The sequence below is a fragment of the Somniosus microcephalus genome, unplaced genomic scaffold, assembly GCF_052327205.1.
Source record: "Somniosus microcephalus isolate GS21.2 unplaced genomic scaffold, FLI_Smic_1.0 unresolved_chr2, whole genome shotgun sequence".
Lineage (NCBI taxonomy): Eukaryota > Metazoa > Chordata > Chondrichthyes > Squaliformes > Somniosidae > Somniosus > Somniosus microcephalus.
In genome coordinates this window covers 23,973,627-24,045,715 of record NW_028225180.1, presented here as the reverse complement: position 1 = coordinate 24,045,715, position 72,089 = coordinate 23,973,627, and the positions used below count along the sequence as shown (strand labels likewise).

Here is a 72,089-nt window from a genome sequence, read left to right as displayed (position 1 = left end):
AAAAACTGTGCAGGCCAGGCAACATCCTTGGAGAGAAATTATAGAGTCAACGTTTCGGGTCCGCACTGAACACAGGGCTCACAATGAACACAGGGCCCGCACTGAACACAGGGCCCGCACTGAACACAGGGCTCACACAGAACACAAGGCCCGCACTGAACACAGGGCTCACACTGAACACAAGGCCCGCACTGAACACAGGGCCCGCACTGAACACAGGGCTTACACAGAACACAAGGCCCGCACTGAACACAGGGCCCGCACTGAACACAGGGCCCACACTGAACACAGGGCCCGCACTGAACACAATGCCCGCACTGAACACAGGGCCCACACTGAACACAGGGCCGGCACTGAACACAGGGCCCGCACTGAACAAAGGGTGCTCACTGAACACAGGGCCCGCACTGAACACAGGGCCCGTACTGAACACAGGGCCCGCAGCGAACATAGGGCCCGCACTGAACACAGGGCCTACACTGAAAACAGTGCCCGCACTGAACACAGGGCCCGCACTGAACAAAGGGCGCTCACTGAACACAGAGCTCGCACTGAACACAGGGCCCGTGCTGAACACAGGGCCCGCAGTGAACACAGGGCCCCCACTGAACACAGGGCCCGCACTGAACACAGGGCCCGCACTGAACACAGAGCTCGTACTGAACACAGGGCACGCAGTGAACACAGGTCCCCCACTGAACACAGGGCCCGCACTGAACACAGGGACCTCACTGAACACAGAGCTCGCACTGAACACAAGGTCCGTACTGAACACAGGGCCCGCAGTGAACACTGGGCCAACACGGAACACCGGGCCCGCAATGAACACCGGGCCCGCACTGAACACAGGGCCTAGACTGAGCGCAAGGTCGCACTGAACACAGGGCCCACACTGAACACAGGGCCCGCACTGAGCACAGGACCCGCACTGAACACAGGGCCCGCACTGAACACAGGGCCCGCACTGAACACAGGGCCCGCACTGAATACAGGGCCCGCACTGAACACAGGGCCTGCAATGAACATAGGGCCCACATTGAACACAGGGCCAGCGCTGGACACCGGGCCAGCGCTCAACAGAGGGCCCGCACTGAATACAGGGATCGCACTGAACACAGGGCTCGCACTGAACACAGGGCCCGCACTGAACACAGGGCCCGCACTGAACACAGGGACCGCACTGAAAACAGGGCCCGCAGTGAACACAGGGCCTGCGTTGAACACAGGGCCTGCACTGAACACAGGGCCCGCACTGAATACAGGACCCTCACCGATAACAGGGCCCTCACTGAACACAGGGCCTAGACTGAACACAGGGCCCGCACTAAACACAGGGCCCGAACTGAACACAGGGCACTCACTGAACACAGAGCTCACACTGAACACAAGGCCTGCACTGAACACAAGGCCTGCACTGAAAAAAGGGGCCGTAATGAACACAAGGCCCGCACTGAACACATGGCCCGCACTGAACACAGGGACCGCACTGAACACAGGGTCCGCACTGAACACAGGGCCCGCACTAAACACAGGGCCCGCACAGAACACAGGGCCCGCACTGAACAAAGGCCCCATACTGAACAAAGGGACCGCAGTGAACACAGGGCCCGCACTGAACACAGGGCCCGCTCTGAAAACAAGGTTCGCACTGAACACAGGGCCCGCACTGAACACAGGACCCGCACTGAACACAGGACCCGCACTGAACACAGGAACCGCACTGAACACAGGACCCACACTGAACACAGGGGCCGTACTGAACACAGGGCCCGCAGTGAACACAGGGCCCCCACTGAACACATGGCCCGCACTAAACACAGGGCCCTCACTGAACACAGAGCTCGTACTGAACACAGGGCCCGCAGTGAACACAGGGCCCCCACTGAACACAGGGCCAGCTCTGAACACAAGGCCCTCACTGAACACAGAGCTCGCACTGAACACAAGGTCCATACTGAACACAGGGCCCGCAGTGAACACTGGGCCAACACGGAACACCGGGCCCGCACTGAACACAGGGCCCACACTGAACACAGGGCCCGCACTGAGCACAGGGCCCGCACTGATCACAGGGCCCGCACTGAACACAGGGTCCGCACTGAAAACAGGGCCCGCACTGAACACAAGGCCTGCAATGAACACAGGGCCCGCATTGAACACAGGGCCAGCGCTGAACACAGGGCCAGCACTGAACAGAGGGCCCGCATGAACACAGGGCCCACACTGAACACAGGGCCCACACTGAACACAGGGCCCGCATGAACACAGGGCCCACACTGAACACAGGGCCCGCACTGAACACAGGACCCGCACTGAACACAGGACCCGCACTGAACTCAGGACCCACACTCAACACAGGACCCGCACTGAACACAGGGGCCGTACTGAAGACAGGGCCCGCAGTGAACACAGGGCCCCCACTGAACACATGGCCCACACTAAACACAGGGCCCTCACTGAACACAGAGCTCGTACTGAACACAGGGCCTGCAGTGAACACAGGGCCCCCACTGAAAACAGGGCCCGCACTGAACACAGGGCCCTCACTGAACACAGAGCTCGCACTGAACACAAGGTCCGTACTGAACACAGGGACCGCAGTGAACACTGAGCCAACACGGAACACCGGGCCCACACTGAACACCGGGCCCACACTGAACACAGGGCCTAGACTGAGCGCAGGGCCCGCACTGAACACAGGGCCCACACTGAACACAGGGCCCGCACTGAACACAGGGCCCACACTGAGCACAGGGCCCGCACTGAACACAGGGCCTAGATTGAGCGCAGGGCCCGCACTGAACACATGGCCCACACTGAACACAGGGCCCGCACTGAGCACAGGGCCCGCACTGAGCACAGGGCCCGCACTGAACACGGGGTACGCACTGAAAACAGGGCCCGCACTGAACACAGGGCCCGCACTGAACACAGGGCCCCCACTGAACACAGGGCCCCCATGAACACACGGCCCGCACTGAACACAGGGCCCGCACTGAACACAGGACCCGCACTGAACACAGGACCCGCACTGAGCACAGGACCCGCACTGAACACAGGGGCCGTACTGAACACAGGGCCCGCAGTGAACACAGGGCCCCCACTGAACACAGGGCCCGCACTGAACACAAGGCCCTCACTGAACACAGAGCTCGCACTGAACACAAGGTCCGTACTGAACACAGGGCCCGCAGTGAATACTGGGCCAACACAGAACACCAGGCCCGCACTGAACACCGGGCCCGCACTGAACACAGGGCCTAGACTGAGCGCAGGGCCCGCACTGAACACAGGGCCCGCACTGAACACAGGGCCCGCACTGAACACAGGGCAGGCACTGAAAACAGGGCCCGCACTGAACACACGGGCTGCACTGAACACAGGACCCGCACTGAACACAGGACCCGCACTGAACACAGGACGCGCACTGAACACAGGGCCCGTAATGAACACAGGGCCCGAACTGAACACAGGACCCGCACTGAACACAGGGCCCGCACTGAACAAAGGACCCGCACTGAACACAGGACCGCACTGAACACAGGACCCGCACTGAACACAGGGGCCGTACTGAACACAGGGCCCGCAGTGAACACAGGGCCCGCACTGAACACAGGGCCCGCACTGAACACAGAGCTCGCACTGAACACAAGGTCCGTACTGAACACAGGGCCCGCACTGAACATATGGCCCGCACTGAACACAGGGCCCGCACTGAACACAGAGCTCGCACTGAACACAAGGTCCGTACTGAACACAGGGCCCGCAGTGAACACTGGGCCAACACGGAACACCGGGCCCGCACTGAACACAGGGCCTAGACTGTGCGCAGGGCCCGCACTGAACACATGGCCCACACTGAACACAGGGACCGCACTGAGCACGGGGCCCGCACTGAACACAGGGCCCGCACTGAACACAGGGCCCGCACTGAAAACAGGGCCCGCACTGATCACAGGGCCTGCAATGAACACAGGGCCCGCACTCAACACAGGGCCCGCAGTGAACACAGGGCCCGCACTGAACACAGGGCCAGCGCTGAACAGAGGGCCCGCACTGAACACAGGGATCGCACTGAACACAGGGCTCGCACTGAACACAGGGCCCGCACTGAACACAGGGCCCACACTGAACACAGGTCCCGCACTGAACACAGGGCCCGCACTGAACACAGGGCCCGCACTGAACACAGGGCCCGCACTGAACACAGGGCCCGCACTCAACACAGGGCCCGCAGTGAACACAGGGCCCGCACTGAACACAGGACCTGCACTGAACACAGGGCCCGCACTGAACACAGGGCCCTCACCGATAACAGGGCCCTCACTGAACACAGGGCCTAGACTGAACACAGGGAACTCACTGAACACAGGGCACTCACTGAACACAGGTGACTCACTGAACACAAGGCCAGCACTGAACAGGGGGCCCACACTGAACAGAGGGCCCACACTGTACACAGGGCCTGCACTGAACACAGGGCCCGCAGTGAACACAGGGCCTGCACGGAACACAGGGCCCGCACTGAACACAGGGCCCGCACTGAACACAGGACCCTCACCGATAACAGGGCCCTCACTGAACACAGGGCCTAGACTGAACACAGGGCCCGCACTAAACACAGGGCCCGAACTGAACACAGGGCACTCACTGAACACAGAGCTCGCACTGAACACAAGGCCTGCACTGAACACAAGGCCTGCACTGAACAAAGGGGCCATAATGAACACAAGGCCCGCACTGAACAAATGGCCCGCACTGAACACAGGGACCGCACTGAACACTGGGCCCATACTGAACACAGGGCCCGCAGTGAACACAGGGCCCGCACTGAACACAGGGCCCGCACTGAACATAGGGCCCGCAGTGAACACAGGGCCCCCACTGAACACAGGGCTCGCACTGAACACAGGGCCCGCACTGAACACAGGACCCTCACCGATAACAGGGCCCTCACTGAACAGAGGGCCTAGACTGAACACAGGGCCCGCACTAAACAACAGGGCCCGAACTGAACACAGGACACTCACTGAACACAGAGCTCGCACTGAACACAAGGCCTGCACTGAACACAAGGCCTGCACTGAACAAAGGGGCCATAATGAACACAAGGCCCGCACTGAACAAATGGCCCACACTGAACACAGGGCCCACACTGAACACAGGGCCCGTACTGAACACAGGGCCCGCAGTGAACACAGGGCCCGCACTGAACACAGGGCCCGCACTGAACATAGGGCCCGCAGTGAACACAGGGCCCCCACTGAACACAGGGCTCGCACTGAACACAGGGCCCGCACTGAACACAGGGCCCTCACTGAACACAGAGGTCACACAGAACACAGGGCCCACACTGAACACAGGACCCGCACTGAACACAGGACCCGCACTGAACACAGGACCCGCACTTAACACAGGAGCCATACTGAACACAGGGCCCGCAGTGAACACAGGGCCCCCACTTAACACAGGGCCCGCACTGAACACAGGGACCGCACTGAACACAGGTCCCGCTCTAAACACAGGGCCCGCACTGAACACAGGGCCCGCACTGAACACAGGGCCCGCACTGAAAACAGGGTTCGCACTGAACACAGGGCCCGCACTGAACACAGGGCCCACATGAACACAGGGCCCGCACTGAACACAGGACCCGCACTGAACACAGGACCCGCACTGAACACAGGACCCGCACTGAACACAGGACCCACACTGAACACAGGGGCCATACTGAACACAGGGCCCGCAGTGAACACAGCGCCCCCACTGAACACATGGCCCGCACTAAACACAGGGCCCTCACTGAACACAGAGCTCGTACTGAACACAGGGCCCGCAGTGAACACAGGCCCCCACTGAACACAGGGCCCGCACTGAACACAAGGCCCTCACTGAACACAGAGCTCGTACTGAACACAGGGCACGCAGTGAACACAGGGCCCCCACTGAACACATGGCCCGCACTAAACACAGGGCCCTCACTGAACACAGAGCTCGTACTGAACACAGGGCCCGCAGTGAACACAGGGCCCCCACTGAACACAGGGCCCGCACTGAACACAAGGCACTCACTGAACACAGAGCTCACACTGAACACAAGGTCCATACTGAACACAGGGCCCGCAGTGAACACTGGGCCAACACGGAACACCGGGCCCGCACTGAACACAGGGCCCACACTGAACACAGGGCCCGCACTGAGCACAGGGCCTGCAGTGATCACAGGGCTCGCACTGAACACAGGGCCCGCACTGAAAACAGGGCCCGCACTGAAAACAGGGCCTGCAATGAACACAGGGCCCGCATTGAACACAGGGCCAGCGCTGAACACAGGGCCAGCGCTGAACAGAGGGCCCGCACTGAACTCAGGGATCGCACTGAACACAGGGCTCGCACTGAACACAGGGCTCGCACTGAACACAGGGCCCGCACTGAAAACAGGGCCCGCACTGAACACAGGGCCCGCACTGAACACAGGGCCCACACTGAATACAGGGCCCCCATGAACAAAGGGCCCGCACTGAACACAGGACCCGCACTGAACACAGGACCCGCACTGAACACAGGACCCGCACTCAACACAGGAACCGCACTGAACACAGGGGCCGTACTGAACACATGGCCCACACTAAACACAGTGCCCTCACTGAACACAGAGCTCGTACTGAATACAGGGCCTGCAGTGAACACAGGGCCCCCACTGAAAACAGGGCCCGCACTGAACACAGGGCCCTCACTGAACACAGAGCTCGCACTGAACACAAGGTCCGTACTGAACACAGGGCCCGCAGTAAACACTGGGACAACGCGGAACACCGGGCCAACACTGAACACCGGGCCCGCACTGAACACAGGGCCTAGACTGAGCGCAGGGCCCGCAGTGAACACATGGCCCACACTGAACACAGGGCCCGCACTGAGCACAGGGCCTGCACTGAACACAGGGCCCACACTGAACACAGGGCCTGCACTGAAAACAGGGCCCGCACTGAACACAGGGCCAGCGCCGAACACAGGGCCAGCGCCGAACACAGGGCCCGCACTGAACACAGGGCCCGCACTGAACACAGGGCCCGCACTCAACATAGGGCCCGCAGTGAACACAGGGCCCGCACTGATCACAGGGCCCGCACTGAACACAGGGCCCGCACTGAACACAGGGCCCTCACCGATAACAGGGCCCTCACTGAACACATGGCCTAGACTGAACACAGGGCCCGCACTGAACACAGGGCCCGAACTGAACACAGGGCACTCACTGAACACAGGGCACTCACTGAACACAGGTGACTCACTGAACACAGGGCCCGCACTGAACACAGGGCCCGCACTGAACACAGAGCCCCCTTTCTCTCCCCCTCTCCCTCCCCTTCTCTCCCCCCACTCTCTCTCTCCCCTCTCTCTCAATCATTCTCTCTCTAACCCCCCCTCCCACTCTCTCTCTGTCACTCTCTCTCTCTCCCCCTCTCTGTCTCTCCCCCTCTCTCTCTCACACCCCTTGCTCTCGCTCCCCCTCTCCCTCTCTCCCCTTTAAATTCCGCTCCTCAATAATACACAGACTTCGGGAGAACAGTTTAACAGGTACTTTACTGAACAAGAGGCAGCTTGAAACTGCACCTACAGAAGCCTGCTAGGGCCTTTTATACAGGGGTGGTCACTGCCGGTACTGCAGCCTAAGACCATTTATTCCCTTAAAGGTACATACACAACAATTCCTCCCCTTTTAGATAAACAGTACATAACATTCATTTAACAACTAAATAATAACTAATTACAATTACAATTTTCTCAGTAATATATACATCAACTGAAATAGTCATTTATAAGTTCAGTCTTTGAGGAGGCTTCCTGATCCGGACTGGATAGCACCTTTCTCGAGTATCCTGTTCTGGCGGTGGAGTCAATTCTGGCTCATTGTCATTGGTTGGTTCGTCAGCTTCCAATTCCCCGGCTTCTGAGGTAGACGCAATCTGTACTTCGGGCTCATTACCAGGTACACATGCTTGTGGTACAGGTTTGGCTTGTTCCTGTGACTCTAGAATCTGGTGAGCATGGCGTCTCACGATGCTCTCTCCAACGTCCACTGTGTACATTAGTGGTCCCTGCTGTGTGCATATCGTGCCTGGCTGCCATTTTTCTGTTCGGTAGTCGCGGGCCAAGACTGGTTACCCTATCTTGAAGCTCCTGGTTGGCTTCTCATTTATGTGCTGGAACTGCTTATCTTCAACATCTCGTCTTATGTTTGGTTTGAGCAAATCCAAGCGACATCTTAGTCTCCGGTTGAAAAACAGTACGGCTGGAGTTTGGTTGGTGACTGCATGTGTCGCATTCCGGTAAGCAAACAGGAAGTTATCCACCTTGTGTTACAGTGGTATGTCATAAAACAAACCTCTCAGCCAATCCATTTGTGGCTGGATGATATGGGGCAGATGTGTAATGTTTCACCCCATTATTCTTCAGGAACCTCCGGAAATCCTCAGACACAAACTGTGGGCCATTGTCGGAACAGATCTGTTCTGGCAAAACATTCCTGGCGAAGATGGTCCTTAGGACTGCAATAGTTTTCTCCGTGGTGGTGGAGGACATTTTAATGACCTCTGGCCATTTCGAATGGGCGTCCACAGCGATTAGAAACATTGAGTCCATAAATGGACCAGCGAAATCAACGTGTACCCGTTGCCATGGAGATGAGGGCTACTCCCATGGATGTAGCGGGCCTGTGGTGGAGCGTTTTGGACCTTCTGGCATCCTGAGCATCTCTTGGTCATATCCTCGATTTCTTTATCGATTCCCGGCCACCATACAAACGCCCTGGCTAGGCTTTTCATTTTTACCCCTCCCAGATGACCCTCGTGAAGCTCATTGAGTACTCTATCTCTCAACTTGGGTGGAAATACCACTCGGGATCCACACATCAAGGTTCCCCGGCACACTGACAGCTGTTCCCTCCTTGGCGAGAATGCTGGCAACAGTGAGTCGCCATATGCTGGCCATCCCTTCACCGTCAAATCATAGACCCGAGAGAGTGTTGGGTCATTTCGGGTTTCCTTCTGAATACTTGCGTTTGTAACAGGCAAACATTCGACTATGGTCACATGGAATATCTCCACAGGGTCCACTGCAGGTGCTTCTTCCGCCGTAGGCAACGGTAGGCGCGACAGCCCATCAGCGTTTCTGTAGTGTATGTACCCGTCTACCTTTAAGAGAACTATTGTATGTAACCGTCCACCTTTAAGAGAACTACTTTAGGTGTTGCACTACTTTGTTGGCTTCTGTATACTGTAATACCGACGGTGACCACACCGGTATATAAGTGCTGTGTCAGGATTTATTGGGCAGATTCGCCCCGACCTTCGAATAGTAAAGTCCTGTTTTAAGTTACTCTTGGAGTCTGTGTATTAATTAACTAAACAACCCACAGACTTTACAGTGGCGACGAGTCCGATCGTACCCTGCAGCAACAATACTTCCGAAGCAGTTAACGAGCGTCGAGAAGAGGCAACCGCCCTCGTCATTCTGCTGGGAGAAAACTCGAGGCTGCAGAACTAGAAAGGAGGAAGAATTTAGAGACAAAGACTTCCATCAGCAACAGGCACTGACTGTCCCTTCTGCCACGGTGAGGAGTGAGCCGATCAGCACGAGAAGCAAGGCGGCCACGGTGACTGTGAGTAAGGGAAAGTAAAAAGAATAACCGGAGGATAAGGGCGGTGCACTCGACCACGGTCGAGGGGGAAAGGAGCCGGACAGAAGTCGGGCCCAGAGGCGCTGAGACTGGGGCAGCGTGGAGCAAGGAAGCCGCGGTACAGACAGGCTGGGGGACGCAACGGCGTCGTGAGACAGCTAGACCACGACCGGCGAAAAAGGCCAGGCAGCGACCGAAGCCACGAAGCGCTGCGACCGGGAACGTAGGCGCGGGAAGAGATAAACTCAGCCGCAGCCGGGGAGGGAAGCACCGGACTGCGAGAGGGCTGGGAGGCGCGATTGGGATCCGAGCGAGCGGGAGAAGCAGAGCCGACCAAGGGAGACTGAGCGAGAGCCAGTCCAGCGGCTGAAACTGTTCTCCGTCAACGAGGTGTACCCAGCGCCGGTAGAGCCGAGCAAGCGGGAGAGAGACAGAGCCCGAGCAAGGGGAACTGAGCGAGAGCCAGCCCAGCGGCTGAAACTGTTCGCCGTCAACGGGGTGTACCCAGCGCCGGTTGCCCTGCCGAGAAAAGGGAAAGCACTGAAGCCGACGCGCAGGCTGTGAACCTGAGAGCCAGCGGCCGTCGCCCGTGGGGAAAGTGTACCCCTCCCGCTAGGGAAGAAACGCGGGAAGCCGCCATTAGGTGGGGAAGAAGACAGAAGCGGGAAACCGCCATTGAAGTGGGCGGGGAGAGAAGATAAGCGCGGGAAACCGCTATTTTTGCGGGAACCGCCACCTTGGTAAAAAAAAAAAAAAAAATTTAAAGAAATAATCCGTGGTGTTATCAGGAAGCGAGGAAGATGCCTAAGCATGGTAACATCAACGATTTTTATTCCGAGGTAGAAGACTGGGCCACGCATGTGGAACGCATTGAGATCTACGGTGAGGCCAATAAAATAGAAGAAGGTGACAAAGCTATAACCTTGCTAAACTCGATGGGCGCGAAGACATACGGGCTCTTGAAGCATCTACTAGCACCAGCTAAACCGGCGGATCAGACTTTCGATGAGATTGTGACTGTTCTGAAGGATCACTTGAACCCCACACCATTGATGTTGGCGGAACGATTCAAATTCTATGCGAGAACGCAAAGGAAAGATGAAAGCAACGCAGAATACTTGGTCGAACTGCGTAGACTAGCGAAACACTGCCAGTTTGAAGGGAATCTGACAGAGGCATTGCGAGACAAATTCGTGTGCGGAATGTCGAAGGAAGAAACACAAAAACGACTGCTCGAAGAGAACGATCTTACACTTGAGAAGGCTGTCCTTGTTGCTGCATCGAACGAAGCCGCAGCGAAAGGAATGGCGGAAATGCAGCTAAAGGCAGCGGCACTCAGGGTGCAGCAAATTACTTCGGGTACAACGAAATGCTATCGTTGTGGGAAGACAACACACGACCAGAACCAATGCTGGTTTAAAAACCAGGAATGTAGGAAATGTGGCAAGCTCGGTCACATAGCTAAGGTATGCAGGTCAGGAAAGAAGACCAACAATAATGAGTCACCACAAAAGAGGTACAGAAAGGTACATGAGGTGACTAGGAAGAGTCCGGAAGAACAGAATTCGGACTCACACTCCAACTGCAAGGAACTGGATAGTCTGAGAATTCACAATGTGAGTAATGAAGCTGACCGACAAGCTATCTGGATCACACTACAGATTGCAAAAGTCCAAGTGACAATGGAAGTGGACACCGGATCGGCGTTGATGGTCATGAATAAGCATGATTATAAAAAGTTATTCAAGCATATTCCCCTACGGGATACGGAACTAGTATTGAAGACATACACGGGGCACAAAGTATACCCCATCGGAAAGATAGAAGTCAAGGTGAGATACAAGGACAAAGAGCACCAAAGGATGGACCTGTATGTGTTGCCTGAGGGAGGTCCACCACTTCTGGGACGGGAGTGGATCAGGAAAATAAAGATAGACTGGCATTCACTAAACACCAAGACAGTAGATTCCGGAAAGGAAGATGTCAAACCTGAACGGTTGTCCAGAATATTAGACGAAGCTAAAGAGGTATTCCAGCAAGGACTGGGAACACTGCGAGGAATTAAAGCAAAGGTTAAGATTGCAGAACATGCAAGCCCAAAATTTTTCAAAGCCAGATCGGTACCTTACGTGATACGACCTGCTGTGGAGGCAGAACTGGAAGAACTTGAACGATCAGGGGTACTGTCAAAAGTGGACTGGAGTGAGTGGGCCACGCCCATTGTTCCCGTCATGAAGTCTTCACCAAGTAACAAGCCAGGGGGACCGGGGAAGGTCCGCATCTGTGGAGACTTCAAGATCACAGTGAATCCGGTGCTTCACACGGTACAATACCCGCTTCCACGGATTGAAGATATCTTTGCTTCGTTGGCTGGAGGGAAACACTTCACCAAGATAGACCTGGCACAGGCATACTTACAAATGGAAGTCGAGGAAGAGTCGAGTCAGTACCTCACCATCAACACACACAGAGGCTTGTATCGTTGTAATAGACTGGTTTTTGGGGTAGCTTCGGCTCCAGCAATTTGGCAGAGGGCCATGGAGCAGGTATTACAAGGAATTCCAAGCACGCAGTGTTACTTAGACGATATCCTGATTACGGGACAAGACGAGGAAGAACACCTCACAAATTTGAAACTGGTGCTCACTAGGTTGAAGGAATATGGCCTTCGAGTTAATCGCAAGAAATGTGAGTTCTTCCAAAAACGGATCTCGTACTGCGGTCATGTCATTGACCGAGAGGGGCTGCACAAGTCACCTGACAAGATAGAAGCTGTCGTGAAGGCCCCCGCTCCAGAAAACGTATCACAGTTAAGATCATTCTTGGGGTTGATTAATTATTATCACAAGTTTCTGCCGAATCTATCCACGGTGCTGCATCCGCTGAATGCTCTGTTGCGGAAAGAAGTACCATGGAAGTGGAGTGAGGAATGTAAAAAGCCTTTCGCAGAAGCAAGGCGTTGATTACCTCTGAAGAAGTGTTGGCTCATTTCAACCCAACGTTACCTCTTCGTCTAGCTTGTGATGCTTCCCCCTATGGAATTGGAGCAGTACTTTCACACAAGTTACCAAATGGCTCGGAAAGGCCAGTGGCATTCGCGTCCCGATCATTGACCTCCGCGGAGTGAAATTATGCTCAAATAGATAGGGAGGCCCTCAGCCTTGTGTGGGGCATAAAGAAATTCAATCATTACCTGCAGGGCAAGAAGTTCACATTACTGACAGACCACCAGTCGTTGGTGTCCATATTCAACCCTAACAAGGCCGTTTCCACCATGACAGCGCAAAGGTTACAGAGGTGGTCCGTGTTACTTGGGGCACACCAATATGACATCGAATACAAAAGGTCCAAACAGCATGGAAATGCTGATGGGTTATCGCGCTTGCCATTGCCGATAGTAGAAGATGCGACTACAGTGGACCCGGTAGAGATGTTCCACTCATCCATAGTGGAATGTCTACCAGTAACAAATTCGATGATCGAAAACGAAACAAGAAATGACCCGACTCTCTCACGAGTCTATGATTTAACGGTGGAGGGATGGCCAGCACAGGGCGAACCAACGCTGCCAGCATTTTCGCAGAGAAAAGAACAGCTGTCAGTGTGTCGAGGAACCCTGATGTGTGGATCTAGAGTGGTGATTCCACCCAAACTTCAACAGAAGGTGTTAAAGCAGCTGCACGAGGGACATCTGGGTGGAGTGATAATGAAGAACCTAGCAAGAGCATTTGTGTGGTGGCCAGGCATTGATGGGGACATCGAAGAAATCACTAAGAGCTGTCTAGGATGCCAGAAGGTCCAAAACGCGCCACCACAGGCTCCTCTGCATCCATGGGAGTGGCCCTCATCTCCTTGGCAAAGGGTACACATCGACTTTGCTGGTCCATTTATGGGCTCAATGTTTCTAATAGCGGTGGATGCACACTCCAAGTGGCCGGAGGTAATAAAGATGTCCACCACCACCACGGAAAAAACCATCACAGTGTTAAGGACCATGTTTGCTAGGAATGGGCTGCTGGAACAGATCTGTTCTGATAATGGACCGCAATTTGTGTCCGAAGAATTCAAGAAATTCTTAAAGAGCAATGGGGTTAAGCACTACACGTCAGCCCCATACCATCCCGCCTCCAATGGATTGGCTGAAAGGTTTGTCCAGACCTTCAAGAAGGCCATAAAGGCCATGGGTAATGAAGCCATTAACTTACAACATAAGGTGGATAGCTTCTTGTTGGCGTACAGGAATGCAACACATGTGGTCACAAATCAAACTCCCGCCATGATGTTTTTTAATAGACGACTAAGATGCCGGCTGGGTTTGCTTAAGCCAAACGTCAGAAGGGACGTAGAGAACCGGCAATTCCAGGGTATGAATGAAAGGCCAACTAGATCATTTCAGATAGGTCAACAAGTTTTGGCCCGGGACTACCGTACCGAGAAATGGCAGCCTGGAACTATTGGAAAAAGGCTAGGGCCGTTGATGTATACGGTGGACATTGGGGACAGTATAATAAGGCACCATGTTGACCAGATCATAGGGTCAGCCACAAATGGCCAGCCTACTCCACCACCTTACACGGTTAATGTTGAGACAGAGATACCCAGAACACCTACCTCTGATCTGGTAATATTGGAATCAGATGAACCTGACACTGTCCTTCAAGCCGAATCGACCTTGCCAGAAGCACCTACTACCCCGCCGGGAGTTACGACACCACAGAGGCGTTATCCGGACAGAGTCCGGAAACCTCCAGAGAGACTGAATCTGTGAACTGTCTTGCATAAAGTTGTATATATGTTATAATGTATGTTTAATGGGGAATCAGTATGTTGTAAGCTAAAAAGGGAGGATTGTAGTGTATGTACCCGTCTACCTTTAAGAGAACCTTTGTATGTAAGCGTCCACCTTTAAGAGAACTACTTTAGGTGTTGCACTACTTTGTTGGCTTCTGTATACTGTAATACCGACGGTGACCACACCGGTATATAAGTGCTGTGTCAGGATTTATTGGGCAGATTCGCCCCGACCTTCGAATAGTAAAGTCCTGTTTTAAGTTACTCTTGGAGTCTGTGTATTAATTAACTAAACAACCCACAGACTTTACAGTTTCCATGTTCTTTTGTACCTTTGTACTCTATGTCATACTGATGTGCCCCTAGAAAAAGTGACCATCTTTGCAGCCGTTGCGCCGTCATCACCGGAACGCCCTTCTTTGGGTTAAAAATTGAGACCAGGGGTTGATGATCAGTCAGTCGGGTGAATTTCTGCCCGTGCAGATAGTGATTGAACATCTTCACCCCCCATACCAGGCTGAGGGCCTCCCTGTCAATCTGGGCGTAGTTACGCTCGGCTGAGGATAGCGAGCGCGATGCAAAGGCTATTGGCCTCTCTGAACCGTCACAGAATTTGTGTGACAGCACCGCTCCAATGCCGTAAGGTGACGCATCACATGCCAACCGAATCGGTGGTGTTGGGTTGTAGTGGGCCAATACTTCTTTTGAAGTGATTTGGCATTTACAGTCCTGAAAGGCACGCTTACACTCATCACTCCATTTCCATGTTACACCAGTTTGAAGGAGGGCATTCAGTGGGTGCAGAATTGTAGATAAATTTGGCAAGAACTTATGGTAGTAGTTCACCAACCCGAGGAACGACCTCAGTTGCGACACATTTTCTGGTGCTGGAGCCTTGACTACAGCCTCAATCTTGTCCGGCGACTTATGCATCCCTTCCTCATCAATCATGTGGCCACAATACGAGATTTGTCTCCTGAAGAACTCGCATTTGGGACGGTTGGCTCGTAGCCCATATTCCTGCAATCTCGTGAGCACCTGTTCCAGGTTGGCAAGGTGTTCATTGTCATTTTCGCCCGTAACCAGGATGTCGTCCAAATAACACTGGGTCCCCGGGATCCCCTGCAGGACTTGTTCCATTGCCTTCTGCCACATAGCCGGGGCCAATGCTACCCCAAATACCAGTCGATTGTACTGGTAAAGGCCTTTGTGAGTGTTTATCGTGAGGTATTTCCTAGATGCTTCTTCCACCTCCATTTGTAGATACGCTTGAGCCAGGTCAATCTTTGTAAAATGTTTCCCTCCAGATAGTGAGGCAAAAATATCTTCTATCCGCAGAAGCGGATACTGTACTGTGTGCAGGACTGGGTTCACAGTCACCTTGAAGTCCCCACAGATGCGAACCTTCCTTGGCTCCCCAGGCATGCTGCTCAATGCTGTCTTCATTACAGGAATGATGGGTGTGGCCCATTCGCTCCAGTCCACCTTAGACAGCACCCCCGAACGCTCCAGACTCTCCAGTTCAGCTTCCACAGCTGGGCGTATCGCGTATGGCCTTGAAAAATTTTGGGGTTGCGTTATCCTCAATCTTTATGGTTGCCTTTACTCCTTTTAGAGTCCCAAGTCCTTGTTGGAACACCTCTTCCGCATTAGATAGAATTTGTGACAGACGTCCAGGTGCGACGTCATCATCTTTTTTGTCAGTCACAGTTAGTGCCAGAATGGAATGCCAATCCAATTGTAGTCTTCGGATCCATTCACGTCCCAATAATGGTGGTCCTCCATCTCGTAGTCGTAATGAAATCTGTTTGTCTTGATCCTGTATTCGTTTTGCACTCATGTATATTACCCTCCCCCACTGTGTATAGTTTCACTTCCTCTTTCCCGACTAACCTGGGAGGTTCCAGGTCTTGGCTCTTGGCTCCGCCCCTGACTTCTCTTACATAAACATCCCAGGATCTGTCTGACTCATTCCTGAGAACCAGTCGGCGTGTTGAGATGTTAGCTCTGATCTTAGTGATTAAAAGCCAACTTGTTAAAGTCTATAACTTCTAGTTTTGTGGTTATTGAAGGCCCATCAGTGCCCATGAAAATACCAGATTGTCAGAAAAGCCCATCTGGTTCACTAATGTCCTTTAGCGAAGGAAATCTGCCGCCCTTACCCGGTCTGGCCGGTATGTGACTCCAGACCCACAGCAATGTGGTTGACTCTTAACTGCCCTCTGAAATGGCCTAGAAAGCCACTCAGTTGTAACAAATGTCTACGAGAAACAATAATGAGAATAAAAATGGACAGACCAAACGGCATCGACCTTGGCACCAGCTTCGGACACGACCAAGGCACAGACAGCCCAGTTGACCCTGCAAAGTCCTGCTCATTATAACACCTGGGGAGTTGTGTCAAAATTGGAAGAGCTGTCCCACAGACTAGTCAAGCAACATCCTGACATACTCACAGAATCAGACCTTTCAACCAATATCCCAGACTCCTCTATCACCATTCCGGGTTATTTCCTGTCCCACTGGCAGGACAGACCCACCAGGGGTGGCGGTACAGCGGTATAGAGTCGGGAAGGAGGGGCCCTGGGAGTCCTCAACAGACTCTGGACCCCATGAAGTCTCATGGCTTCAGGTCAAGCATGGGCAAGGAAACCTCCTGCTGATTACCACCTACCACCCTCCCTCAGCTGATGAATCAGTACTCCTCCATGTTGAACACCACTTGGAAGAAGCACTGAGGGTAGCAAGGGCACAGAATGTCCTCTGGGTTGGGGACTTCAATGTCCATCACCAAGAGTGGCTCGGTATCACCACTACTGAGCGAGCTGGCAGAGTCCTGAAGGATATAACTGCCAGTCTGGGCCTGCGACAGGTGGTGAGAGAACCAGCACGAGGGAAAAACCTACTTGATCACGTCCTCACCAATCTACCTGTCGCAGATGCATCTGTCCATGATAGCATTGGTAGCAGTGACCACCGCACAGTCATTGTGGAGGCGAAGTCCCACCTTCACACTGAGGGCACCCTCCATCGTGTTGTGTAGCACTACCACCGTGCTAAATGGGATAGATTCAGACCAGATCTAGCAGCTAAAAACTGGGCATCCATGAGGCGCTGTGGGCCATCAGCAGCAGCAGAATTGTATTCCACCACAATCTGTAAACTCATGGCTCGGCGTATCCCTCACTCTACCGTTACCATCAAGCCAGGGGACCAACCCTGGTTCAATAACGAGTGTAGACGAGCGTGCCGGGAGCAGCACCAGGCGTACCTAAAAATGAGGTGCCAACCTGGGGAAGCTGCAACACAGGACTACATGCATGCTAAAAAGTGGAAGCAGCATGCTATAGACAGGGCTAAGCGATCCCACAATCAACGGATCAGATCAAAGCTCTGCAGTCCTGCCACATCTAGTCGTGAATGGTGGTGGACCATTAAACAACTAAGGGGAGGAGGAGACTCCATGAATATCCCCATCCTCAATGATGGTGGAGCCCAGCACGTGAGTGCAAAAGACAAGGCTGAAGCGTTTGCAACCAACTTCAGCCAGAAGTGCCAAGATGATGATCCATATCAGCCGACTCCCGAGGTCCCCACCATCACAGAAGCCAGTCTTCAGCCAATTCGATTCACTCCACGTGATATCAAGAAACGGCTGAGCGCACTGGATACAGCAAAGGCTATGGGCCCCGACAACATCCCGGCTATCATGCTGAAGACGTGTGCTCCAGAACTAGCTGCGCCTCTAGTCAAGCTGTTCCAGTACAGCTACAACACTGGCATCTATCCGACAATGTGGAAAACTGCCCAGGTATGTCCTGTCCACAAAAAGCAGGACAAATCCTACCTGGCCAATTACTGCCCCATCAGTCTACTCTCAATCATCAGCAAAGTGATGGAAGGTGTCATGAATAGTGCTATCAAGCGGCACTTACTCACCAATAACATGCTCACTGATGCCCAGTTTGTTTTATGCCAGGATCACTCGGCTGCAGACCTCATTGCAGCCTTGGTCCAAACATGGCCAAAAGAGCTGAATTCCAGAGGTGAGGTGAGAGTGACTGCCCTTGACATCAAGGCAGAATTTAACCGAGTGTGGCATCAAGGAGACGTGTAAGTCAATGGGAATCAGGGAAAAAACTCTCCACTGGCTGGAGTCAAACCTAGCACAAAGGAAGATGGTTGTGGTTGTTGGAGGCCAATCATCTCAGCCCCAGGACATCGCTGCAGGAGTTCATCAGGGCAGTATCCTAGGCCCAAACATCTTTACCTGCTTCATTAATGACCGCCCTCCATCCTAAGGTCAGAAATGGGGATGTTCGCTGATGATTGCACATTGTTCAGTTCCATTCACAACTCCACAGATAATGAAGCAGTCCGTGCCCACATGCAGCAAGACCTGGGTGACGTTCAGGCTTGGGCTGATAAGTGGCAAGATACATTCACATCACACAAGTGCCAGTCAAGAACTATCTCCAACAAGCGAGAGTCTAACCACCGCCCCTTGACATTCAACGGCATTACCATCACTGAATCCCCCACCAGCAACATCCTGGGGGTCACCATTGACCAGAAACTGAACTGGACCAACCACATTAATACTGTGGCAACAAGAGCAGGTCAGAGGCCAGTTGTTCCGTGGCGAGTGTCTCACCTCCTGACTCCCCAAAGCCTTTCCACCATCTACAAGGCACAAGTCAGGAGTGTGATGGAATACTCTCCACTTGCCTGGATGAGTGCAGCTACAACAACACTCAAGAAGCTCGACACCATCCAGGACAAAGCAGCCCGCTTGATTGGCACCTCATCCACCACCTTAAACATTCACTCCCTCCACCACCGGCGTACCATGTCTGCAGTGTGTACCATCTACAAGGTGCACTGCAGCAACTCACCAAGGTTTCTTCGGCAGCACCTCCCAAACCCGCGACCTCTTCCACCTAGAAGGTCAAGGGCAGCAGACACATGGGAACACCACCACCTTCAAGTTCCCCTCCAAGTCACACAACATCCTGACTTGGAAATATGTCGCCGATCCTTCATCGTCGCTGGGTCTAAATCCTGGAACTCCCTCCCTAACAGCACTGTGGGAGCACCTTCACCACACGGACTGCAGCAGTTCAAGAAGGTGGCTCACCCCCACCTTCTCAAGGGCATTTAGTGATCAAACATTCCCAGGGCAGGTACAGCACGGGTTAGATACAGAGTAAAGCTCCCTCTACACTGTCCCATCAAACACTCCCAGGGCAGGTACTGCACGGGTTAGATACAGAGTAAAGCTCCCTCTACGCTGTCCCATCAAACACTCCCAGGGCAGGTACAGCACGGGGTTTGATTCATAAGAACATAAGAAATAGGAGCAGGAGCGGGCCTTTTGGCCCCTCGATCTGCTCCACCATTCAATAAGATCATTTCTGATCTTCTACATCATCTCCACTTTCCTGAGCTATCCCCATATCCCTTGTTTCCCTTAATATTAAAAAATCTATCGATCTCTGTCTTGAATATACTCAATGACATGGTGTACTGAGCCTCCACAGCCCCCTGGGGTAGAGAATTCCAAAGATTCACCTCCCTCAGTGAAGAAATTTCTCCTCATCTCAGTCCTAAATGGCCGACCCCTTATTCTGAGACTGTGACCCCTGGTTCTGGACTCCCCAGGCAGGGGAAACATCCTCCCTGCATCTACCCTGTTCGGTCCTGTAAGAATTTTGTATATTTCAATGAGATCACCTCTCATTCTTCTAAAGTCGAGAGAATATAGGCCGAGTCTACTCAACCTCTCCCCATAGGACAATCCCCCCATCCCAGGAACCAGTCTGGTGAACCTTCGCTGCACTCCCTCTATGGTAAGTGTATCCTTCCTTAGGTAAGGAGACCAACACTGTCCACAATACTCCAGGTGTGGTCTCACCAGGGCCCTAGATAATTGCAGTAAGACGTCTTTACTCTTATACTCAAATTTTCTTGTAATAAAGGCCAAAATACCATTTGCTTTCCTAATTGCTTGCTGTACCTGCATGTTAACTTTCAGTGATTCGTGTACAAGGACACCCAGGTCCCTCCGAACCCCAACATTTCCCAATCTCTCACCATTTAAAAATACTCTGCTTTTCTATTTTTCCTACCAAAGTGGATAACTTCACATTTCTCCACATTATATTCCATTTGCCATGTTCTTGTCCACTCACTTAGCCCGTCTATATTCCCTTGAAGCCTCCTTGCATCTTCCTCACAACTTACATTCCCACCCAGCTTTGTATCATCAGCAAACTTGGAGATATTACATTTGGTCCCCTCATCCAAATCATTGACGTAGATTGTGAAAAGCTGAGGCCCAAACACTGATACCTGCGGTGCCCCACTAGTTACAGCCTGCCAACCCGAAAATGACCCATTTATTCCTACTCTCTGTTTTCTGTCCATTAACCAATCCTCAGTCCATGCTAATATATTTCCCCCAATCCCATGAGCCCTAACTTTGTTTAATAACCTCTTGTGTGGCACCTTATCGAATGCCTTCTGAAAATCCAAATACACCACATCCACTGGTTAACCCTTATCTATTCTGCTCGTTACAACCTCAAGAAACTCTAACGGATTTGTCAAACACGATTTCCCTTTCATAAATCCGTGCTGACTCTGCCCAATCCTATTATTATTTTCTAAGTGCCCCGTTACCACGTCCTTAATAATAGATTCGAGCAATTTCCCTACTATTGCTTTGCGGAACACCTCCGTTCAGTCCGTCAGGGTGACCCTGAGCTTCCGGTCGCCTGTCACTTTAATTCACCGCTCCATTCCCACTCGGACCTCACCGTCCTCCGCCTCTTGCATTGTTCCACGGAAGCTCAGCGTAAACTCGAGGAACAGCACCTCATCTTCCGATTAGGCACTTTACAGCCTTCCGGACTCAATATCGAGTTCAACAATTTCAGATCATAACCTCGGCCCCCATTACATTTTTACCTATATTTTTATCCACACTTTTGTTTTGGTTCCCCCCGCCCCCACCCTCCACCCCCCGCACTTTCCTTTTTTTTCTCTCTCCCACATGGCAGCTGTCTCCCATTCTGCCAGCACATTTCACACCTAATCTCGAGCCGTCTTTTGTCTCCACTAGTCAGATCACCATCGCGTCTCATTTTGAATACCTCTTAATGTCTCTTCACTTCTCTTTTGTTCTCTCCCAGCCTGGCCTCTCAATCTATTTCATTTCCTGGGACATTCCAGTCTTGACAAAGAGTTTGACTCGAAACGTTGACTCTATTTCCTCTCCACAGATGTTGCCTGGCCTGCTGAGTTTTTCCAGCATTTTCTGTTGTTACTTCGGATTTCCAGCATCCGCAGTATTTTGCTACCCCCTGCTATTGATGTCAGGCTAACTGGTCTGTAGTTCCCGGTTTTCTCTCTCCCTCCTTTCTTAAAGAATAGGGTTACATTTGCTACCTTCCAATCCGCAGAAACTGGTCCAGAATCTGTGGAATTTTGGAAAATGACAACCAATGCATCCACTATCTCTGTAGTCAACTCTTTCAAAACCCTAGGATTTAGGCCATCAGGTCCAGGGGATTTATTGGCTTTCAGTCCCATTAATCTCTCCAGTACTTTTTTTTACTAATACAAATTTCTTTCAGTTAGCGTTTTAGGTCGATGACCCTTCGTCAGAGCTGGAAAAAGTTGGAGATGGAGCAGGTTTTTAAGCAAGTGTACGGGCAGGGAAAGGGGGAGGGGAGGAAAGAACAAAAGGCAAGGTCTGTGATAGGGCGGAAGGCAGGAGAGATGTTGAGTCCGGCAGGCTGTAAAGTGCCCAATCGAAAGATGAGGTGCTGTTCCTCGAGCTTACGTTGAGCTTCATTGGAACAATGCAATAGCCCGAGGATAGAGAGATCAGAGTGGGAGGGGAACGGTGAATTAAAGTGACAGGCGATCGGAAGCTCGGGGTCACCCGTACGGACTGAATGGAGGTGTTCCGCAAAGTGGTCACCCAATCTGCGTTTGGTCTCCCCAATGTAGAGGAGCCCGCATCGTGAGCAGCGAATACAGTACACTAGATTGCGAGAAGTACAAGTAAATCATTGTTTCACCTGGAAGGGGTGTTTGGGGCCCTGGACAGTGGGAAGGGGGGATGTAAAAGGGCAGGTGTTGCATCTCCTGTGCTTGCATGGGAAGGTACTGAATGAAGGCGAAGGGGTGCTGGGGGTGATAGAGGAGTGGACCAGGGTGTCGCGGAGGGAGCGTTGGCTTTGGAATGCTGAACGGGGAAATGAGGGGAAGATGTGTTTGGTAGTGGGATCACGCTGGAGGTGGCGGAAATGGCGGAGGATGATCCGTTGAAAGTGAAGGCTGGTGAGATGAATGGTAAGGACAAGGGGACCCCTATCATGGGAGAGAGATAAAGGTGAGACTGAGTACAGTGATGCAAAGAGACACCAGCAGAGGAAGATAGATAAAGGTGAGACTGAGTACAGTGATACAAAGAGACACCAGCAGAGGGAGATAGATAAAGGTGAGACTGAGCACTGTGATACAGAGAGACACCAGCAGAGGGAGATAGATAAAGGTGAGACTGAGTACTGTGATACAGAGAGACACCAACAGAGGGTGATAGATAAAGGTGAGACTGAGCACTGTGATACAGAGAGACACCAACAGAGGGTGATAGATAAAGGTGAGACTGAGTACTGTGATACAGAGAGACACCAGCAGAGGGAGGTAGATAAAGGTGAGACTGAGCACTGTGATACAGAGAGACACCAGCAGAGGGAGTTAGATAAAGGTGAGACTGAGTACAGTGATACAGAGAGACACCAACAGAGGGAGATAGATAAAGGTGAGACTGAGTACAGTGATACAGAGAGACACCAACAGAGGGAGTTAGATAAAGGTGAGACTGAGCACTGTGATACAGAGAGACACCAGCAGAGGGAGAGAGAAAAAGGTGAGACTGAGCACAGTGATACAGAGAGACACCTGCAGAGGGTGATAGATAAAGGTGAGACTGAGTACAGTGATACAGAGAGACACGAGCAGAGGGAGAGAGATAAAGGTGAGACTGAGCACTGTGATACAGAGAGACACCAGCAGAGGGAGATAGAAAAAGGTGAGACTGAGCACTGTGATACAGAGAGACACCAGCAGAGGGAGAGAGATAAAGGTGAGACTGAGCACTGTGATACAGAGAGACACCTGCAGCGGGTGATAGATAAAGGTGAGACTGAGCACTGTGATACAGAGAGACACCAGCAGAGGGAGTTAGATAAAGGTGAGACTGAGCACTGTGATACAGAGAGACACCAGCAGAGTGAGAGAGATAAAGGTGAGACGGAGTGCAGTGATACAGAGAGACACCAGCAGAGGGAGAGAGATAAAGATGCGACTGAGTCTTCTTCTGAGGCAGTCCATCGGAGCCGAGGATGACCTGTTTCCACATTAAAAAGGAGTTCTCAGGTGACTGATGAGTCCAATGCGGGACCTCAAGTCTCTGTCACAGCTGGGGCAGACGGTGGTTGAACTAGTCCTTGGACTCAGTGAAGTAACTACTAACAATACTAACAATAACCAGCCCCAGAACAGTGACAGGGTAACACAAAGAATTCGACCCAACACAAACGTCGCTAAGCAAAAGGAAAAATATCTGACATATTGGGGAGAAACAACAAAAACGCAAAGCAAACTCAATTGCTACTTGACCCTAAACAGACAATACAACATAGCTGATTACCTGACCATGGTAAAGGATAACAAACTGAGAAGAACCTTGACAAGGTACAGACTTAGCGAACATAGCCTAGCGATCGAAAAAGGCAGACACAGGCAGACCAGGCTACCAAGAGAAGACAGGATATGCTCTCACTGCAGTCAGGGAGTAGTGGAGACAGAGATGCACTTCCTCACAGCCTGCAGAAAATATCAGGGCATCAGGGAGAAATTCTAACAAAAATTCTCACAAATATGCCCTGATTTCAGAAATCTGAATGACAACCAAAAACTCCCATTCCTACTGGGAGAGGAGAGAAGCTGTATAACACTGGCGGCACACTATGTTGCAGCTTGCCATGAACAGAGGGACAACCAGTAAACTAAGAAAAGAATATATATAAACAATGCGAATGTATATTTATACACTCAGGGATATACCTGTTTATACACTGTATGAATAGAACTGCGTTTATGTGCTAAACCATAAATGTATTTTGATGCTTTGGCAACATAAGATGTAACTTATCATGCCAATAAAGCGATTTGAATTGTGAATTGTGAATTGGGTGGGGTGCTTGGGTTGAGGTGCGCTCCTTGCGCTGTTTGCGCTTGGCTTCCGCTTGCTCCCGGCGAATAGACTCGAGGTATTCGGCACCTTCCCGAATGCCTCTCCCCCGCTTTGTGTGGTCTTGGGCCAGGGATTCCCAGGTGTCAGTGGGGATGTTACACTTTTTCCAAAGAGGCTTTGAGGCTGTCCATGAAGCGTTTCCTCTGCCCAGCTGGGGCTCTCTTGCCGTGTCGGAGCTCCGAGTAGAGTGTTTGTTTTGGGAGTCTCGTATCGGGCATGCGGACAATGTGACCCGTCCATCGGAGATGATTGTGCGTGGTCAAAGCTTCGATGTTGGGGATGTTGGCCTGAGCAAGAACACTGACGTTGGTGCGTCTATCCTGTCAATGGATTTGCAGGATCTTGTGGAGGCAGCATTGGTGGTACCTCTCCAGTGCTTTGAGGTGCCTGCTGTACATGGGCCATGTCTCTGAGGCATACAGGAAGACGGGTTTCACTACTGCTCTGTAGACCATGAGCTTGGTGCCGGGTTTGAGGTCCTGGTCTTCAAACACTCTCTTCCTCAGGCGACCGAAGGCTGCACTGGCACACTGAAGGCGATGCTGGACTTCATCATCGACGTCTGCCCTTGTTGACAGTAGGCTCCCGAGGTATGGAAAGTGGTCCACGTTGTCCAAGGCCTTGTTGTGGACAATGTGCGTGATTCTTCAGCGCAGTCAAGACCATCTACGGCCCAAGCACCCAAGGCCCTACCCCACTGCGGGCCAAGGATGGAGAGGTGCACATCAAGGACAGAGAGGCAGTCAGTGCCCGCTGGAAGGAGCACTTCTAAGATCTCCTTAACCGAGACTCTGTCTTGGATGCGAGAGTCCTCAGCTCCATCCCACAGCATGCTATCCGCCACTATCTCAGCACAACCCCAGCCCGGCATGAGGTTGAAAAGGCCATCCGACAACTGAAGAACAACAAGGCCTCAGGAGCTAATGGAATCCCCGCCGAGGTACTAAAGCATGGCAGAGAAGCACTACTGGTGCGAATTCATGAACGAATTTCTCTTATCTGGAAGGGGGAGAGCATGCCAGGGGATCTCAGAGATGCCGTAATTGAGACTGAGTACAGTGAAAGAGAGAGACACCAGCAGAGGGAGAGAGATAAAGGTGACCCACCTCGTATCCCCCAGACTGACCTACCTGTGTTCACTGCGGGATTTGTGTTCAGTGCGGGCCCTGTGTTCAGTGCGGGCCCTGTGTTCAGTGCGGTCCCTGTGTTCAGTGCGGGCCCTGTGTTCAGTGCGGGCCCTGTGCTCAGTGTGGGCCCTGTGTTCAGTGTGGGCCATGTGATCAGTGAGGGCCCTGTGATCAGTGCGGTCCCTGTGTTCAGTGCGGTCCCTGTGTTCACTGCGGGACCTGTGTTCAGTGCGGGCCTGTGTTCAGCGTGGGCCCTGTGTTCAGTCTAGGCCCTGTGTTCAGTGTGGGCCCTGTGTTCAATCTGGGCCCTGTGTTCAGTCTGGTCCTTGTGTTCAGTGTGGGCCCTGTGTTCAGTGCGGCCCTGTGTTCAGTGTGGGCCCTGTGTTCAGTGCGGGCCCTGTGTTCAGTGTGGGCCCGGTGTTCAGTGTGGGCCCTGTGTTCAGTGCGGCCCTGTGTTCAGTGGGGGCCCTGTGTTCAGTGGGGGCCCTGTGTTCAGTGTGGGCCCTGTGCTCAGTGTGGGCCCTGTGTTCAGTTTGTGCCCTGTGTTCAGTGCTGGCCCTGTGTTCAGTGCGGTCCCTGTGTTCACTGCGGGCCCTGTGTTCAGTCACGACCCTGTGTTCAGTGTGGGCCCTGTGTTCAGTCTAGGTCCTGTGTTCAGTGTGGGCCCTGTTTTCAATCTGGGCCCTGTGTTCAATCTGGGCCTTGTGTTCAGTGTGGGCCCTGTGTTCAGTGCGGCCCTGTGAATTTTGACCCACAGGAGCCACACTGAACACTGGGCCCACACTGAACACAGGGCCCGCACTGAACACAGGGCCCACACTGAACACCGGGCCCACACTGAATACAGGGCCATCGCTGAACACAGGGCCTAGACTGAACACAGGGCCCGCACTGGACACAGGGCCTGCACTGAAAACAGGGCCCGCACTGGACACAGGGCCCGCACTGGACACAGGGCCCGCACTGAACACAGGGCCTAGACTGAACACAGGGCCCGCACTGAACACAGGGCCTGCACTGAACACAGGGCCCACATTGAATTTTGAAAAACAGCTAATTATCCCTGAACATCACCTGTGCTTTCTTGATAGTCAGAAAATGTAAACATTCAAATTATTGACTTCTCTGAGGTACAGGGATAGAGATACAGAAAGAGAGAAAGAATAAGAGAGACAGAGTGAGAGAGAGAGGCAGAGAAAGAGAGAGGCAGAAAGAGGCAGAGAGAGAGTGAGTGAGAGAGACAGAGAGAGAGAGAGACAGACAGAGAGAGAGAGAGGCAGAAAGAGGCAGAGAGAGAGAAAGAGAGAGACAGGGATTACAGCAACAACTAGACCTACTCGACAAATACTGCCAAAATTGGGCTCTAACAGTAAATCTAAAGAAAACCAACATCATGATTTTTCAAAAAAGGCCCAGATGTCAGGAAAACAAATACCAGTTTACCCTCAGTGATACCACTATAGGACACACTATGAGCTACACCTACCTTGGTCTAACTATTACAGCATCAGGGAGCTTCAGCATAGCAGTGAATGCACTAAAAGAAAAAGCCCGAAGAGCCCTATATGCAATAAAAAGAAAATTCTACAACATCCAAATCCCAATCAAAATCTGGCTCAAAATATTTGACAGCATAATCCTGCCCATTGCGCTGTTCGGTAGTGAAGTATGGGGCCCGCTAAATCACCAAAGCTACACTAAATGGGAAAAACACACAATAGAAGCCCTACATGCAGAATTCTGCCGAAGCATCCTTCGCACCCAAAGAAAAACACCAACAAATGCATGCAGAGCCGAACTACGCAGATACCCACTGATAATAAACATCCAAAAACGAGCACTAAACTTCCTAAATCACCTCAAATCTAGCTCCCCAGACACCCTTCATTTCAAAGCCTTTCAGACCCAAGAGCTAAACCCAGAAAAGAGTCCCCTGAGTCAGCTGCTACTGAAACTAAGTACTCAGCCGGACCCTGACCAGCCCCAGACCAACACAGCCGTCCAAACACCAATCCGAGTGAACCAAATCATTAAACAATGCAAAGAAACATACCTGGAACATTGGAACAAAATAACCGAAAGCCAAAGCAGATTAGAACGTTACTGGGCCCTAAAAAGAGAATATAAACTGGCAGACTACCTCACGACCATCAGAGACACAAAACAGAGACAGACCCTCACCAGGTACAGACTAAGCGACCACCAACTGGAAATTGAAAAAGGCAGATACAAGAAATCCTGGCAGCCTAGAGAGAATAGAATATGCGATCAATGTCTGGCCGGCGAGGTTGAAACAGAAATGCATTTCCTCCTAAAATGCGAAAAATTCAACACATCAAGAAACATATTATTCAACAAGCTAAGCCAAACAACCCCAGATTTCAAGGAATTGGATGACCTGTCAAAATTGAGATTAGTCCTAGGAGAAGGAGCCAGACCATACCTTGGGGCCAAATATGTAACAACATGTCACAACCAGAGGACTGTTTAAAATTAAGACTGTTTAAAATTAATATTGAACGTACCAAATGAAGTACAAAGACTGTTTAAAGTTAATATTGTTTAAAAGTAATATTGTATGTACCCAACAAATGTCAAATCGATTGACACCTACAGAATGTTGGAAAACTGTACCTTTTTGCTATGTAAGCTTTGGCAATATGGTTCTCTGTAAACTTTCATGCCAATAAAGCATTTGAATTGGAATTGGAATTGGAATTGGAGTAAAGGAAAGAGGCAGAGAGAGAAGCAAAGAGAGACAGACAGAGGGACAGATATAGATAGAGCGAGAGAGATAGAGAGAGAGTGTGTGAGAGAGAGCGAGAGAGACACACAGACAGACAGAGGGAGGGAAAGAGTCAGAAATTCAAGGCCCAGGAGCATTTCCCCAGTGGGGACTCTCTACGAACTATCTGACTGTGCGCTCTGTTTTAATGTGTCGATTCACCCAGGATCCAAACTATTCATTCCAAATTGACATTGTCGTCTAATGCGCTCGGAGAAAAGCTGCAACTCGATTTATACGGCGCCATTAACGTAGTGAATCGTCCCAAGGCACTTCACAGGAGTGTTTATCGGCCACAGACTGACACCGAGACATATAAGCAGATATTGGGACAGGTGATCAAAGAGGAAGGTTTTAAAGAGCATCTTAAAGGAGGAGAGAGAGGGAGAGAGGACTAGAGAGAGAATTCCAGAGCTCAGGGTCGAGGGAGTGATGGAGGAGTGAGGAGAGCTGGAGGCGGGAGGGCAGGAGGAGGGAGAACTGGAGGAGGGAGGGGAGGGCTGTAGGATGGAGGGGTTGGAGGAAGGTGGGAGGAGGCACGCTGGAGGAGGGAGGGGAGGAGGGCTGCGGTCGGGGGAGATTGCAGAGAAATGCGGGTCTGGGCGGTTAGTTGGATATGTGCAGAGTTTCACAGAGTGGGGTGTTGGAGGGTTGGAGCAGGGACGGTTGGAGGGGGACAGAGTGGAGGAGGAGATTGCAGAGTTCCGCTGGTCTAGGCCGTGACTGAGTGTTGGATTACGTTCAGTGTTGATCGGAGTTGGTGGTGGAGGAGGAGGGGAGGGGGAGGGAGGGGGACGAGGGCTGCAGGGGGGAGGGGATTACACAGATAGGCGGGTCTGGCTGGGGAGTTGGATGTGTTCAGTGTTGTGCGGAGGGGAGGGAGAGAGGGGGAGGAGGAGGGGATTGTGGAGATCCATGGGTCTGGGCGGAGAGTTGGATGTGTTCAGAGTTCCAAAGTTTGCACCAGGATCTTGAGCTCGTGGCTCCAGGTTTCGAAGCAGAATGCAACATGGATCTGGGACAGGTTGGACCTCTGCATGTCGTTCCCCTCAGGACCGTCCTTCAGGTAGCCGTCTACTCGGTAACAGTGTTTCTCCTGTCCAGGTAGGTAAAGAATCAAGAGTTAACAGAGGGCCCACACTGAACACTGGGCTCGCACTGAACACAGGGCCCGAACTGAACACAGGGCCCGCACTGAACACAGGGCCCACACTTGTTATGTATTGTGTGTTCTCCTCCCACCTGTGGTGGAGCTGTCACAGCAGATAAATGGTTGGGTGTTCTCTTGGTTAAGTTTAGCTCTCTTTGTTCAGAACTCTCCAGAACTTCCCTTTCCCTTCAAATAAAGCACTTCATGTTTGAATCTCTGAGTTCTGAGTTTTAATTGTGACGAGGTAAAAAGGTACCGACACAACAAAGTGGCGACGAGGATGGGATGAATCTGCGTACGTTACGGGTGCAGTGAGTGAACAGAAATTTAAATTTGAAACGTGAGATGGCTACTATATTAGGAAACATCGGTGATTTTGATGAAAATGTGGAGCAATGGAGCACTTATAAGGAACGTTTTGACTATTTTGTCTTGGCGAATGCGGTGGCAAACGAAAAGCTCGTGCCTATCTTTTTGAGTGTAATGGGGCCGAAGACATTCAATTTACTTCGCAGCCTTGTGCAGCCAGATAAGCCAGGAACTAAAACATATAAGCAACTAGTGGAAATTCTTGGAGCACATTTTTCACCAAAACCTCTGGTTATTGCTGAGAGATTTAGATTTCACAAACGGAATCAAGAGGAGGGGGAATCAGTGATGATGTTTATTGCTGCTTTAAAAAGGTTGTCGGAACACTGCCAGTTCAAGGAGGTGCTGAATGACACCATTAGAGACAGACTTGTGTGTGGTCTGCAAAGTGCAGCCACACAGAAGTGCCTTCTTACTGAGGACAACCTTACTCTTGAAAAGGCCATTGAAGTTAGTGTTTCCATGGAGATGGCGGAAAAGGAGGCTCACCAGTTGAGTTCAACAGGGAGAGTTCACAAGGTGTCGTCTGAGCCTAAAGGTGCGCGGAACGGCACATGTTACCGTTGTGGGAAAACGGGCCATCACGCTAATGACTGCTGGTGTACGGAGCTGGAATGCCGAAATTGTGGCAAAATGGGTCACATTGAACGCGCCTGTAGAGGTAAAAAAAGAACAGACCGAGCTGGGAAGCATGGAAGCAAAATGTCTGTATATGGACAAGAGAGGAAAAAGAGTGTTCATTCAGTGCAGTATGATGGAACAAGCAAAACAGAGGGGAGCGACACCTTTGAGGAGGAAGAGGTGCACATACTGACGGTTGCAGGTGGCTCAAATGGCTACTGGGTGACACCACTGGTGGAGGGACAATCAGTGCGGATTGAGGTGGACACAGGCGCGGCTGTGTCCCTTGTTTCAGACACTGTCTACAACAAAATGCTAAAGCATCTTACCCTTCAGCCAACAAACATTGTGCTAAAGACATATACCGGCGAACCTGTGACCATGAGAGTCGCCATTGAGGTGACAGTTAAATTGAACGGACAGACTGCAAAACTGCCACTATATGTGGTAAAGGGAAATTACCCATCGCTACTGGGACGTGCGTGGCTAGAGAAAATCACACTGGACTGGCCTGCAGTCCACATGATGTCAAAAGGGGAGTCAGGTCTGACTGCAGTGTTAAACAAACATGCAGAACTCTTCAATGGGGAACTTGGGAGCATGAAAAAGATCAGCGTGAGACTGGACAAAAAACCTGACAGCAAGCCGAAGTTTCACAAAGCCCGACTTGTACCCTATGCAATTAGGCCAAAAGTTGAGGCTAACTTGGAGGCCTTAGTAGAGAATGGAGTCCTGGAGGCTGTGAGCGTGAGCAAATGGGCCACACCCATTGTTCCTGTCCTGAAAACGGATGGATCTGTTCGAATCTGCGGGGATTTTAAAGTGACTATTAACCCGGTGCTTTCTGCGGAACAGTACCCTCTTCCCCTCATTGATGATCTTTTTACGGGCCTGGCCGGAGGGCAAAAATTCAGCAAAATAGACTTATGCCAGGCTTATCTACAAATGCATGTCGATGACAAATCAAAGGAGCTGCTGACAATTGTGACACACAGGGGCTATACAGGTACTGCCGCCTTCCGTTTGGAATTACGTCGGCCCCTGCTCTATTCCAAAGGGCAATGGATCAGATTTTGAGTGGACTGCCAGGAGTCCAGTGCTACCTGGACGACATCCTTGTCACTGGGACAAAAGAGGAGGATCATCTTCTGAACTTGGATGCAACACTACAATGACTGAAAGAGTACGGACTCAGAGTTCGTAAAGACAAATGTGAATTCTTTCAGTCTTCAGTTGAGTACCTGGGGCATGTGATTGACACTACTGGCCTGCATAAGGCGCCGTCAAAGGTCAAGGCGATCGTGGAGGCCCCAGCACCCCAGAATGTGAGCCAGTTACGTTCATTTCTGGGGCTACTTAACTACTATGGGAAGTTTATTCCAGACTTAGCAACATTGCTGAAGCCGTTACATCAGTTGCTATGTCAAGGCAAAACATGGAAATGGACTGAACTGTGCAACGAATCTTTCGCCCAAGCAAAGAAAGCATTGCTGAAATCGGAGGTCCTGACACACTTCGACCCAAAGCTACCCATGCAGCTAGCATGTGATATATCACCATATGGTGTGGGCGCAGTCATATCCCACATCATGCCTTCGGATGAAGAGAAACCTATCGCCTTCGCACCACGCACCTTGAACAAGGCCGAGAGTAACTATGCGCAGATCAAGCGCGAGGCCTTGGGAATCGTTTTTGGAATTCGAAAATTTCATCAGTACCTGTTTGGGAGAAGGTTCACACTCCTGATGGACCACCGTCCATTGACGTCAATCTTCGGGCCCCACACCGGAATTCCGTCTCTCGCTGCAAGCAGGATGCAAAGGTGGGCTTTACTGTTGTCAGGACACACATACAACATCAAATCTGTCACTGCATTTCAGGTGTGAAGGTACACCCGCAATGATCCAGTCCTGTCTGAGGTAATGGACGATGTCATCCGAGGGAGATCTATAGGAGATTCTCCTAGTTTGAAACCTTACGTTTCAAAAAGAAATGAGCTCTCCGTCCAGGCAGGTTGTCTTCTTTGGGGACGCCGTGTCATCATTCTGCCACCTCTGAGGGAACCTATACTGCAACAACTTCATACAGGCCACAGTGGCATGGTTCAGATAAAGGAAATGGCAAGAAGCTACTTCTGGTGGCCAGGTCTCGATGGGAATATTGAGGAGAAAGCCAAAACATGTTCCCCATGTCAAAGGGTCCGGAATGTTCCACAGCTGGCAATCCTACACCCCTGGGATTGGCCTGCAGAAGTGTGGCAGTGAGTACATGTGGACTTCGCCGATCCTTTCTGTTGTGTATGTAACTTTAAGAGAATAACTGGTCTCAGACTGCAGTACCGGCAGTGACCACCCCTGTATAAAAGGCGCTAGAGAGCCTCTGTTGTTTAGTTTCGTTTATGCCTTTCACCAGTAAAGTTCTGTTTGTTTTCTCTCCTGCTAGTCCGTGTCTCAATCATTCATGGACTTAACACTGGCGACGAGTTAGAAACGAACTTACCTGCAACTCAGCAGCAGCTCCGATGACGTTGTTGAAGGTCGGAGCCAGAAGAAAGAAAAAAAAAAATAGGTCAATGAAACTCGAGAAACGGGTGTCGACCGTCAATCATTGAGTTCAAAACTTGCAGGAGAGACTGTTCAGAGCCAGGCTGGGTTCCTCGGTCCGTGGTTTCCCAGCTAATCGGTCTGGTGGCAGGTAGTGCTCTGATCCTTCCTGGGCTGCGGCGGGCTGAAGCTCGATCGGGTGGCCTTTCAATGGGGCCGGGCAGCGAGTCGGGAAGCAAGGAGAGAGAGAGAGGGTGGAGCACACAGGGTGCAGCCGGTGTTTCAAAGCTGGGCAGCATTCGGACCTCAGAAGAGGAAGGGAAGTGTCCCAGAGGGTCCGCTCCACGACGGGAAGATAATAAAAGAAAATGAATTATATTTAACGCTCAGGAAACCGTGGAAAGCAGCGCTAACAACAGCGGGGAAGAAGGCAAAGCGCGGGAGACGCCATTTTAGATTTGCAAGATGCCGAAAACTGGCTGTATCACTGCTTTTGATAATACATTATCAAATGGGGCAGCACGGTGGCATAGTGGTTAGCACTGTTGTCTCACAGCGCCAGGGACCCAGGTTCGAATCTGGCCTCGGGTGACTGTCTGTGTGGAGTTTGCACATTCTCCCCGTGTTTGCGTGGGTTTTCTCCGGGTGCTCCGGTTTCCTCCCACAGTCCAAAGATGTGCAGGTTAGGTTGATTGACTATGATAAATTGACCCTCAGTGTTAGGGGGATTAAATACATGGGGTTACGGGGATAGGGTGGGATATGTGTTGGTGCAGGGGTTACGGGGATCGGGTGGGATATGTGTCGGTGCAGGCTCGATGGGCCGAAATGGCCTCTATCTGCACTGTGGGGTTTCTGTGATTCTGTGATTAGAGGACTGGACCACGTAGGTGGAAAGAGTCGAGGTATATTTCGAGGCAAATGAAATAGCGGAGGGGAAAAAGGCATCAATATTGCTAAACGTAATGGGCTCTAGAACGTACGGCCTATTGCGGGATCTGATTACTCCAGCCAAACCGAAGGCGAAGAGTTTTAATGAAATTGTTGCTGTTCTACAGGAGCACTTAAACCCTGCACCGCTGTTGATAGCAGAAAGATTTAAATTCCACAGGAGAACTCAGCACAAAGATGAGAGCAATGCTGAGTATCTTACGGAACTACGCAAGCTATCAAAGCACTGCCAGTTCGGAGCAGGACTGGCAGATACCCTGCGGGACAAATTTGTCTGTGGACTCCTGAGTGAAGGAACACAGAAGAAGTTACTCGCAGAAAAAGAGCTGACGCTAGATAAGGCTTTCAGCGTGGCAGTATCGTATGAAGCAGCAGCCAGGGGAGCTGCAGAAATTCAACAAAAACCACAGGAATACGGCACCCACGAAATGACATGGGGATTTGCAAAATGTTATCGCTGCGGCAGAACTAACCATGACCAGAAGGACTGCTGGTCCAAAGACAAAATATGCAGACAATGCGGGAAGATTGGACACATTGCACGAGTTTGTAGGACTGGGAAGAAGACCAGCGATAACAAAAAGGCTACTAAGGAGCCGTACAAGAAAGTACAAAAGATGACGGACAGTAGTTCCGAAGACCAGATGAGCGATAGTGAATCCGAGAACAGGAGATTAAGCTGTCTCAAACTTCACAATGTAATCGCAAAAGAGGATCACCGAACCATTTGGGTCACCCTAACGATAGCAGGGTCCCAAGTTAAAATGGAATTGGATACAGGATCAGCGCTAACCGTCATGAATCGACGAGACTATGAGCGGCTATTTTCACACATACCCTTGAGAGAGACATCCATCGTCTTGACGACTTATACGGGGCAAAAAGTATACCCCAGGGGAAAAATAAGGGTGCCTGTCGAATACAATGGCAAGAAAATACGGAAATTGGACCTCTACATACTGCCAAATGGTGGACCACCGTTATTGGGACGGGAATGGATCAGGAAGATAAACTTAGATTGGCATTCCATTCATGCAATGATGGTGGACGGTAAAAAAGATGAAGACGCCACTCCTGGGCGATTGTCAACAATCTTAGCTAAAGCCAAAGAGGTATTTCAACAAGAACTGGGCACGCTTAAAGGCGTAACCGCCTCATTAAAAATAAAGGAGAATGCAGTTCCCAAGTTTTTCAAAGCGAGACCGGTACCATATGCAATTCGTCCAGCTGTCGAGGCAGAGCTGGAGAATCTGGAGAAGGCGGGCGTGTTGTCTAAGGTCAACTGGAGCGAGTGGGCAACACCCATCGTTCCTGTCAGGAAGAAAACGTTAAGCAATAAGTCCGGAGAGCCAAGGAAGATTCGCATCTGTGGGGATTTCAAGGTGACGGCGAACCCTGTCCTTCACACAGTACAATATCCTCTTCCAAGGATAGAAGACATCTTCACCTCACTGTCTGGAGGGAAGCGTTTTACATAAATTGACCTAGCACAAGCATATTTGCAGATTGAGGTTGAAGAGTCCTCTAGGAAGTATCTCACGATAAACACTCACAAAGGTCTTTACCAGTATCATCGATTGGTATTCGGAGTAGCATCGGCTCCGGCGATATGGCAAAGAGCGATGGAACAAGTCCTGCAAGGGATTCCGGGGACTCAGTGTTACTTGGACGACATCCTTGTAACAGGTGAAGATGACAGTGAACACCTTAACAACCTAGAACAGGTGCTCACTAGACTACGGGAACATGGGCTGTGAGCCAACCGCCCCAAGTGCGAATTTTTTAAGAAACAGATATCGTATTGTGGCCACGTGATTGATGAAAAGGGGTTACATAAGTCCCCTGACAAAATTGAAGCGGTTGTTAAGGCCCCAGCGCCTGAAAATGTGTCGCAACTGAGGTCATTCCTCGGGTTGGTGAATTACTATCATAAGTTTTTGCCAAATTTGTCGACAATTCTGCACCCACTGAACGCCCTGCTACGAACGGGGGTAGCATGGAAATGGAGCGATGATTGTAAACGTGCTTTTCAGAAGAGTAAGGACTTAATCACTTCGAAGGAAGTATTGGCTCACTACAACCCAGCACTGCCAATCAGGCTGGCGTGTGATGCGTCTCCCTACGGCATTGGGGCGGTACTGTCACATAAATTCCTTGATGGTTTGGAGAGGCCGATAGCTTTTGCGTCACGCTCGTTAACTTCTGCCGAGTGTAATTATGCCCAGATTGACAGAGAGGCCCTCAGCCTAGTGTGGGGGGTGAAGAAGTTCAATCACTATCTGCACGGTCAAAAATTTACTCTACTAACCGATCATCAACCTCTTGTCTCCATTTTCAACCCTCAGGAGGGCGTACCGATAATGACAGCACAACAGCTGCAGAGATGGTCCCTTTTCCTAGGGGCACACCAATATTACATCGAGTACAGGGGAACTAAACAGCATGGAAATGCTGATGGATTGTCACGTCTACCATTGCCGACGGTGGAAGAAGAAGACCTTGCAGTGGATCCAATGGAGTTATTCCACTCGACCATAGTCGAATGTCTCCCTGTGACGAATGCAAACATAGAAAAGGAAACACGGAATGACCCAACACTATCACGGGTCTATGATTTAACGGTGAAGGGATGGCCAGCACATGGCGAACCACTGCTGCCAGCATTTTCGTCAAGAAGAGAACAGCTGTCAGTGTGCAGAGGAACCTTGATGTGTGGATCCAGAGTAGTAATTCCACCTAAGTTGACGGATAGAGTGCTCAATGAGCTTCACGAGGGTCATCTGGGTGGGGTAAAAATGAGGAGCTTAGCCAGAGCGTTTGTGTGGTGGCCGGGAATCGATAGAGAAATCGAAGAGATGACCAAGAGCTGTGCAGGATGCCAGAAGGTCCAAAACGCCCCACCACAAGCTCCTCTGCATCCATGGGAGTGGCCCTCATCTCCATGGCAAAGGGTGCACATTGATTTTGCTGGTCCCTTCATGGACTCGATGTTTTTAATTGCGGTGGATGCACATTCAAAGTGGCCAGAGGTAATAAAAGTGTCCTCAACAACCACGGAAAAAACTATCGCAGTTTTACGAACCATATTCACCAGGAATGGGCTGCCTGAACAGATTTGCTCTGACAATGGACCACAGTTTGTGTCTGAAGAGTTCCGGAGGTTCTTAAAGAACAATGGTGTTAAGCATTACACATCTGCCCCATATCATCCAGCCACTAATGGATTGGCCGGAGGTTTGTCCAAACATTCAAGAAGGCTAGCAAGGCAATGTGTAATGAAGATATACCCCTACAACACAAGGTGGACAACTTCTTGTTTGCCTACCAGAATGCGACACATGCGGTTACCAACCAAACTCCAGCCATGATGTTCTTCAATCGAAGACTACGATGCTGCTTGGATTTGGTTAAGCCAAACATCCGAAGAGATGTGGAGAACAGGCAGTTTCAGAATATGAATGAAAGGCCGACCAGGAGTTTTAAGATAGGTCAACCAGTTTTGGCCCGGGACTACCGCACTGAGAAATGGCAGCCAGGAACGATTTGTACATGACAAGGACCTCTCATGTATACCGTGGACGTTGGGGAGAGCATTGTAAGACGCCATGTTGACCAGATTCTAGAGTCACTGGAAAACTTCAACTCCACACCACGATCTGATACACCTGGTAATGAAATCGACGTTCCAATTGCAGCTACCACAGAACCGGTAATATTGGAAGCAGATGAACCAAACAACGACATTGATTCCGACTCAACATTGCCAGAAGAACCTGATACTCCAAAGAGGCGTTATCCAGACAGAATTAGGAAGCCTCCTCAAAGACTGAACTTATAATTGCTTAAACTTAAACAATGTATCTAGCAACAGTAATTGTGATTGTAATTCGTTATCATTAGTTGTTAAATGAATGTTATGTACTGTTTATCTAAAAGGGGAGGAATTGTTGTGTATGTACCTTTAAGAGAATAACTGGTCTCAGACTGCAGTACCGGCAGTGACCACCCCTGAATAAAAGGCGCTAGAGAGCCTCTGTTGTTTAGTTTCGTTTATGCCTTTCACCAGTAAAGTTCTGTTTGTTTTCTCTCCTGCTAATCCGTGTCTCAATCATTCACGGACTTAACACTTTCGAAGAGAAGATGTTTATGGTGGTTGTGGACGCTCGTAGCAAGTGGCCGGAGGTCGCTGTGATGAGGTCTACCACGGCAGAGAAAACAATTGAGAAACTTGGTGAGATGTTCAGCCGTTATGGCTCACCAGAACAACTCGTAAGTGACAACGGTCCACAATTTGTATCACAGGAGTTTGCAACCATCCTGCATGTGAATGGTGTCCAACACATCAGGTCTGCGCCCTATCTTCCCTCTACTAACGGCCAGGCAGAAAGGTTCATGCAAACTTTGAAGCACGCCTTGAAGGCATCGCAAGGTCAGGGCTCAATCCACCAACGTCTGAACAGCTTCCTGTTGTCCTACAGGAACGAGCCGCATGCCACAACCAAAACTTCCCCCACTTCGCTCATGATGAAGAGGCAGTTGCGGACAAGTTTTGACTTGCTTAAACCTCCAAGGGCAGAGCAGGTTGTCCATCATCAACAACAAGCTCAAGTTGAAAAGAGAGAGAAAAGAGCCAAGGAGAGACGGTTTCATCCGGGAGAGCACGTCCTCGCTCAAAACTACAACACTGGACCGAAATGGGTTCCTGCTATGGTGATCGCGCAGACAGGCCCTGTGTCTTACATGGTTGAGACTGCTGAGGATGTCATCTGGAAAAGACACACAGATCAACTGTTGCTAGGAGCAGAGACAGCCACAGAGGCTCCAACAGCTGGTTGGCCTGAACTGTTTCCGGATGATACCGCAAACCAGCATCCTTTGCCACAGTGCTCTTCTCCAACACAGGAAGTCAAAGAGACTGTTCCACCTGTGCAAACTCCTGACTTTCGACTGACGCAGGCCCGCTCTGAACACAGGGCCTAGACTGAACCACAGGGCCCTCATTGAACACAGGGCCCACACTGAACACAGGGCCCGCACTGAACACAGGGCCCACACTGAAAGTGTAGAGAGAGGAGGTGAATGGGAGTTGGGGAAGGTGAGAGAAGATAATGAGGGGGATGTGTAGAGAGAGGGTGAAGGGTAAGGAAGAGAGAGACAGGCAAAGAGTGGGAAGTACAGCGGAATTGAACGGAAGGAGAGGGATTGGGAAGGGCGAGAGAGCCTATTCTCGTGTTGGTCTCAGAGCAGTTTCATACTTAAAAGTAAACATGCTGTGAATTAACAAATTTGCACAGGCCCCAGTGAAATTTGAACTCACGACCCCTGGTTTACAAGACCAGTGCTCTAACCCCTGAGCTATGGAGCCACCTGTACTGGATTGCTTCTCATTCCAGTTAGTGCTGTGTGTTTGAAGAATGAGGCAGGGCGCAGTTCACCACTCAGATTGTGTCTCATCCCCCGATACCTGCCTCAGGCTCTTCAATAGTCACCTCTCAACAACAATAGAGCAACTTTCACGTACTAAAACGTCCCAAGGCAACTCAGTTACACTCTATCTCTCTCTCAGTCTCTCTGCCTCCTTCTTTCTATATTTCTCCCTCTTTGTGTCACTACCACTCTCTCTCTATCATTCTGTCACTCTCTGTCACTCCCTTTCTACCTCTTTCTCTTGTTCTCTGTGTCTCTCTCTCTTTCTCTCTCCCTCTCTGTTACTTTTACTGTCTCTCTCTGCCCTTTGCCCTTCCTCAGTCTCATTTCCCCCTCCTCCATCTGCCTCTCTCTCCCCTTCCCCTCGCTCTATCTCGCCTTCCCGCTCTCGGAATCCCCCCTTCCCCCCTTCCTCCATCCACCTCTCTCTCCCTTTCCCCTCATTCTCTCTCCCTCTTCTTTCTCTTCTCTCCCTCTCTCCTCTTTTCATGCTGTCTCTCCGCTTCCCACCTCTCTCCTTCCACCTCACCACTTCCCCTCTCTCTACCCCCTTCCCTTTTCTCTCTCCCCTACACCCTCTCCCTCCCTTTCGCCTCTTCTCTCCCCATCCTCCTCTCCCTTTCCTCCTTCTACTCTCCCCAAGAGGAAAGGACAGAGTGAGAGGGGGAAAGAGAGAGGAAAGGGGAGAGAATAGGAGGAAGGGAAGTGGTGAGAGAGAGGGGAAAGTGTAGAGAGAGGAGGTGAATGGGAGATGGGGAAGGTGAGAGAGAGGCGGAGAGAGAGAGAGGGAAGATAGGTAAAGAGAGGGGTAAGGAAGAGAGAGACAGGCAAAGAGGGGGAGTACAGAGGAATTGAATGGAAGGAGAAGGAGAGATGGACATTGGGAAGGGCGAGAGAGCCTGTTCTCGTGTTGGTCTCGGAGCTGTTTCATACTTAAAAGAAAACATGCTGTTGTAGGAATGGTTAAATTCCTATCTAGAGATTGAGTCCGACGCAGGCAATCAATCAAAAAGGTTTTTAATGTCCAACTAATGAGTTTAACAGATTGATGCAAGAGAACTATGAATACAGGTCTTAACAGGTCAGAAGCTCCACGAGGACTGCCTGGGCGGTCCCCTGGATGGCGTCATGACATCATCACGTTTTTCCCGCGTTTGGGTGATCACGTGATTAGCGGCATGACGTCATCGCGTTTGGTTGTGCTCTTCAAGGGACCGCGCCCTGTACATGCAAACAGTGTATACAATGGTACAGATTCAGTTTGTAGTTAACACATCATTAAAGGGAATTATGTACAGTTGTTCAGAGTCCCTCAGTGGCTCTGCCACATGTGCCCCCCCAGAATCGTCTTTAATGGAAAAAGTCAAACGGTGAGGGGTCGAACGACTCCTGTATTCCCGAAGTGGAAGCTGTTGGACGGCGGGCGGTCTGCCAGGTGGTTGCACTTGCTCTGGCGCGACGACAGTGGGCGGCCGATCCCGTCTCGGTGGCTGTGCGGTCTCAATGGGACGGTCAAGGTCCAGGTGTGCTGGCTTCAAACGGTCGACCGAAATGTGGTCCGGTTTACCACCGACATCCACCTTGAAGGTTTAGTCTCCTGCCTCTAACAAACGGAAAGGACCAGTGTATGGGGCCTTGAGTGGATCCTGGTGAGCATCGTGGCAGATGAACAGGTAATCACTTGTTTCAGCTCCACTGGAAAGTGAGAGCCCTGAACCCCGTGATGCGATGTGGGAACCAGCGCAAAACATCTGGCTGCTTCCTGGTGGCTGATAAGCTGGCGTGAGGCGGACCATGGCTCCGTTGGTGTTGGCAGGAAATCCCCTGGCACTCGCAGCGGCTGACCATAAACGAGCTCTGCCGCGGAAGTGTGAAGATCTTCTTTGGGGGCCATGCGAAGGCCCAACATGACCCATGGCAGCTTGTCTGTCCATCCAGCGTCTTGGAGGCTGGCCCTCAGTGCGGCCTTAAGCGATCTGTGAAAACGTTCGCACAGACTGTTTGCTTGTGGGTGGTAGGCTGTGGTGCGGTGTAACTTGACACCGAGTCCTTGAGCCACCGCATTCCAGAGCTCAGAGGAAAACTGCGGGCCCCAGTCTGAAGAGATGTCAGCAGGCACTCCAAAACGGGTGACCCATGAAGGGATGAACGCCTGGCCACGACCGCTGAAGTAGTAGATGACAGGGGAACCGCCTCTGGCCATCTGGTGGTGCGATCTACTATGGTCAGGATGTGCGTCAAACCGTGGGAAGGTGGAAGTGGTCCTACCAGGTCCACATTGACGTGGTCAAACCGTCGCTCAGGAACTGCAAAGGTGGCCAATGGAGCCTTGATGTGGCGCTGAACCTTGGCCTTTTGGAATACCACGCAGGTGTTAGCGCAGTTGCGGACATCTTTATGCATGCCCCGCCAAACGAACTTAGAAGACATCAGCTTCTGAGAAGCCTTCATTCCCGGGTGTGACAACCCATGTACAGCATCAAACACCTTGCGGCGCCAGGCGACTGGCACAATAGGGCGAGGGTCCCGAACAGAGACATCACACAGCAACGTGGTACCAGCTGAATGGAACCTGACGTCGGCCAACTGGAGGCTAGTGATGTTGGTGTGGTAAGCCTGCACTTCTGGGTCTGAGACTTGGTCTGCTGCCATGAGGACGTAGTCGATGCCCAGCTGGACCGCATGCACGGTCGCGCGGGAGAGGCAATCTGCCACCAGGTTGTCTTTACCGGCCACGTGCTGAATGTCTGTGGTAAATTCAGAGATGCATGTCAGCTGACATTGTTGTCGAGATGACCACGGTTCGGCAGTCTTGGCCATGGCAAACGTCAGTGGCTTGTGGTCGACGAAGGCTTTGAAAGGACGTCCTTCCAACAAGAACCGGAAATGGCGGGTGGCCAGAAAAAGGGCTAGTAGCTCCCTGTCGAAAGTACTGTACGCCCGCTCGTTACGCCGCAGTTGACGGCTGATGAATGCCAACGGCTGCCACATCCCATTCACCCACTGCTCCTGAACGGCACCGATTGCGTAATCTGACGCGTCGGTGGTGAGGGCGATGGTGGCTCCTGGTAGCGGGTGTGCCAACATGGTCACGTTGGCTAAGGCATGCTTGGTGTTGATGAATGCCCGGTCCATGTCAACCGTCCAGCTTACCAGATCCTTGCCAGGCTTGCCCTTGAGGGCCTCATACAGGGGCTGCATGAATAGTGCTGCCTTAGGCACGAAACGGTGGTAAAAGTTTACCATGCCGAGGAATTCCTGTAGGGCCTTTGTGTTCTGCGGGCGTGGAAAGGAGGTCACCGCCTCTACCTTTGCTTGCAAAGGAACCGCTCCCTCTGAGGTAATGCGATGTCCCAGGAAATCGATTTGGTGCAGACCAAACTGACACTTGGCTGGGTTGATAATCAGGCCATGTTGGCTGAGGCGTCGAAAGAGGATGCGGAGGTGAGAGATGTGTTCCTCCTTATTTGGACTGGCAATGAGAATGTCGTCTAAGTAGACGAAGAGGAACTTGAGGTCCCGCAGCATGGAGTCCATGGGCGCTGGAATGCCTGGGCGGCGTTCTTCAACCCAAACGGCATCCTTAAAAATTCAAAGAGAGCGAAAGGGGTGATGACTGCGGACTTCTGGACGTCTTGCGGGTGCACCGGGACCTGGTGGTAGCCCCGGACAAGGTCAACCTTGGGAAAAACGGTGTTTCCTGCCAAATGGGCAGAGAAATCTTGGATGTGGGGGATCGGGTATCGATCAGGAGTGGTGGCATCGTTTAGGCACCAATAGTCGCTGCAGGGCTGCCATCCACCGCCATGTTTCAGTACGATGTGAAGAGGCAAAGACCAGGGACTATTCGACATGCGAATAATCCCTAAATGCTCCATCGTTGCGAACTCCGCCTTCACGACCGCTAGCTTGCCAGGTTCGAGGCGTCGGGCCCGCGCGTGGACCGGGGTGCCGGTGGTGCTGATGTGGTGTTCCACACCATGTTTCATGGCCGTGGAGGAGACCGTGGGCCTGGTCAGGTCTGGAAATTCGCCCAGCAGGTGAGCGAACTCATCCGGAGTTGGGAAAGCGCAGGAGACGGTGCGTGACATGGTGTTGCTACGGTGGCAAGGGATAGAGTGAAACGTGGTCGCGTTGATCAGCCGCCGGTTCCTTACATCGACCAGGAGGCCGTTGGCGCACAGGAAATCTGCACCGAGAATGGCTTGCGAAACCTTGGCCGGAGCGAATTCCCAGAAAAACCATTGGCTGCCGAAACACACCTGGACCCACTGTCTACCGAAGGTCTGAATAGCACCGCCATTAATCACTTCGAGGGGGAGGCCGTGCTTCCCAGCCTGTACATCAAGAGCTGACGCGGGTAGAATGCTGCACTGTGCCTCGGTGTCGCACAGGAACCGACGACCGGAGATGGCATCTGTGAAGAAGAGCAGCTTGCCTGCATTGCCGATTGCCATCGCGGCCGCGGGGCGCCCGTTAGACCCGTTCTTCATTGGACGGAGTTGTTGTTTTTTTTTGAGAGAAGCTGCAGGGAGGGCGGCAACATCTCGTCTTCGCAGCAAACCGCGCGTGGTAGAAGCACAGCCCCGCGGGCTGAGGAGCTGGGGCGGCGGCTGTGGGGATGGGCGCCTTGTGGCAGTGCAGTGCTGTTGCGTAACTGCGAATATTTTGTCTGCTTCAGCAGCGAGCATTGCGCAGTCTTCGACCTCGGATCTCACCAAGGCCGCTTGCACCTGCTCCAATAATTGGCTGAGGAATAACTCTCTGAAGAGAAAGCATTGCGGTTCGGAGCCGAGGAGTGTGAGCATCTGTCTCATCAGCTCGGAAGGTTTGGAGTCCCCGATCCCGGGCATAGCGAGCAGACGCCGGGCGTGCTCCGATTTCGTGAGCCCGAAAACCTGTAGCAACCGCGCCTTGAGGGTCTCATACTTGCGGTCAGTAGGTGGATTCTCGAGAAGACTGATGATCCACGAGGCAGCAGAGTCATCGAGAGTGGGGACCACGTATAAGTATCGGGTCTGATCGCAACGATGCCTCTCAGGGTGAACTGGGCTTCAACTTGGATGAACCACGAGGTCGCTTGTTGCTCCCAGAACTGCGGTGCTTCAACAAAATGGCGTTTGCCTCCATGCTGTGTTCCTTTCGTGAAATCCGTTCACAAAAGTCATGGTCACCAAGGTAGGAATGGCCAAATTCCTATCTAGAGATTGAGTCCAATGCAGGCAATCAATCAAAAAGGTTTTTAATGTCAAACTAATGATTTTAAACAGGTTGATGCAAGAGAACTATGAATACAGGTCTGAAGCACCACGAGGACTACCAGGGCGGTCCTGTGGATGGCATCATGATGTCATCACATTTTTCCCACCTTTGGGTGATCACATGATTAGCAGTATGACATCATAATGTTTGCTTGCGCTCTCAAAAGGACCATGTTCTGTACATGCAAACAATATATACAATGGTACAGATTCAGTCTGTAGTTAACACGTCACTAAAGTGAATTATGTACAGTTGTTTGGAGTTTCTCAGTGGCTTTGCCACACTGTGAATTAACAAATTTGCATAGGCACCAGTGTGATGTGTATTCACGACCACTGATTTATAAGACCAGTGCTCTAACCCCTGAGCTATGGAGCCACATGCATGGGGTTGCCTTTCTTTCCAGTTAGTGCTGTGCGTTTGAAGAATGAGGCAGGGCACAGTTCACCACTCAGATTGTGTCTCATCCCACGATACCTGCCTCAGGCTCTTCAATAGTCACCTCTCAACAACAATAGAGCAACTTTCACGTACTAAAACATCCCAAGGCAACTCAGTTACACTCTATCCCTCTCTGCCTCCTTTCTTCTATATTTCTCCCTCTTTGTGTCTCTACCACTCTCTCTCTATCTTTCTGTCACTCCCTTTCTACCTCTTTCTCTTTTTCTCTGTCACTCTCTCACTTTCTCTCTATTTCACTCTCTCTCTCCCCTTCACCCTTCCTCAGTCTCATTGCTCTTCCTCCATCCACCGTTCTCTCATCTATTCTCTCGCACTTTCCCACTCTCTCCCTGTCTCTTGCTCCCTTCCACCTCTCTCCTTCCCTCCCCCCTTCTAACTCTGTCACTCCCTCTTCCCTCCCTTCGTCTCTCCTGTTTCCCCTCTCTCATTTTCCCCTCCTCCACCTGCCTCTCTCTCCCCTTCCCTTCCCCTCGCTCTAATCTCACCTTCCCGCTCTCAGCATCCCCCCTCTCCAACTCCCACTTCCTCCATCCGCCTCTCTCTCTCCCTTTCCCCTCGTTCTCTTCTCTCCCTCTCTCCTCTTTTCACGCTGTCTTACCGCTTCCCGCCTCCCATTTCCCCTCTTTATCTCCTTCCCTTTTCTCTCTCCCCGACACACTCTCTCCCTTTCGCCTCTTCTCTCCCCATCCTCCTTCTACTCTCCCCAAGAGGAAAAGACAGAGTGAGAGGGGGAAAGAGAGAGGAAAGGGAAGCGGTGAGAGAGAGGGGAAAGTGTAGAGAGAGGAGGTGAATGAGAGACGCAAAGAGGGGGAATTGAACGGAAGGAGAGGGAGAGGTGGAGATTGGGAAGGGCGAGAGAGCCTGTTCTTGTGTTAGCCTCAGAGCTTTTTCATACTTAAAAGTAAACATGCTGTGAATTAACAAATTTGCAGAAGCCCCAGTGAGATTTGAACTCACAACCCCTGGTTTAACAAGACCAGTGCTTTAGCCCCTGAACTATGGAGCCACCTGCACTGGAGCGTTTCTCATTCCAGTTAGTGCTGTGCGTTTGAAGAATGAGGCAGGGCGCAGTTCACCACTCAGATTGTGTCTCATCCCCCGATACCTGCCTCAAGCTCTTCAATAATCACCTCTCAACAACAATAGAGCAAGTTTCACGTACTAAAACATCCCAAGGCAACTCAGTTACACTCTCTCTCTCTCTCAGTCTCTCTACCTCCTTCTTTCTATATTTCTCCCTCTTTGTGTCTCTACAACTCTCTCTCTATCTTTCTGTCGCTCTCTGTCCCTTTCTAGCTCTTTCTCTTTTTCTCTGTGGCGCTCTCACTTTCTCTCTCTTTCTCTCTCCCTCTCTGTTACTTTTACTCTCTCTCCCCTTCGCCCTTCCTCAGTCTCATTGCTCTTCCTCCATCCGCCCTTCTCTCATCTATTCTCTCACACTCTCCACTTTCCCGCTCTCTCCCCTTCTCAATCTGTCTCTTGCCCCCTTCCACCTCTCTCCTTCTGTAGGGGGGCATCTTTTAACTGGTTTACGGTAATTTGCCTGGTCAGGCAGCTTTGCCCGCACCCTGACCAATTCCAACATTTTACCTGGTTTACGGTAATTTACCTGGTCAGCAGCCTTTGCCTGCTACCCTTAAACCAATTCAAACAGCGGTTTTGAATCGCTACCCCACCTTCCAGTTCTGACTGAAGGACTTATAATTAATGATATATTAAAAGCAGACAACTGGTCTGGGTGTGAGAAAGTCAAACTTTATTAAACTAAAGAAACTGTAATCAAATTTAAACTATACCACATGAACACAGTAATTACAGTAACATTGCTTAAATGGGGGAAGGCAGACAGCAAAAACGAGGGATTGATGGCTACAATGTTGATTAAACAATCTTAGCAATTTCCCCTAAATCACCCCCCCCTAACACCTGACTAGGTGGCCTTGCTGAGGAGTCAAAAACCCTGCTCACCTGTGGTCCAGCGAAGTAAGAGAGAGAGATCGCTTCTCAGGAGCTATCTTTTATATCCTGCCAACTCCTGTTTGGCGCTGAAAAGGTCTGTGTGCAAAATTCACGCCCAAAAGTTCCAAAACACAAACGAAAGCCATGACTGGCTGATTCAAAGTGAGCGATTTAATGTGTCTGCACTCTGGGGCCAAAGTGTACCCGCCCACATCCGGAGTTCACCTGGGCTAAAACAAAAGGGAATCCAACTGCCTTATTGTTTAGAATTGGGTGATTCAAAAACCCATTCATTCCTAAACTGTTGCATATCAAAAGTCCTTTTCCTGAGTTTAGATGTATCTATTGTGTGTAAGTGCTTTGAATGGGTTTGGATTTTCTGTGTAAATAGAAGCCAATTGTTCTGCGGTTTCGGTTCAAGTGGGCTAATCCCTTAAGTAAATAAACATCCTGCAGCTTCGTATAAACAAACCTTGCCTCTCCACAAAAGGGAAACTCCCTGGTTTGATTGACAGGTCTTTCACACAGACACATTACAAGCTGTCCAAGCTGCTTTTCCAAGCCGCACTGTTCTTGGCCAATGCTTTCTGACGGCCATTTTAAAACCTTTTTGTGATTGACCAGGCTCAAGGGCACAAATTCAAATCAAATGTACTGTCTTAATGTGTGCGAATATTTCCACAGAACTCCTCGATTCCGGTGTTGTCCACGTGCTGCCCATCTCAGAGCAGTCTTTCGTGGCTCTGAGTATGCTTCAAAAACATTGATCCAACCCAGAGGCAATTCAAAACACATAATTCTTCAACCACGATGTGGACCAATATTTCCCGATCTTCAAGGAAAATAGGGGAATTTTGCGAACCCCTACACTTCCCCTCTCTCTATCTCCTTCCCTTCCCTCCCCTCCCCTTCTAACTCTGTCACTCCCTCTTGCCTCTATCTCCTTCCCTCCCCTTCTCTCTCTTACCACTTTGTCTCCCCTGTTTCCCCTCTCTCATTTCCCCCTCCTCCATCTGCCTCCTTCTCCCCGCTCTATCTCACCTTGCCGCTCTCGGCATCCACCCTCTCCAACTCCCACCTCTCTCTCCCTTTCCCCTCGTTCTCCTCCCTCTTCTTTTCTCTTCTCTCCTCACGCTGTCTTACCGCTTTCTGCCTCCATCCTTCCAGCTGTCCACTTCCCCTCTCTCTATCTCTTTCCCTTCACCTCTTCTCTCCCCATCCTCCTCCTTCTACTCTCCCCAAGAGGAAAGGACAGAGTGAGAGAGGAAAGGGGAGAGATGTGGTGAGAGCGAGGCAGGCAAAGAGGGGAGTACAGGGGAATTGAACGGAAGGAGGGAGAGAGATGGAGATTGGGAAGGGAGAGAGAGCCTGTTCTCGTGTTGGTCTCGGAGCTGTTTCACACTTAAAAGTAAACATGCTGTGAATTAACAAATTTGCAGAGGCACCAGTGAGATTTGAACTCACGACCCCTGGTTTAAATAAGACAACTGCTCGAACCCCTGAGCTATGGAGCCACCTGCACTGAATTGCTTCTCATTCCAGTTAGTGCTGTGTGTTTGAAGAATGAGGCAGGGCGCAGTTCACCACTCAGATTGTGTCTCACCCCCGATACCTGCCTCAGGCTCTTCAATAGTCACCTCTCAACAACAATAGAGCAACTTTAACGTACTAAAACGTCCCAAGGCATCTCAGTTACACTCTATCTCTCTCTCAGTCTCTCTGCCTCCTTCTTTCTATATTTCTCCCTCTTTGTGTCTCTACCACTCTCTCTCTATCTTTCTGTCACTCCCTTTCTATCTCTCTCTTTCTCTCTCACTCACTTTCCCTCTCTCTATTTCTCTTTCTCTCTCTCACTTTCGCTACCTCCTCTCTCTTTCTCTCTCCCTCTCTCCTCTTTGCTTCCCTCTTTCTCTCCCATTCCGCCTCTCTCCTTCCATCTCTCCATCTCCTTCCCTGTCTCCCCTTTCCCCACAGTCTCTCTCCTTCCCTTTCCCCACACTCTCTCTCCTTCCCCTCTCTCTATCCCTTTCCCCACACTCTCTCACCTTCCCCTCTCTCTATCCATTTCCCCACACTCTCTCCCCTTCCCCTCTCTCTATCCCTTTCCCCACACTCTCTCTCCTTCCCCTCTCTCTATCCCTTTCCCCACACTCTCTCTCCTTCCCCTCTCTATCCCTTTCCCCACACTCTCTCTCCTTCCCCTCTCTCTATCCCTTTCCCCACACTCTCTCCCCTTCCCCTCTCTCTATCCCTTTCCCCACACTCCCTCCTTCCCCTCTCTCTATCCCTTTCCCCACACTCTCTCTCCTTCCCCTCTCTCTATCCCTTTCCCCACACTCTCTCTCCTTCCCCTCTTTCTATCTCTTTCCCCACATTCTCTCTCCTTCCCCTCTCTTTCCCTTTCCCCACACTCTCTCTCCTTCCCCTCTCTCTATCCCTTTCCCCACACTCTCTCTCTTTCCCCTCTCTCTATCCCTTTCCCCACACTCTCTACCCTTCCCCTCTCTCTATCCCTTTCCCCACACTCTCTCTCCTTCCCCTCTCTCTATCTCTTTCCCCACACTCTCTCTCCTTCCCCTCTCTCTGTCCCTTTCCCCACACTCTCTCTCCTTCCCCTCTCTCTATCCCTTTCCCCACACTCTCTCTCCTTCCCCTCTCTCTATCCCTTTCCCCACACTCTCTCCCCTTCCCCTCTCTCTATCCCTTTCCCCACAGTCTCTCCCCTTCCCCTCTCTCTATCCATTTCCCCACACTCTCTCCCCTTCCCCTCTCTCTATCCCTTTCCCCACACTCTCTCTCCTTCCCCTCTCTCTATCCCTTTCCCCACACTCTCTCTCCTTCCCCTCTCTATCCCTTTCCCCACACTCTCTCTCCTTCCCCTCTCTCTATCCCTTTCCCCACACTCTCTCCCCTTCCCCTCTCTCTATCCCTTTCCACACACTCTCTCTCCTTCCCCTCTCTCTATCCCTTTCCCCACACACTCTCTCCTTCCCCTCTCTCTATCCCTTTCCCCACACTCTCTCTCCTTCCCCTCTCTCTATCTCTTTTCCCACATTATCTCTCCTTCCCCTCTCTATCCCTTTCCACACACTCACTCTCCTTCCCCTCTCTCTATCCCTTTCCCCACACTCTCTCTCCTTCCCCTCTCTATCCCTTTCCCCACACTCTCTCTCCTTCCCCTCTCTCTATCCCTTTCCCCACACGTTCTCTCCTTTCCCTCTCTCTATCTCTTTCCCCACACTCTCTCTCTTCCCCTCTCTCTATCCCTTTCCCCACACTCTCTCTCTTCCCCTCTCTCTATCCCTTTCCCCACACTCTCTCCCCTTCCTCTCTCTCTATCCCTTTCCCCACACTCTCTCTCCTTCCCCTCTCTCTATCTCTTTCCCCACACTCTCTCTCCTTCCTCTCTCTCTATCCCTTTCCCCACACTCTCTCTCCTTCCCCTCTCTCTATCCCTTTCCCCACACTCTCTCTCCTTCCCCTCTCTCTATCCCTTTCCCCACACTCTCTCCCCTTCCCCTCTCTCTATCCCTTTCCCCTCATTCTCTCCCCTTCCCCTCTCTCTATCCCTTTCCCCACAATCTCTCTCCTTCCCCTCTCTCTATCCCTTTCCCCACACTCTCTCTCCTTCCCCTCTCTCTATCTCTTTCCCCACACTCTCTCCCCTTCCCCTCTCTCTATCCCTTTCCCCACACACTCTCTCCTTCCCCTCTCTCTATCCCTTTCCCCACACTCTCTCTCTATCCCTTTCCCCACACTCTCTCTCCTTCCCCTCTATCTATCTCTTTCCTCACACTCTCTCTCCTTCCCTTCTCTCTATCCCTTTCCCCACACTCTCTCTCCTTCCCCTCTCTCTATCCCTTTCCCCACACTCTCTACCCTTCCCCTCTCTCTATCCCTTTCCCCACACTCTCTCCCCTTCCCATCTCTCTATCTCTTTCCCCACACTCTCTCCCCTTCCCCTCTCTCTATCCCTTTCCCCACACACTCTCTCCTTCCCCTCTCTCTATTCCTTTCCCCACACTCTCTCTCTATCCCTTTCCCCACACTCTCTCTCCTTCCCCTCTATCTATCTCTTTCCTCACACTCTCTCTCCTTCCCTTCTCTCTATCCCTTTCCCCACACTCTCTCTCCTTCCCCTCTCTCTATCCCTTTCCCCACACTCTCTACCCTTCCCCTCTCTCTATCCCTTTCCCCACACTCTCTCCCCTTCCCATCTCTCTATCCCTTTCCCCCACACTCTCTCCCCTTCCCCTCTCTCTATCCCTTTCCCCACACTCTCTCTCCTTCCCCTCTCTCTATCTCTGGCCTTCTCTGCACTTCACCCACAGTCTCTCTCCTTCCCTTTACTCTCCCTCTCCCCATCCGCCTTCTTGTCTCCCCAAGAGGAAAGGACAGAGTGGGAGGGGGAATGGTAGAGAGAGGAGGTGAAGAAGGTGAGAGAAATGTGTAGTGAGAGATTGAAGGGGAGAACAGGGGATTTGAATGGAAGGAGAGGGGGAGGGGAGTGAGAGCCTGTTCTTGGGATGGTCTCTGAAATGTTTCATACTTAAAAGAAAACATGTGGTGGATTAATGGCGAGTTCAGAAACAAAAACTATCTTTGCACAGGCCCCAGTGAGATTTGAACTCACGACCCCTGGTTTGCAAGACCAGTGCTCTAACCCCTGAGCTATGGAGCCACTGATACAGGATTGCTCTCATTCCCGTTAGTGCAACACAACATGGCTGATTACCTGACCATGGTAAAGGATAGCAAACTGAGAAAAACCTTGACAATGTACAGACTTAGTGAACATAACCTGGCGATCGAAAAAGGTAGACACAGGCAGACCCGGCTACCAAGAGAGGACAGGATATGTTCTCATTGCAGTCAGGGTGTGGTGGAGACAGAGATGCACTTCCTCACAGCTTGTAGAAAATATCAGAGCATAAGGGAGAATTTCTACCCAAAATTCACAAAAATATGCCCGGAATTCAGAAATTTGAATGATGACCAAAAACTCCCATACCTATTAGGGGAAGAGAGAAATTGTGTAACCTTAGCGGCACACTATGTTACAGCTTGCCATAAACAGAGGGACAACCACTAAATATAAGAAAAGAGTATGTACAAATTATATATGAATGTATATTTATACACTCAGGGATATATCTGTTTCTACACTGTATGGATAGATCAGTGTTTATGTGTTCAACCATGAATGTTTTTCGATGCTTTGGCAACATAAGATGTACCTTGTCATCATGCCAATAAAGCGATTTGAATTGAATTGAATTGAACAGTGCTGTGCGTTTGAAGAATGAGGCAGGGCGCAGTTCACCACTCAGATTGTGTCTCATCCCCCGTTACCTGCCTCAGGCCCTTCAATAGTCACCTCACAACTACAATAGAGCAACTTTCCCATGCTAAAACGTCCCAAGGCAACTCAGTTACACATCTCTCTCTCAGTCTCTCTGCCTCCTTCTTTCTATATTTCTCCCTCTTTGTGTCTCTACCACTCTCTCTCTATCTTTCTCTCTTTCTTTCTGTCACTCAATTCAATTCAATTCAATTCAAATCGCTTTATTGGCATGACAAGTTACATCTTATGTTGCCAAAGCATCGAAAAACATTCATGTTTGCTCACAAAAATACCGATCTATCCATACAGTGTATAAACAGATATATCCCTGAGTGTATAAATAGACTTTCATATAATTTATATATACTCTCTTCTTATATTTAGTGGTTGTCCCTCTGTTTATGGCAAGCTGTAACATAGTGTGCCGCTAGTGTTACACAATTTCTCTCTTCCCCTAGTAGGTATGGGAGTTTTTGGTCGTCTCTGTCACTCCCTTTCTACCTCTTTCTCTTTTTCTCTGTGTCTCTCTCACTTTCTCTCTGTTTCTCACTCTCATTTTACCTCTCTCTCTCTCACTTGTTCTCTCTCCCTCTCTCTCTCAGTTTCTCTCTCTCCTCTCTCTTTCTCTCTCTCAATTTCTCTGTCACTTTCTCTCTCTTTCTCTCAGTTTCTCTCTCTCCTCTCTCTTTCCCTCTCTCAGTTTTTCTCTGTCACTTTCTCTCTCTCTTTCTCTCAGTTTCTCTCAATTTTTCTCGACCTCACTTTCTTTCTCTCTCTCTCTCACTTTCTCTCTCTCGCGTTGACTATCTCAATTGCTCTCTCACTTGCTCTCCCTCTCTCACTTTCTCTCTTTTTCTCTCTCACACTCTCTTTCTCTCTATATCTCTGTTTCTCTCTCTCATTTTCTCTCTCTCTCACTTTCTCTCTATCTTTTTCTCTCTCACTTTCTCTCTGTCACTCTCACTTTCTCTCCCACTCAATTTCTCTCTCTCACTTTCGCTACCTCCTCTCTCTTTCACTCTCTCACTTTCTCTATCTCTCATTTTCTCTCTCTCCATCCCTTTCTCTATATCTCTCTTGTTCTCACTTTCTCATTCTCTCTCTCGCACACTTTCTCTCTCACTCACATTCTATCTCTCTTGCTTTATTACTCTCACTTTCTCTATCACATTCTCTATCACATCCTCTCCCTTTCTCACTGTCTCTCTCTTTCTCTCTTGCTCTTTTTACTCTCTCTCACTTTCACTCTCACTTTCTCTCTCACATTCTCTCTCTCTCTTTCTCTCTCTTTCTCTCTCTTACTTTCTCTCTCCCTCTCTCTGACTTGCACTCGCTCTCTCGCTTTCTCTCTCTCTCCCCTTCTCACTCTGTCTCTCTGCTTCGCTCTCTCTCCCCTTCCACCTCTCTCCTTCCCTCTCTCTATCTCCTTCCCTCCTTTTCTCTCTCATCTCCCTTCCCAATCTGTCTCTCCCATTTCCCCTCTCTCATTTTCCCCTCCTCCATCCGCCTCTCTCTCCCCTTCCCCTCGCTCTCCCTTCCTCCTCTCTTCTCCCTCTCTATTCTTTTCACTCTGTCTCTCCGCTTAACTCTCTCTCTCCCATTCCGCCTCTCTCCTTCCATCTCTCCACTTCCCCTCCCTCTATCTCCTTCCCTCTCTCCACTTCACCCACACTCTCGCCCCTTCCCCTCCCTCTATCTCCTTCCCTCTCTCCACTTCACCCACACTCTCTCCCCTTCCCCTCTCTCTATCCGTTTCCCCACACTCTCTCTCCTTCCCCTCTCTCTATCCCTTTCCCCACACTCTCTCTCCTTCCCCTCTCTCTATCCCTTTCCCCACACTCTCTCTCTTTCCCCTCTCTCTATCCCTTTCTCCACACTCTCTCCCCTTCCCCTCTCACTATCCCTTTCCCCACACTCTCTCTCCTTCCCCTCTCTCTGTCTCTTTCCCCACACTCTCTCTCCTTCCCCTCTCTCTATCCCTTTCCCCACACTCTCTCTCCTTCCCCTCTCTCTATCCCTTTCCCCACACTCTCTCTCCTTCCCCTCTCTCTCTCCCTTTCCCAAACGCTCTCCCCTTCCCCTCTCTCTATCACTTTCCCCACACTCTCTCCCCTTCCCCTCTCTCTATCCCTTTCCCCACACTCTCTCTCCTTCCCGTCTCTCTATCCCTTTCCCCACACTCTCTCTCCTTCCCCTCTCTCTATCCCTTTCCCCACACTCTCTCTCCTTCCCGTCTCTCTATCCCTTTCCCCACAATCTCTCTCCTTCCCCTCTCTCTATTCCTTTCCCCACACTCTCTCTCCTTCCCCTCTCTCTATTCCTTTCCCCACACTCTCTCTCCTTCCCCTCTCTCTATCCCTTTCCCCACACTCTCTCTCTATCCCTTTCCCCACACTCTCCCTCCTTCCCCTCTCTCTATTCCTTTCCCCACACACTCTCTCCTTCCCCTCTCTCTATCCCTTTCCCCACACTCTCTCTCCTTCCCCTCTCTCTATCCCTTTCCCCACACTCTCTCTCTATCCCTTTCCCCACACTCTCTCTCCTTCCCCTCTCTCTAACTCTTTCCCCACACTCTCTCTCCTTCCCTTCTCTCTATCCCTTTCCCCACACTCTCTCTCCTTCCCCTCTCTCTATCCCTTTCCCCACACTCTCTCCCCTTCCCCTCTCTCTATCCCTTTCTCCACACTCTCTCCCCTTCCCCTCTCTCTATCTCTGGCCCTCTCTGCACTTCACCCACAGTCTCTCTCCTTCCCTTTACTCTCCCTCTCCCATTCCGCCTTCTTGTCTCCCCAAGAGGAAAGGACAGAGTGGGAGTGGGAAGGGTAGAGAGAGGAGGTGAAGAAGGTGAGAGAGAGAGGGGAATCTGTCGAGAGAGGGTGAAGGGGAGAACAGGGGATTTGAATGGAAGGAGAGGGGGAGGGGAGTTTTTGGTCGTCTCTCACTCCCTTTCTACCTCTTTCTCTTTTTCTCTGTGTCTCTCTCACTTTCTCTCTGTTTCTCACTCTCATTTTACCTCTCTCTCTTTCACTTGTTCTCTGTCTCTCTCTCTCTCAGTTTCTCTCTCTCCTCTCTCTTTCTCTCTCTCAATTTCTCTGTCACTTTCTCTCTCTCTCTTTCTCTCAGTTTCTCTCTCTCCTCTCTCTTTCTCTCTCTCAATTCTTCTCTGTCACTTTCTCTCTCTCTCTCACTTTCTCTTTATCTTTTTCTCTCTCACTTTCTCTCTCTCACTCTCACTTTCTCTCCCACTCAATTTCACTCTCTCACTTTCTCTATCTCTCATTTTCTCTCCCTCCATCCCTTTCTCTCTATCTCTCTTGTTCTCACTTTCTCGTTCTCTCTCTCGCACACTTTCTCTCTCACTCACATTCTATCTCTCTTGCTTTATTACTCTCACTTTCTCTATCACATTCTCTACCACTTTCTCTCTCCCCCTTCCTCACTCTCTCTCACTGTCTCTCTCTTTCTCTCTTGCTCTTTTTACTCTCTCTCACTTTCACTCTCACTTTCTCTCTCACATTCTCTCTCTCTCTTTCTCTCTCTTTCTCTCTCTTACTTTCTCTCTCCCTCTCTCTTACTTGCACTCGCTCTCTCACTTTCTCTCTCTCTCCCCTTCTCACTCGGTCTCTCTGCTTCGCTCTCTCTCCCCTTCCACCTCTCTCCTTCCCTTTCGCTATCTCCTTCCCTCCTTTTCTCTCTGCTCTCCCTTCCCAATCTGTCTCTCCCATTTCCCCTCTCTCATTTCCCCCTCCTCCATCCGCCTCTCTCTCCCCTTCCCCTCGCTCTCCCTCCCTCCTCTCTTCTCCCTCTCTCTTCTTTTCACTCTGTCTCTCCGCTTAACTCTCTCTCTCCCATTCCGCCTCTCTCCTTCCATCTCTCCACTTCCCCTCCCTCTATTGCCTTCCCTCTCCACTTCTCCCACACCCTCTCCCCTTCCCCTCCCTCTATCTCCGTCCCTCGCTCCACTTCACCCACACTCTCTCCCCTTCCCCTCCCTCTATCTCCTTCCCTCGCTCCACTTCACCCACACTCTCTCCACTTCCCCTCCCTCTATCTCCTTCCCTCTCTCCACTTCACCCACACTCTCTCCCCTTCCCCTCCCTCTATCTCCTTCCCTCTCTCCACTTCACCCACACTCTCTCCCCTTCCCCTCCCTCTATCTCCTTCCCTCTCTCCACTTCACCCACACTCTCTCCCCTTCCCCTCCCTCTATCTCCTTCCCTCTCTCCACTTCACCCACACTCTCTCCCCTTCCCCTCCCTCTATCTCCTTCCCTCTCTCCACTTCACCCACACTCTCCCCCCTTCCCTTTTCTCTCTCCCTCCTTCTACTCTCCCCAAGAGGAAAGGACAGAGTGAGAGGGGGAAAGAGAGAGTCAAGGGGAGAGAGTAGGAGGAAGGGAAGTGGTGAGAGAGCGGGGAAAGTGTAGAGAGAGGAGGTGAAGGGGAGGTGGGGAAGGTGAGAGAGAGGCGGAGGGAGAGAGAGAGTGAAGAGGGATGTATAGAGAGAGGGTGAAGGGGAGAGAGAGAGAGGGGTAAGGAGGAGAGAGAGGCAAAGAGTGGGCGTTCAGGGGAATTGAACAGAAGGAGAGGGGGAGGTGGAGATGGGGAAGGGAGAGAGAGCCTGTTCTCGTGTTGGGCTCGGAGCTATTTCATACTTAAAAGTAAACATGCTGTGAATTAACAGTGAGTTTAGAAACAGAAGCTGAATTTGTAGAGGTAGTGGGGAAAATGCTAGAGTCCATTATAAAAGATGTAATTGAATAGCACTTGGAAAACAGTGACAGGATCGGACAAAGTCAACATGGATTTACAAAAGGTAAATCATGCTTGACTAATCTTGACTAATCTACTGGTATTATTTGAGGATGTAACTGGTAGAATAGATAGGGGAGAACCAGTGGATGTGGTGTATTTGGACTTTCAGAAGGCTTTCGATAAGGTCCCGCATAAGAGATTAGCATGTAAATGTAAGGCACATGGGATTGGGGCAAAGTACTGACTTGGATAGAGAACTGGTTGGCAGACAGAAAGCAAATAGTTGGAATAAACGGATCTTTTTCTGAGTGGCAGGCAGTGGCAAGTGGGGTACCGCAGGGGTCAGTCCTAGGAACCCAGCTATTCACAATATATATTAATGATCTAGACGAGGGAACTAGATGTAATATCTCCAAATTTGCAGATGACACAAAGCTAGGTGGGCGTGTGTGCTGTGAGGAGGATGCCGAGAAACTCCAGTATGATTTGGACAGGTTGGGTGATTGGGCAGATGTATGGCAGATGCAGTGTAATGTGGATAAATGCGAGGTTATCCACTCCGGTGGTAAAAACAGGAAGGCAAATTATTATCTGAACGGCAATCGATTGGGAGAAGGGGAAGTGCAACGAGATCTGGGTGTCCTTGTGCACCAGTCACTGAAGCATGCAGGTGCAGCAGGCGGTTAAGAAGGCAAATGGTATGTTGGCCTTCGTAGTGAGAGGGTTCGAGTACAGGAGCAAAGATGTCTTGCTACAGTTGTACAGGGCCTTGGTGAGACCACACCTTGAGCATTGTGTGCAGTTTTGGTCGCTTTATCTGAGGAAGGATGCAATTGCCATGGAGGGAGTGCAGCGAAGATTTACCAGACTGATACCTGGGATGGCAGGAATGACGTATAAGGAGAGATTGGGTCGATTGGGCTTATACTCGCTGGAGTTTAGAAGAATGAGAGGGGACATCATTGAACTTATACATTTCTAACAGGACTAGAAAGACTAGATGCAGGAAGGATGTTCCTGATGGCGGGGGAGTCCAGAACCAGGGGTCACAGTCTAAAGATAAGGGGTAAGCCATTTAGGGCTGAGATGAGGAGGAATTTCTTCACCCAGAGAGTGGTGAACCTGTGGAATTCTCTACCACAGAAGGCAGTTGAGGCCAATTCATTAACTATATTCAAGAAGGAGTTAGATATATTTCTTAAGGCTAAAGGGATCTGGGGAGAAAGCAGGGACCGGGTACTGAGTTGGAAGATCAGCCATGATCTCATTGAATGGCGGAGCAGGCTCGAGGGGCCGAATGGCCTACTCCTGCTCCTATCTTCTATGTTTCTCCCTATCTCTGTCCCATTCCGCTTCTCTCCTTCCATCTCTCCACTTCCCCTCTATCTCCCCTTCACCCACACACTCTCTCCTTCCCCTCTCTCTATCTCCTTCACTCTCTCCACTTCACCAACACTCTCTCTCCCCTGCACCCTCTCTCTCCCTTTCGCCTCTGCTCTCCCCATCCTCCTTCTACTCTCCGCAAGAGGAAAGGACAGAGTCAGAGGGGGAAAGAGAGAGGGTAAGGTGAGAGAGTGAGCGAAGGAGGAGAGAGAGGCAAAGAGGGGGATTACAGAGGAATTGAGCAGAAGGAAAGGGAGAGGTGGAGAGATTGGGAAGGGAGAGAGAGCCTGTTCTCGTGTTGGTCTCGGAGCTGTTTCATACATAAAAGTAAACATGCTGTAAATTAACAAAGTTGCATAGGCACCAGTGAGATTTGAACTCACGACCCCTGGTTTGACAAGACTAGGGCTCTAACTCCTGAGCTATGGAGCCATCTGTACTAGGTTGTTTCTCATTCCAGTTAGTGCTGTGTGTATGAAGAATGAGGCAGGGCGCAGTTCACCACTCAGATTGTGTCTCATACCCCGATACCTGCCTCAGGCTCTTCAATACTCACCTCTCAACTACAATAGAGCAACTTACATGTACTAAAACGTCCCATGGTAACTCAGTTACACTCTCGATAGCAAAATACTGCAGATCACAGAAACCCCACTGTGCAGATAGAGGCCATTTCGGCCCATTGAGTCTGCACCGACACATATCCCACCCGATCTCCGTAACCCCTACACCAACACATGTCCCACCCAATCCCCATGTCTTTAATCCCCCTAACACGAAGGGTCAATTTATCATAGCCAATCAACCTAACCGCACATCTTTGGACTGTGGGAGGAAACCGGAGCACTCGGAGGAAACCCACGCAAACACGGGGAAAATGTGCAAACTCCACACAGACGGTCACCTGAGGCCGGATTCGAACGCAGGTCTCTGGCGCTGGGAGGCAACAGTGCTAACCACCATGCCACCATGCTGCTAGAAATCTGAAATAACAACAGAAAAGGATGGAAAAACTGAGCTGGCCAGGCAACATCCTTGGAGAGAAATTATAGAGTCAACATTTCGGGTCCGCACTGAACACAGGGCTCACACAGAACACAAGGCCCGCACTGAACACAGGGGCCGTACTGAACACAGGGCCCGCACTGAACACAGGGCCCGCGTTGCACACAGGGCCCTCACCGATAACAGGACCCTCACTGAACACAGGGCCCTCACCGATAACAGGGCCCGAACTGAACACAGGGCACTCACGGAACACAGGGCCCGCTTTCTCTCCCCCTCTCCCTCTCTCTCTCCCCTCACTCTCTCTCTCTTTCCCCTCGTTCTCTTCTCTCCCTCTCTCCTCTTTTCACGCTGTCTAACCACTTCCCGCCTCCCAGCTGTCCATTTCCCCTCTTTATCTCCTTCCCTTTTCTCTCTCCCCTACACACTCTCTCCCTTTCGCCTCTTCTCTCCCCATCCTCCTTCTACTCTCCCCAAGAGGAAAGGACAGAGTGAGAGGGGGAAAGAGAGAAAGTAGGAGGAAGGGAAGTGGTGAGAGAGCGGGGAAAGTGCAGAGAGAGGAGGTGAATGGGAGGTGAGAGAGAGGGTGAAGGGGAGAGAGAGATGCAAAGAAGGGGAATTGAACGGAAGGAGAGGGAGAAGTGGCGATTGGGATCCTGATCTTGTGTTGGCCTCAGAGCTTTTTCATGTTTAAAAGTAAACATGCTGTAAATTAACAAATTTGCAGAGGCCCCAGTGAGATTTGAACTCACAACCCCTGGTTTACAAGACCAGTGCTCTAACCACTGAGCTACAGAACCACCTGCAAAGAAGTGCTTCTCATTCCAGTTAGTGCTGTGTTTTTGAAGAATGAGGCAGGGCGCAGTTCACCACTCAGATTGTGTCTCATCCCCCGATATCTGCCTCTGGCTCTTCAATTGTCGCCTCTCAACAACAATAGAGCAACTTTCACGTACTAAAACGTCCCAAGGCAACTCAGTTACACTCATCTCTCTCTCAGTCTCTCTGCCTCCTTCTTTCTATATTTCTCCCTCTTTGTGTCTCCACCACTCTCTCTCTATCTTTCTGTCACTCTCTGTCCCTTTCTAGCTCTTTCTCTTTTTCTCTGTGGCGCTCTCACTTTCTCTCTCTTTCTCTCTCCCTCTCTGTTACTTTTACTCTCTCTCCCCTTCGCCCTTCCTCAGTCTCATTGCTCTTCCTCCATCCGCCCTTCTCTCATCTATTCTCTCACACTCTCCACTTTCCCGCTCTCTCCCATTCTCACTCTGTCTCTTGCCCCCTTCCACCTCTCTCCTTCTGTAGGGGAGCATCTTTTAACTGGTTTATGGTAATTTGCCTGGTCAGGCAGCTTTGCCCGCACCCTGACCAATGCCAACCTTTTACCTGGTTTACGGTAATTTACCTGGTCAGCAGCCTTTGCCTGCTACCCTTAAACCAATTCAAACAGCGGTTTCGAATCGCTACCCCACCTTCCAGTTCTGACTGAAGGACTTATAATTAATGATATATTAAAAGCGGACAACTGGTCTGGGTGTGAGAAAGTCAAACTTTATTAAACTATAGAAACTGTAATCAAATTTAAACTATACCACATGAACACAGTAATTACAGTAAAATTGCTTAAATGGGGGAAGGCAGACGGCAAAAACGAGGGATTGATGGCTACAATGTTGATTAAACAATCTTAGCAATTTACCCTAAATCACCCCCCCCCCAACTCCTGACTAGGTGGCCTTGCTGAGGAGTCAGAAACCCTGCTCACCTGGGGTCCAGCGAAGTAAGAGAGAGAGATCGCTTCTCAGGAGCTATCTTTTATATCCTGCCAACTCCTGTTTGGCACTGAAAAAGGTCTGTGTGCAAAATTCGCGCCCAAAAGTTCCAATACACAAAAGAAAGCCATGACTGGCTGATTCAAAGTGACTGATTTAATCTGTCTGCACTCTGGGGCCGAAGTGTACCCGCCCACATCCAGAGTTCACCTGGGCTAAAACAAAAGGGTATCCAACTGCCTTATTGTTTAGAATTGGGTGATTCAAAAACCCATTCATTCCTAAACTGTTGCATATCAAAAGACCTTTTCCTGAGTTTAGATGTATCTATTGTGTGTAAGTGCTTTGAATGGGTTTGGATTTCTGTGTAAATAGAAGCCAATTGTTCTGCGGTTTCGGTTCAAGTGGGCTAATCCCGTAAGTAAATCAACATCCTGCAGTTTCGTATAAACAAACCTTGCCTCTCCACAAAAGGGAAACTCCCTGGTTTGATTGACAGGTCTTTCACACAGACACATTACAAGCTGTACCAGCTGCTTTTCCAAGCCGCACTGTTCTTGGCCAATGCTTTCTGACGGCCATTTAAAAACTTTTTTGTGATTGACCAGGCTCAAGGGCACAAATTCAAATCAAATGTAGTGTCTTAATGTGTGCGAATATTTCCACAGAACTCCTCGATTCCGGTGTTGTCCATGTGCTGTCCATCTCAGAGCAGTCTTTCGTGGCTCTGAGTATGCTTTAAAAACATTGATCCAACCCAGCGGCATTTCAAAACACATAATTCTTCAACAACGATGTGGACCAATATTTCCCGATCTTCAAGGAAAATAGGGGAATTTTGCAAACCCCTACACTTCCTCTATCTCCTTCCCTCTCACCCCCTTCCCTTCATTCTTCTACTTCCCTCCCCTTCTAACTCTGTCACTCCCTCTTGCCTCTTTCTCCTTCCCTTCCCACTTTGTTCCCCTGTCTCATTTCCCCCTCCTCCATCTGCCTCTCCTCTCCCCTTCCCCTCGCTCTATCTCACCTTGCCACTCTCGGCATCCCCCCTCTCCAACTCCCACTTCTGCCTCTCTCTCCCCTCATTCTCCCTCCCTCTTCTTTCTCTTCTCGCCTCCCTGCTTCCAGCTGTCCACTTCCCCTCTCTCTCTCTCCATCCCTTCTCTCCCCATCCTCCTCCTTCTACTCTCCCCAAGAGGAAAGGACAGAGTGAGAGAGGAAAGGGGAGAGATGTGGTGAGAGAGAGGCAGGCAAAGAGAGGGAGTACAGGGGAATTGAACGGAAGAGGGAGAGGTGGAGATTGAGCCTTTTCTCGTGTTGGTCTTGGAGCTGTTTCGCACTTAAAAGTAAACATGCTGTGAATTAACAAATTTGCAGAGGCACCAGTGAGATTTGAACTCACGATCCCTGGTTTACAAGACCAGTGCTCTAACCCTTGAGCTATGGAGCCACCTGCACTGGATTATTTCTCATTCCAGTTAGTGCTGTGCGTCTGAAGAATGAGGCAGGGCGCAGTTCACCACTCAGATTGTGTCTCATCCCCCGATACCTGCCTCAGGCTCTTCAATAGTCACCTCTCAACAACAATAGAGCAACTTTCACGTACTAAAACGTCCCAAGGCAACTCAGGTCCACTCTCTCTCTCTCTCAGTCTCTCTGCCTCCTTCTTTCTATATTTCTCCCTCTTTGTGTCTCTACCACTCTCTCTCTATCTTTCTGTCACTCCCTTTCTATCTCTCTCTTTTTCTCTGTTTCTGTCTCACTCACTTTGCCTCTCTCTCCCCTCTGTCACTTTCTCTCTCTCACTACCTCCTCTCTCAATTCAATTCAATTCAATTCAAATGCTTTATTGGCATGAAAGTTTACAGAGAACAATATTGCCAAAGCTTACATAGCAAAAAGGTACAGTTTTCCAACATTCTGTAGGTGTCAATCGATTTGACATTTGTTGGGTACATACAATATTACTTTTAAACAATATTAATTTTAAACAGTCTTTGTACTTCATTTGGTACGTTCAATATTAATTTTAAACAGTCTTAATTTTAAACAGTCCTCAGGTTGTGACATGTTGTTACATATTTGGCCCCAAGGTATGGTCTGTCTCCTTCTCCTAGGACTAATCTCAATTTTGACAGGTCATCCAATTCCTTGAAATCTGGGGTTGTTTGGCTTAGCTTGTTGAATAATATGTTTCTTGATGTGTTGAATTTTTCGCATTTTAGGAGGAAATGCATTTCTTTTTCAACCTCGCCGGCCAGACATTGATCGCATATTCTATTCTCTCTAGGCTGCCAGGATTTCTTGTATCTGCCTTTTTCAATTTCCAGTTGGTGGTCGCTTAGTCTGTACCTGGTGAGGGTCTGTCTCTGTTTTGTGTCTCTGATGGTCGTGAGGTAGTCTGCCAGTTTATATTCTCTTTTTAGGGCCCGGTAACATTCTAATCTGCTTTGGCTTTCGGTTATTTTGTTCCAATGTTCCAGGTAGGTTCCTTTGCATTGTTTAATGATTTGGTTCACTCGGATTGGTGTTTGGACGGCTGTGTTGGTCTGGGGCTGGTCAGGGTCCGGCTGAGTACTTAGTTTCAGTAGCAGCTGACTCAGGGGACTCTTTTCTGGGTTTAGCTCTTGGGTCTGAAAGGCTTTGAAATGAAGGGTGTCTGGGGAGCTAGATTTGAGGTGATTTAGGAAGTTTAGTGCTCGTTTTTGGATGTTTATTATCAGTGGGTATCTGCCTAGTTCGGCTCTGCATGCATTTGTTGGCGTTTTACTTTGGGTGCGAAGGATGCTTCAGCAGAATTCTGCATGTAGGGCTTCTATTGTGTGTTTTTCCCATTTAGTGTAGCTTTGGTGATTTAGCGGGCCCCATACTTCACTACCGTACAGTGCAATGGGCAGGATTATGCTGTCAAATATTTTGAGCCAGATTTTGATTGGGATTTGGATGTTGTAGAATTTTCTTTTTATTGCATATAGGGCTCTTCGGGCTTTTTCTTTTAGTGCATTCACTGCTATGCTGAAGCTCCCTGATGCTGTAATAGTTAGACCAAGGTAGGTGTAGCTCATAGTGTGTCCTATAGTGGTATCACTGAGGGTAAACTGGTATTTGTTTTCCTGACATCTGGGCCTTTTTTGAAAAATCATGATGTTGGTTTTCTTTAGATTTACTGTTAGAGCCCAATTTTGGCAGTAGTTGTCGAGTAGGTCTAGTTGTTGCTGTAATCCCTGTTCTGTGGGAGACAGCAGAACCAGGTCGTCCGCATAGAACGGGGATTTCACTTCTCCATCCAGGAGATGGAGACCTGGTGACTCGCTTTGCTCCAGCATGTCTGCTAATTCATTTATGTATATGTTGAACAGGGTTGGGCTCAAATTGCAGCCCTGCCGGACGCCTCTTCTCTGGGTGAAGAAATCGGTGCGTTTGTCTCCAATTTTGACCCCGCATTTGTTTTTCAGATACATTGATTTGATAAGGTCATAGACTTTGCCCCCTATTCCACACTGAAGAAGTTTATAATAGAGCCCTTCGTGCCATATAGAGTCAAAGGCTTTCTTGAAGTCGATGAAACAGGCAAATATTTTCCCATTTTTTGTTTGGTGTATATGTTTTTCAATGAGGGTGTGAAGGGTATAGATATGGTCGGCGGTGCGGTGTTTTGGAAGAAAGCCTATTTGGTTTTTTCTGAGGATATTATGTTTGTTAAGAAAATCAAGTAATCTACTATTTAGAATACTGCAGAATAACTTCCCTAGACAACTGTTGACACAGATGCCGCGGTAATTATTTGGGTCTGATTTGTTTCCACTTTTATATATGGGGGAGATTAGTCCTTGGCACCAGATATCGGGAAAACAGCCTGAACGTAATATGATGTTGAATAATTTGAGTACTGCACCCTGCATCTCCATATTGCTGAACTTGAGCATTTCATTTTTGATGTTGTCTGGGCCACAGGCTTTCTTTAGGTGGAGAGATTATGTTTTTGTGGCCAGTTCTTTCCATGTGATTGGGGAGTCTAGAGTATTTTGGTTGTCTTTAATTGTTGCTTCTAATGTGTGGAGTTTTTCTGTGACCTGATGTTGACTTGGGTTTGTATCGTTTATTGGGATGTCTTTGTAGAGGTTTTCAAAATGTGTTCTCCAGATGTCGCCATCTTGGATTGGTAATGCTTGCAATTGTGTTGTACTCAGGTTATTCCACATTTCCCAGAATTGTTTTGGATTGGTGGAGTTTTCAATTTCTTCGAGTATTTTGTGGGTATAGTTTTGTGTTTTGTTCCTAATGGTGTGTTTATATCTTTTGAGGGTTTCATTGTATCTAGTACGTAGGTCCGGATTGTTTGGTTGGCGATGCTTTTGGTTTGATATTTTTCTCAGGTCTTTTCTGGCATTTTTGCATTCGTGGTCAAACCATTTCTTATTTTTATTTTGTCTTTTGTGACGCTTCCTCTACTGTTTCACAAGGTCGGCTTTTACAGCTGCCTCATGGAAGATCATATTTATATCCTCTATGGCCATGTTTACACCATCTCTGGTGATCTCTTTCTCTCTCCTCTTTGCTTCCCTCTTTCTCTCCCATTCCGCCTCTCTCCTTCTCCTTCCCTGTCTCTCCTTTCCCCACAGTCTCTCTCCTTCCCCTCTCTCTATCCCTTTTCCCACAATCTCTCCCCTTCCCCTCTCTCTATCTCTTTCCCCACACTCTCTCTCCTTCCTCTCTCTATCCCTTTCCCCACACTCTCTCTCCTTCCCCTCTCTCTATCCCTTTCCCCGCACTCTCTCTCCTTCCCCTCTCTCTATTTCTGGCCCTTCACCCACAGTCTCTCTCCTTCCCTTTACTCTCCCTCTCCCCATCCGCCTTCTTGTCTCCCCAAGAGGAAAGGACAGAGTGAGAGGGGGAAGGGTAGAGAGAGGAGGTGAAGAAGGTGAGAGAGAGAGGGGAATGTGTAGAGAGAGGGTGAAGGGGAGAACAGGGGATTTGAATGGAAGGAGAGGGGGAGGGGAGTGAGAACCTGTTCTTGGGATGGTCTCTGAACTGTTTCATACTTAAAAGAAAACATGCAGTGGATTAATGGCGAGTTCAGAAACAGAGCCTAAATTTACAGAGGCCCCAGTGAAATTTGAACTCACGACCCCTGGTATACAAGACCACTGCTCTAACCCCTGTGCTATGGACCCACCGATGCAGGATTGTTTCTCATTCCAGTTAGTGCAACACAACATGGCTGATTACCTGACCATGGTAAAGGATAGCAAACTGAGAAAAACCTTGACAATGCACAGACTTAGTGAACATAGCCTGGCGATCGAAAAAGGTAGACACAGGCAGACCCGGCTACCAAGAGAGGACAGGATATGTTCTCATTGCAGACAGGGTGTGGTGGAGACAGAGATGCAATTCCTCACAGCTTGTAGAAAATATCAGGGCATAAGGGAGAATTTCTACCCAAAATTCACAAAAATATGCCCGGAATTCAGAAATTTGAATGACGACAAAAACTCCCACACCTACTAGGGGAAGAGAGAAATTGTGTAACCTTAGCGGCACACTATGTTACAGCTTGCCATAAACAGAGGGACAACCACTAAATATAAGAAAAGAGTATATACAAATTATATGAATGTATATTTATACACTCAGGGATATATCTGTTTATACACTGTATGGATAGATCAGTGTTTATGTGTTCAACCATGAATGTTTTTCGATGCTTTGGCAACATAAGATGTACCTTGTCATCATGCCAATAAAGTGATTTGAATTGAATTGAATTGAATAGTGCCGTGTGTTTGAAGAATGAGGCAGGGCGCAGTTCACCACTCAGATTGTGTCTCATCCCCCGATACCTGCCTCAGGCTCTTCAATAGTCACATCACTACTACAATAGAGCAACTTTCCCATGCTAAAACGTCCCAAGGCAACTCAGTTACACTCTATCTCTCTCTCAGTCTCTCTGCCTCCTTCTTTCTATATTTCTCCCTCTTTGTGTCTCTACCACTCTCTCTCTATCTTTCTCTCTATCTTTCTGTCACTCTCTGTCACTCCCTTTCTCCCTCTTTCTCTTTTTCTCTGTGTCTCTCACTTTCTCTCTGTTTCTCACTCTCATTTTACCTCTCTCTCTCTCACTTGTTCTCTCTCTCTCTCTCTCTCAGTTTCTCTCTCTCCTCTCTCTTTCTCTCTCTCAATTTCTCTGTCACTTTCTCTCTCTCTTTCTCTCAGTGTCTCTCAATTTTTCTCTACCTCACTTTCTCTATCTCTCTCTCACTTTCTCTCTCACTTTCTCTCTCTCACGTTGACTATCTCAATTGTTCTCTCACTTGCTCTCCCTCTCTCACTTTCTCTCTCTTTTTCGCTCTCACACTCTCTTTCTCTCTCTCTCTCTCTGTTTCTCTCTCTCATTTTCTCTCTCTCACTTTCTCTCTATCTTTTTCTCTCTCACTTTCTCTCTCTCACTTTCTCTCCCACTCAATTTCTCTCTCTCACTTTCGCTACCTCCTCTCTCTTTCTCTCTCTATTTCACTCTCTCACTTTCTATCTCTCTCATTTTCTCTCCGTCCATCCCTTTCTCTCTATCTCTCTTGCTCTCACTTTCTCATTCTCTCTCTCGCACACTTTCTCTCTCACTCACATTCTATCTCTCTTGCTTTATTACTCTTACTTTCTCTATCACATTCTCTATCACTTTCTCTCTCTCCCTTTCTCACTCTCTCTCACTGTCTCTCTCTTTCTCTCTTGCTCTTTTTACACTCTCTCACTTTCACTCTCTCTTTCTCTCTCTCTCTCTCCTTCTCTGAGTTTCTCTCTCTTTCTTTAACACTCTCACTTTCTCTCTCACATTCTCTCTCTCACTTTCTCTTTTTCTCTCTCTTACTTTCTCTCTCCCTCTCTCTGACTTGCACTCGCTCTCTCACTTTCTCTCTATCTCCCCTTCCCCTCGCTCTCCCTCCCTCCTCTCTTCTCCCTCTCTCTTCTTTTCACTCTGTCTCTCTGCTTAACTCTCTCTCCCATTCCGCCTCTCTCCTTCCATCTTTCCACTTCCTCTCCCTCTAATGCCTTCCCTCTCTCCACTTCACCCACACTCTCGCCCCTTCCCCTCCCTCTACCTCCTTCCCTCTCTCCACTTCACCCACACTCTCTCCCCTTCCCCTCTCTCTATCCCTTTCCCCACACTCTCTCTCCTTCCGCTCTCTATATCCCTTTCTCCACACTCTCTCTCTTTCCCCTCTCTCTATACCTTTCCCCACACTCTCTCCCCTTCCCCTCTCTCTATCCCTTTCCCCACACTCACTCTCCTTCCCCTCTCTCTATCTCTTTCCCCACACTCTCTCTCCTTCCCCTCACTCTATCCCTTTCCCCACACTCTCTCTCCTTCCCCTCACTCTATCCCTTTCCCCACACTCTCTCTCCTTCCCCTCTCTCTATCCCTTTCCCCACACTCTCTCCCCTTCCCCTCTCTCTATCCCTTTCCCCACACTCTCTCCCCTTCCCCTCTCTCTATCCCTTTCCCCACACTCTCTCTCCTTCCCCTCTCTCTATCCCTTTCCCCACACTCTCTCCCCTTCCCCTCTCTCTATCCCTTTCCCCACACTCTCTCTCCTTCCCCTCTCTGTATCCCTTTCCCCACACTCTCTCTCCTTTCCCTCTCTCTATCTCTTTCCCCACAATCTCTCTATCCCTTTCCCCACACTCTCTCTCCTTCCCCTCTCTCTATCCATTTCCCCACACTCTCTCCCCTTCCCCTCTCTCTATCCCTTTCCCCACACTCTCTCTCCTTCCCCTCTCTGTATCTCTTTCCCCACACTCTCTCTCCTTCCCCTCTCTCTATCCCTTTCCCCACACTCTCTCTCCTTCCCCTCTCTCTATCCCTTTCCCCACACTCTCTCCCCTTCCCCTCTCTCTATCCCTTTCCCCACACTCTCTCCCCTTCCCCTCTCTCTATCCCTTTCCCCACACTCTCTCCCCTTCCCCTCTCTCTATCCCTTTCCCCACACTCTCTCTCCTTCCCCTCTCTCTATCCCTTTCCCCACACTCTCTCTCCTTCCCCTCTCTCTATCCCTTTACCCTCACTCTCTCTCCTTCCCCTCTCTCTATCCCTTTCCCCACACTCTCTCTCCTTCCCCTCTCTCTATCCCTTTCCCCACACTCTCTCCCCTTCCCCTCTCTCTATCCCTTTCCCCACACTCTCTCTCCTTCCCCTCTCTGTATCCCTTTCCCCACACTCTCTCTCCTTTCCCTCTCTCTATCTCTTTCCCCACAATCTCTCTATCCCTTTCCCCACACTCTCTCTCCTTCCCCTCTCTCTATCCCTTTCCCCACACTCTCTCCCCTTCCCCTCTCTCTATCCCTTTCCCCACACTCTCTCTCCTTCCCCTCTCTCTATCTCTTTCCCCACACTCTCTCTCCTTCCCCTCTCTCTATCCCTTTCCCCACACTCTCTCTCCTTCCCCTCTCTCTATCCCTTTCCCCACAATCTCTCCCCTTCCCCTCTCTCTATCCCTTTCCCCACACTCTCTCCCCTTCCCCTCTCTCTATCCCTTTACCCACACTCTCTCTCCTTCCCCTCTCTCTATCCCTTTCCCCACACTCTCTCTCCTTCCCCTCTCTCTATCTCTTTCCCCACACTCTCTCCCCTTCCACTCTCTCTATCCCTTTCCCCACACTCTCTCTCCTTCCCTTCTCTCTATCCCTTTCCCCACACTCTCTCTCCTTCCCCTCTCTCTATCCCTTTCCCCACACTCTCTCCCCTTCCCCTCTCTCTATCCCTTTCCCCACACTCTCTCCCCTTCCCATCTCTCTATCCCTTTCCCCACACCCTCTCCCCTTCCCCTCTCTCTATCCCTTTCCCCACACTCTCTCTCCTTCCCCTCTCTCTATCTCTGGCCGTCTCTGCACTTCACCCACAGTCTCTCTCCTTCCCTTTACTCTCCCTCTCCCCATCCGCCTTCTTGTCTCCCCAAGAGGAAAGGACAGAGTGGGAGTGGTAGAGAGAGGAGGTGAAGAAGGTGAGAGAAATGTGTAGCGAGAGGGTGAAGGGGAGAACAGGGGATTTGAATGGAATGAGAGGGGGAGGTGAGTGAGAGCCTGTTCTTGGGATGGTCTCTGAACTGTTTCATACTTAAAAGAAAACATGTGGTGGATTAATGGCGAGTTCAGAAACAAAAACTAACTTTGCACAGGCCCCAGTGAAATTTGAACTCACGACTCCTGGTTTACTAGACCAGTGCTCTAACCCCTGAGCTATGGAGCCACTGATACAAAATTGCTCTCATTCCCATTAGAGCAACACAACATGGCTGATTACCTGACCATGGTAAAGGATAGCAAACTGAGAAAAACCTTGACAATGTACAGACTTAGTGAACATAACCTGGCAATCGAAAAAGGTAGACACAGGCAGACCCGGCTACCAAGAGAGGACAGGATATGTTCTCATTGCAGTCAGGGTGTGGTGGAGACAGAGATGCACTTCCGCACAGCTTGTAGAAAATATCAGGGCATAAGGGAGAATTTCTACCCAAAATTCACAAAAATATGCCCGGAATTCAGAAATTTGAATGAGGACCAAAAACTCCCATACCTATTAGGGGAAGAGAGAAATTGTGTAACCTTAGCGGCACACTATGTTACAGCTTGCCATAAACAGAGGGACAACCACTAAATATAAGAAAAGAGTATATACAAATTATATATGAATGTATATTTATACACTCAGGGATATATCTGTTTCTACACTGTATGGATAGATCAGTGTTTATGTGTTCAACCATGAATGTTTTTCGATGCTTTGGCAACATAAGATGTATATTGTCATCATGCCAATAAAGCGATTTGAATTGAATTGAATTGAACAGTGCTGTGCGTTTGAAGAATGAGGCAGGGCGCAGTTCACCACTCAGATTGTGTCTCATCCCCCGTTACCTGCCTCAGGCTCTTCAATAGTCACCCCACAACGACAATAGAGCAACTTTCCCATGATAAAACGTCCCAAGGCAACTCAGTTACACATCTCTCTCTCAGTCTCTCTGCCTCCTTCTTTCTATATTTCTCCCTCTTTGTGTCTCTACCACTCTCTCTCTATCTTTCTGTCACTCATTTCAATTCAATTCAATTCAAATCGCTTTATTGGCATGACAAGTTACATCTTATGTTGCCAAAGCATCGAAAAACATTCATGTTTGCTCACAAAAATACCGATCTATCCATACAGTGTATAAACAGATATATCCCTGAGTGTATAAATATACTTTCATATAATTTATATATACTCTCTTCTTATATTTAGTGGTTGTCCCTCTGTTTATGGCAAGCTGTAACATAGTGTGCCGCTAGTGTTACACAATTTCTCTCTTCCCCTAGTAGGTATGGGAGTTTTTGGTCG

The 72,089-nt window shown here is 50.1% G+C and overlaps 4 non-coding genes across 4 annotated transcripts; all 4 read right to left on the bottom strand.

Annotated features, from left to right (window-relative positions):
* Positions 1-39,641: 39,641 nt before the first annotated feature.
* On the bottom strand, positions 39,642-39,714 carry trnat-ugu (transfer RNA threonine (anticodon UGU)). Its single transcript has one exon. It is a non-coding gene; the product is annotated as a tRNA-Thr (tRNA).
* A 12,353-nt stretch (positions 39,715-52,067) lies between these two features.
* Positions 52,068-52,140, bottom strand: trnaa-ugc (transfer RNA alanine (anticodon UGC)). Its single transcript has one exon. It is a non-coding gene; the product is annotated as a tRNA-Ala (tRNA).
* An 8,532-nt stretch (positions 52,141-60,672) lies between these two features.
* trnat-ugu (transfer RNA threonine (anticodon UGU)) lies at positions 60,673-60,745 on the bottom strand. Its single transcript has one exon. It is a non-coding gene; the product is annotated as a tRNA-Thr (tRNA).
* A 2,346-nt stretch (positions 60,746-63,091) lies between these two features.
* trnat-ugu (transfer RNA threonine (anticodon UGU)) lies at positions 63,092-63,164 on the bottom strand. The gene has a single exon. It is a non-coding gene; the product is annotated as a tRNA-Thr (tRNA).
* Positions 63,165-72,089: the final 8,925 nt, after the last annotated feature.